The 72,089-nt window shown below is 36.8% G+C and overlaps 1 long non-coding RNA gene across 1 annotated transcript; it reads left to right on the top strand.

The window, feature by feature from the left end:
• Nucleotides 1-30,439: 30,439 nt before the first annotated feature.
• On the top strand, nucleotides 30,440-36,305 carry LOC131898835 (uncharacterized). The gene is made up of 3 exons (XR_009376033.1): nucleotides 30,440-30,543; nucleotides 31,733-31,902; nucleotides 36,135-36,305. It is a non-coding gene; the product is annotated as an uncharacterized LOC131898835 (long non-coding RNA).
• The last annotated feature ends 35,784 nt before the right edge of the window (nucleotides 36,306-72,089 follow it).

Raw genomic sequence — 72,089 nt, 5'->3', positions numbered from 1 at the left:
AAGGGGAAGACTTTCTTTTGTGAAAACACTGTTCTCAGCAGAAATATGTAGTTCTGAAAATCCTACATAACTTAATTGTTATAAAGAATAAATGAGGTGATATCCAAGAAATCATTCAAAAGCACTGTAGGAGCTGGACATGGTGGTACATGCCTTTAATCCCAGCACAAAGGAAGCATAGGCAGGTGGATTTATTTCTCTGAATTTAAGGCCAGCCTGGTCTACATAATGGGTTCCAGGACAGCCAGCCAAATGATACATAAAAAGACTACATATCAAGCAAGCAAACAATCAAAATCCAAAACAAAAGTACTGTATCAATGTTGTTATTTCTGTCAACCCAACAAATTAAATTGAAATGTTTCTTCTTACAACTGGGGTTGAAGAATGGTTAAAAAAAATCATGTAGCTGTTTGATTTGTTCTCTGAATCCTAGGCTTATTTTCCTAATGCTTCTTAATACTGGCTATATTCGAAGATGTCTTTTCTTATTTGTACATATTACACTTTAATAAGTTTGAGGTGAAAAAAAAATAATGCTATAAATTCAGTGTGATTTAGGTTGTGAAAGCTTACCATCTCAAAATATGAAATATACCTCTTAGCCTTTGGGCTTCTCTCAAACTCCAAATGTGATTATTTAACAGGCAAAGTTTATTTTAAAATAAGGCTTAGGTATTCATGTTTGTAGCAAATAAATGGCATGTAAAACTCCTGGCAATCTTACCATTTTGACAACATGAAATTTTCCCATCCAGCTGGTCATTAGGCCTTTCCAACTGTCAATGTCTCTTGCAATCTGCTTTAATAGTAGCATATAATTAGCTTTATACAGATCACAGACATTGGGGGGTAATATTCCAATGCAAATATCAAAATCCCAAGAAAGTTAACTCAAAGAGACATATGTTGCCACCATCCTTCATGACAATCTTTAGCTCTGAAGGCAGTAGCAGTTGATTTGTGTAAGGTACTTTGAATCATAATATGGAAATATTGTAATTAAATACCTACTGGAGTTCTGGAAAATATATTCAGGAGAATGATATAAATAGCAACATGTCATTAAAGTACATTGTTTGTCTTCACATCTAGAGTTTAGTAATTACTATAATAAGAGGTGCCAAATAATTGGAAAAAAATTATTTCTAGTTCTTAGTTGAAGTTTTCAAGATCTGAGTATTAAGGAAGGTTTAAATCAACACAATTTTATTTATAAACTAACACACTGATTAATCTGATTCATCTCAATTTAATGTATCATAATTATATACACATCCTCACACCTATATACATTTGCACAGTCTGATTTTCTAGGACAAAACGATGCCCTTTTTAATGCTAGGTGAATTGTAGTGCTCAATAGATTTGAGGCATATTGTACTGTTGAATTAAGGCACTCCATTTGTGACTGTAAGATTTCAACACCTAGCAGTATTATTCTTCTGTACTAAGAATTCCTTTCTCTGTGATGGTTTTGCATTACCATAGGAAGGTTTCGGTGGGGATGACATATAATATTAGAGGATTTTGGCAGGTAAGATAGGCAGCTGCTCCCCAGACTATGTGAAACTATTTATAACAGTCCTTTATGTAAGTGTGACTTAATGGGAAAGCATTGACTAAGATAAAGCAGTATATATTATGATTTTTGCTAACAGAAAAGTGAAAGAATCCTAATATTGACAAAGGTATAAGAGTCTTTCTTTCATTTTTTGCAACACATTATATGATCACAAATAATCAAATATTCCTAATAAATAAAAACAATGTAATATACTAGGTTTTAGATCTGCCCACAGGAGACTTTCTGTTTGGCAGGACAAGTCCAAGATGCCAACTGTGTATCTCAACATCTAACTTGGCTGGGTTCATGATGCCAGATCACATGAGAGTAGTTAATTTGCCATCTCCTGAAGAGCTTAAGGCTGCCTTTATTACAGCTAATAATGATAAATTGGACAATAATCAAATGCTTTGACTATTAGAAGGAAACTTCAGTTTGGAATTTCACTGTAAATTCCAAACATAGAATATTCATGAGTCAAGTTGGAACTAGATGTCAGATGAAATTTCTTTAATCATTTGGAGTTTTTCACAAACTCATTGTCTATACCCCAGGGACTTGACAAGAACTTCTAGACTTGTGTTTCTCATTGTGCATCTGTTTATGTCTCTTGACAATTATGCCTTTGTTCTAAAACAGTACACAATTTCTTGTTGGAGATCATTATTTGTTTACTAACACATTTCTATCTCTCTATATAGTACACAATTTAATACTGTTACCTCTTGGAGAGGACCAAGTAAAAGCATGAAGGACATTTTCACTCATCTATAATTCCTTAGTAACAGCTTATTAGTTAGTCAAGTTATTGAGCTTTTAAATAAGTGAAGGTAAAGAAAAACAGACCAGGAATATTACATATATAATTATTATAATTATTCCTGTTTTATGTTTTAAAAACTGGAAGCCAGTGCTGGAGAGATGGCTCAGCAGTAAAGAGCATTGACTAATTTTGCAGAGGACCTGAGTTCAATTCCCAGTACCTACATGGCTGCTTAGAACATTCTGTAACTCCAGTTGCAGGAGCTCTGATGATGTCTTCTGGCCTTCATGGACACCAGGCACTCATGTGGTGAACATACATACATGCAGGTAAACACCCATACACATAAAATGAATTTTAAAAATCCTGGAAACCTAGGAAATTTAAGTGATCTTTCAGAGGCCATACAACTGATTATAGCCAGCATACCATAGTAACACAAGTGTGATACTGGCACTAAGAGTTTGAAGTCAGTCTGGACCACTTAGTGATATTTTGTCTCAAATTATGCCCCCACAAATTTGTACCTTAATTTTGTAAACCCTTTAAACAATATAACTATAAATTCTCTAGTATCATGTACACAGCTATTGTTATAACATTTAAATGGGACTTTCAGAAAGAAGCCAGCCACATTCTCTACGACTTGGAGATCCTCCACCAAAGAGAACTACTTCCTGTATACCCACGCCTATATGTTTTAGCTAGAGTTTTCCTGCCTGGCCCACAGTCAGGGCAAATCTCTCTCACCTGCCAGTCCCACAGCCACTCAGACCCGACCAAGTAAACACAGAGACTTATATTGGTTACAAACTGTATGGCCGTGGCAGGCTTCTTGCTAACTGTTCTTACAGCTTAAATTAATCCATTTCCGTTAATCTATACCTTGCCACATGGCTCGTGGCTTACCGGCATCTTCACATGCTGTTTGTCATCGTGGCAGCTGGCAGTGTCTCTCTGACTCAGCCTTCCACTTCCCAGCTTTATTCTCCTCCTTGCCCCGCCTATACTTCCTGCCTAGCCAACGGCCAATCAGTGTTTTATTGATTAATCAGCAACACATTTGTCATACATCCCACAGCACTATGTCTTTCTGTTGTGCATCTCACTTCCTCTCTCCGCTGAGCTACATCACTTCCTGTCTGTCTGTACATACCTCCAGACTTCCATGTTTAACTAGTGTTAGAAATTAAGGCGTGTGCCACCATGTCTGGCTCTGTTCCTAGTGTGTCCTTGAATGCACAGAGAGATGGATCCCTGCCTCCTGAGTGATAGAGTTAAAGGCATGTGCTGCCATTGCTTGACTTCTATGTTTAATATAGTGGCTGCTTTTTTCCTCTGATCTCCAGGCAAGCTTTATTTATTAGAGCACAAATAAAGTATCACCACATTAGCCAGGGAGTGATGACTCATGCTTTTAATCCTCAATCTCAGAAAGTAGAGGCAAACAGATCTCAGAGTTAGAGTTCAGCCTGGTCTATGGAGTGAGGTTCAGGACAGCCAGGACTACAGAGGGAAATCCTGTCTCAAAAAACAAAATAATAATAATAATAATAATAATAATAATAATAATAATATTCCAGTGCAGGTCCTACTTCCTAATATTTTTCCTAATGTTACTGTATTTTTTTCTATCTGATAACAATATAAACATAGTTTATTACTACCCCCAGAGTTATCAGTCATAGTTGTTATGTGGAATATGCATCTTCGTGGCTTTTTTTTCTTTTTGACTTAAAGAAGATGATGACTTCTTCATACAAAGGAAATGTTAACATAAATTCCACAAATGTTAAGCAATCAATGAATGTTTGTGTCCCCTCCACCCTCAGTCCATGTGTTGAAATTCAAATCCCTGAAATAATAGTGTTAGGAAGTCAGGCCTTTCAGAAGTAATTGGATTATGAGAGCAGAGTTCTCATGAAGGGGACAGTGCCCTTATAAAAGAAGCCCTAGAGAAGCCCTTTGTGCATTTCTGCCATTTAAGGTTACAGTGAAATAGATGGATGTCTGGGAAGCAGGCTTTGATTTGATGCCAAACCTGACAGTACTTCGATCTTAGACTTTCCAGCCTCTAGAAATGTAGGACATAAAGTTCTGTTGCTTTTATGTCAATAAATCTATGCTGCTTCTTAATTTTTTAAAAAGAATTTCATACATGAGTACTTTATATCATTCACACTCTTCCCCCTCCTCCAACTTTCCAAGATTACAGGGGATAGCAGGTTACCCTTTTGGAGTTCTTTGTCTCATCAGTAAAAGATTTTAAGAATAGAGTCGGAAACACAAGGACAATTTTACTAAATTTTAAAAGGAAAAAACGTGGGGCAAGAAAACTGTAAAATCTCAATAGCTGCCTTGAAAAGGAGAACAGAGGAAAGAAGGGAAAACCATGTCATTTAAACTGGCACCAAGATCAAACACACTGAGGTAAGTAGGCATGGCAAGGAGGGAAACCTTAGAGCCAGTGAGGAAGCCCAAAATGTTGTGGAAAGCACTAAGTGTTTAGAAAAGAGACAGGAAAAGGTATGCTTTTCTGAAAAGCGGACAGATTTACAACCCTTCTATGTTTGTGGCCCATGAGCTTCTGCAATAGGGGAAGAGATTCTGGGAAGGAAAATAAAATATCCCATTAAAGAACTAATCATTCAGCTTATCCCATTTAATATGGCTTAAGATTAACCCACCTTCCTAGGGATGGTCCCTTAGCCAAAGTGATTGAGTTACCCCAACTGGGGTATTAGGTCTTTACCCAGGAAAGAGAGTCTATTCTCTTGACCAGGAGTTTTTCTCTACTCTACCATTCTGCCTCTATAGAAATCCTACATCATTTAGCAAATGGATACAAGATCCGAGCTCCAAATACTTCTGGCCTACCAAGAGGCCCAATGACATTTTTGGCATTTAGCTAAGAAACTGATTACTTCTGGGGCTCTTTTTTACCTTAAACTACTTATCGAATTTCTACCTTTGATCTCATCATATTCACCCAACCCTACTTCTTCTCAAATTCAAGTATGTTTTCTTTCTTAATTGCTAATATATATATATATATATATATTATATAATATATATATATATATATTATAATTATATATATAATTGCTAATATATATATATATATATATATATATATATATATATATAAGTTCATTTAGTGTTGCTCTATGTACATGTGTTTAGGGCTGACCACTTGGGATTGAATGACGTATTGGGGGACTCAATGCATGAATGGAATAAGAAATATTGCAGCATGGGAAACTATTAATGAATGATTTTAAAAATGTTTTTTGTAAGTATTTCAGTGATTTGGCCATGACATTTACCAAGCAAATGATGATTCGGCTGCTATGGCTAAACTGATTGTTCCTTGTGTCTCTAAGCATTCCTACTAATGCTACAGTGTTCAATGTTATTTATACTGATTCGTTACATATGCTTTGAGAACGTGGCAAATGTATTGATGAGATTAAATATCTTCCAATCATATGACATTTATCTTCTTCTAGAGATCAAAGTAATTTAGCTGGCTTCACTTCTTTAATAAGACATTATCCTTTGGTGGTTAAGTGTATAGCTTCTGGAATTACATGGATAGGGGTTGAAGTCAAAGAGCAGCAACTCTATGAGCTTGAATTAGCTATTTTGTCTCTCTTGATCTTTGGTTTTTGTTTGTTTGCTTTTGTTGGTTTTGCTTTCATCTGTAAAATGGAGAAAATAATGGCACCTATATCAGAGAACTGAGGATTCTGGTGCAAATTCAGTTAATGAGGGGGGGGGGCAAAATGCTAAATGCACATTAGTCACTTTGTCAAAATTAATGGCTATTATTGTTATCACTAGTGCTATTGTTACTGTTTTTGAAGAATGGTTAGAAATCACACTGAAATGAATGAACTGAGAAGCATATAGGGCCAAAAAAGAATAAGAAATAACTGATACATCTTTTTCATGGGTAGTTTAAGAGAATGATGGATTAATTATCAGATACTTCAAGTTTTTCTTGTAATTCTAAAGAAATTAAAGTGTCCTTTCTAACTCATTAGTCAACTCTTTCTTTTGAAATGTAATGGTTATTTAATTAAGGTTATGATTCTATAGCATTTTTTTGGTTTCCTGTAAATCATATGTAACATGCTTCCAGGAAATTTATTCCAAAAGTGATGATTTTCATATTTCTAAACTACCACAAGTGATTTTGTAAATGTTTCAAGCATTCTAAACTTTTTATTCTTATTATAACCAAACATCCTGCCCTATGAAAAGTATTTCATTCAACTTCTTTAATAAATATGTCTAATATCAAAGATTTGCTTTGAAGCTATATTTGTGGAGTTTTAGGGAGAAACAGGAAGAGGAGATGATGCTTTGGACATTATAAAACAAGCATTCCCATCTCTAAGAAACTGTTCCAACAGATGCAGATGTCTGAGAGTGAGGAACTCAGCATATCCAACTGAAAGAGGTTTTAAATAACATATGCCATGGAATGCACAGAAAAACATTTAAGGGACAAAGTAACTGTAAATGGATAAGACTAGTGTAGACATGTAAGATAGCACTACTACTAGGGCTTATGGTAAAAACCATAGAGGAAACATACATTGATGGTTTTGTCATGGACAGTACAAGAGCTTTACAGTAGCCTCTTGACTCAGAAATAATTTTTGTATTGGGTACAGAATTACCCAATTATTATCAGAATGTCAAGCAGTTTGATGACTAAAAAACTATAGCTGTTAAAATACTTGAATTTTGCATTGCAGCATAATTCCTCTTTGTAGACAGCTATATGAAAGCAAACCTAGTCAGAAAATTACTTCGTGAGAATGAAATTAAAACAGTCCTTAGGTAGACTGAATTTTTAATGTTATCAGGTGAATTTAAGTAATCACAATACAATCATTCTTACCAGTAGAGATAAAATTCTGACTGTTGGTAGCAATGCTCTGCCACCATTTCCACATTAGAGATAACTGTACTCATTAAAAGGTTCTATCATTTAAGGCCCTTTATCTCCTAGCTGAATCTTGTAAGTATTTGGCCAAGCTTTGCTGTTTGTTCTGCTTCCTTTCCTCTTTCAAGGACTCACCATTTTTATCAGCTTCTGTTGTTCCTTGGATTTCAGAATAAACTCAAGCAAATGAGAGTCAATCCCCTGGGTTTTGCAGTTGGATGGATCAGGATCTCAGTGGGCAACAATACACTCCAGATGGTTTGATTCAAGAGACACTAATGGATAGGTGTGAGTCACTCAGAAATGAGCAACAGCTAGAAGTCTGTCTCAACACTAGTCCTGAAGGGAAGATAACAGCTGAGTTGAAAGCAGGAACTGAAGCGGAGGCTTTTCGTCAGGAACTGTAACCAATGAAGGGATTCAAGTGTTTCTGGGGACAAAGTATTGAAATTAAGGACATTTGAGGAAGAATGAATGGCTAATAGTGTTCTTTAACCTAAAATTTCTGTCAGGATCTAATGTTTACCTAATGTAATGAAAGGTCATCTGACAAAAGAATATGGACAAGGATTCCACAGAAGCAAGGAAGCACGAAAGAAAAGACAAATGATAGATATGAGCAATAGTGGTGATAGTATGGGGACAAAGGAAGCAGCATGATAGCTACTATGTGTATCTTCCCAAATCCTTACATCTCTATTTAGACTCAATGTGTATTGATCTCATTTATCCTCAAAGGCTAAAATGAATGACATTTTGGATTTTGTTGTTGTGATTGTTGAGGTAAGATCTCACTATGTAGCCTTGCAACATGAAATCCTCCTACCTCAGTTTCCAGGATGCTAAGATTATAAGCATGAACCACCATGTACAACCTGAAATATCTTACTTATTTCTTATTCAGTGTCTTGGTCAACTATTATTTTCTGTAGTCCCTCAAATGTTGAATCATGATCTACAAAGACTGGTTGACACTAAACAATGAATAACACATGTTCTCTTACATGGTAAATAAAAGAAGTTGACATGAATATGGACTACTGTTTAACAACTTTAAAAAGGAATAAATTTAAGAACATCAACTGAAATTGAATTTAATAAATACGTGGTGTGTACAAGTAAGGAAACAGCACTCTGACATTCATTAATATGTACAATTGATAAGTGTTAATCAAAAGTTAAGAAAAGGACACTAACATTAAATATACTAACATAGATGCAGAAAAGCACAAGAGGCCTCAACCTTATACAAAGAATTTCAGGCAATTAAGAATTTTTTAATCTGTATTTTAGAAGGATTATATAGCTGCTCAATGAATAAAAAATTATTTTTCAATGTGCTTAGCACAGACCTGGGTTCCACAGAAGCACAAAAAGTTGTCTTACCTTAGGGAGGTTATAATTTGTCCTGGAAGACAGGATTTACACATATAGTACTAGAGGTGTTGCAAGATAATGTATATCTAAATACCAGAATGTATGGTATAGAGTTTAAGTTCTGAAATATGACTGTGGACTGGGATACATAAGAAAGGTTGCATGGATGAAGAGGAACTTGAATTGTACTCAAATATGAGTAAGGTCTATATTGTTGAAGGGAAGAGGGAGATAATTACAACACAAATCCTCTTTTTGTTTGCTTGAAATGTTGTAAATACATGTCTAACTTGCCTTGTCTTCAAATTTTCTCATAAAGACATTTAAGTGTTTCTTAATTTATAGTATTCAGTTGTAAGTTTTGCATTTTTGTTTTGCTTAGCAAATTCTCTACATATGTTTCCTTCCATACCTAATCAAATGCTAAATTTAATTTTCTGTTGAAATTTTTGTTTATGTTTTAACAATTAACTTTAATTTTTTATTATTATGAGATTTTTATACATGAGTACTATATTTACAATGTTTCCACCCCTCCTCACCCCTTCCCTCTCAAATTCATAACCTCTTCTATAACTACTATTGTTACATATGTATGTGACACAAATATACGTATATATATGTGTGTGTGACAAATATGTATATATATATATATATATATACATACATACATACATACACACCACACAATACACACACACAAACACATAACTATATGCTAAACACTTCCCGTGGGAAGAATTTTTCCCCTGCTCTCAGCATTACTTAGCTGTCTGTAGTTTTTTGTGTAGGCCTGAGGCCACCTGGCATTTGCTGTGAGACAGTGCCTCCTAGGAATATCAGACACTATACCCATAAAATCTTAGCAAATTGTCTACCTAATTATGAGACTTGAACTAGGACAACAATAGATGTGTTATTACTGATTTTTTAAATATCTTGTTGAGTAAAAAAACTTGGCCTTGACATCATTATGTAGGTAAAGCAAGTTTTGAACTTGTGATATATTTACCCTCCTAAGTACTAGGATTCTAGACATTCATACCATAACATGCTAAATCAATGTTTTGACTAATATATAAAGCTTCCACATATTAACAGAGTAATTTGTAATTATTTAATGCATGTTTATATATGTAAAGTTTACATCACAGTGATCACATTTATCTTTTCAAATTTTTATCATTTCTTATCACTGCCGTTAGGACCAGCCTCCATCAGCTCAGGGATTGAGAAGGATCCAGTGAAGTTGTTGGACTAATCACTCCACTTGACTTTTCTATCTGAGGGAGTAAAACTTTATTCTCTAGGGCTGACAAGTGGGACTAAACTTAACTCTCTGAGGCTGGCAAAAAACGGGGAAAAAAACATACAAATTCCTAAGGCCTTTCTCTGTTCTCTCTCTGTTCTTTATTTCTTTTCTTACCTCTATCTAGATCCCTTCTGTCTCTCTTGATGTCTTCCTTCTAACTAACTTTATTTTTTCCCTTACAGCTTATATACCCCAGAAAAATCTCTCAAGCAGTATAAAAATTACAATGTGGTCACACTTTATTTTTCAAAAGAGTGATTACAATGAATACAAGTAAAAAACAGCATGTATTCTGTATCCCTTACATGATTAAACATTTTATGTATTACAGGTGAAAAACAAGTTGTCCTAAGAACCCATATACATTCTTTCATACCAAAGCAACTTGAAATAGATTAACAGAGTGTAAGCAAGCAAATGTATTTTTCTCAGCCAGTTCTTTTGGTGGCAGGGTGTATTTTGTAGTTACAAAGAAAGGACCAATCATTTTATCATTTATCTCCAAAGGTAATCTTATAAGGAATCTTAGAAGAATCACAAATCTAAACTTTTATATATGAAAAACAATCAGTCATCTCTACTTTAAATCCTCAGGGTGCATGCCCACTCATCAATAATTCTTTATATTAGCAAGCTAAGGGCAGAAATGGGAATAAGGAATTCATCATTGCCTTTGGTCACCAACCCATCCTAACAAGAAAGACACATCAGCTAATAATAACTGGGCTGCTTTATTCTTTTTTCTTGACCACAAGTCCCTCACTCAACTATGTGCCTTTCTAAACTTTAGATTGTTTCCCAAGGTTTTTCACCTCAAAGCTATTAACAAAAACATCTTACCTAAACTTAAGTCGTGTGTAAAGCTTTGTCTCAGCTATGTTGCACAGTGAAACCTATGAACACATCTCCCAATGTTAAGATTAAAAGAACTTGAAGCAGCTGGACTTCTGGTACTCAATTGTTTTTCTTAATCATTAAGCCACAGACTATGTGGCTGCTCAAGAGAAACTAGCTGTATGACATTTCCTTGTTCTTATTTTCTATCCTCTGCAACCCCTGCTTTATCAGGAGCAGGGGTAACACCATATCTTGCTTTTACCTATATTAGTTTTCCCAGTAAGCTAACCTCCAATATAATCCCTTACTATATTTATTAAAGACCCTCAATCATCAAAATTCTATTTAAGCTAACACTATTAGTGTACAAAATAATTGCTTCAGTTAAACAGTACAGCTTAGGAGGAAATCATCTTCATAATAATCGACAAGTAAAAATGCACAGTAGAATGGGATATTTGCATAAGATAATCACACTGCATTAAAAGTTATGGGGATCTCTGACACCCATTCACTCTATACCAGATACCACAGAAAATTGCAGTGGCATGTGTTTTTTTTTTTCTTTCACTTTTTTGGGGGCCCTGCCATTCAGCTCCAAAATAAATCATACACGATGGTTTATTCTTACATCTAAATGTCTGTCCTTAGTTTGGCTTGTTTCTAACCAGCTTCCCTTAACTTAAATTATCCTGAGTACTTTTTGCCTCTGTGCTTTTTCCTTTTCTTACTTCTGTAATCTTACTTTCATTCTTACACTCTGGCTGGCTGTGTAGCTGGGTGACTGGACCCTGATGTCCTTCTCCTTCCTCTCATTCCTCCTACTCCTTCTCCTGCTCTTTGTCCTTCCTCTATATATTTTTTGCTTGTCTGACCTGCCTATCCTTTCTCTTGCCTTGCTATTGGCCATTCAGTTCTTTATTAGACCATCAGGTTTTTAGACAGGCAAAGTATCACAGCTTCCCAGAGTTAAATGTAACATAAACAAAAGTAACACACCTTAAAATAATATTCTACCACAGTGGCAAACATGCAAAGACACGGCAGTAGCAAGAAACATTCTGAGGCCAAGGCTCTCAGGGCCTTGCCTATCTGAGATACACCCATCAGTGCCTTGCATGCTGGTGGGCTGATCCCCTGAAGTCAATTGCCACCTGTTGCTCCTCTGACATGGCCACCAACAATTTCTTTATTGCGTAAATTTTCAAAAACACATTCTGGCTTTTTAAAATATATAGGACACTACTGTAATGATAATCATCCTACTTCCTGGTAGTACATCAGGACTTCTACCAAACTGTAGCATAGTGTTCAATGATCAATCTGTCTCCATTTATCCTTTTGTCTTATTCTTGCAGTCCCTGGTAATTACCACTCAATTCTCAATTTCCATGATATTTCTTTACATTACATTCATAAGGGAGGGCATAAAGTACTTGTTTTTCTCTGTTTGGCTTATTTTTAAAAATGATAACCTCCAGTTTTGTTTTATATTGTTGTAAATGATACAATTTTATTCTTTATTTGAATGAATTTTATTCCATTGATTGTATATACCCCATTTTCCCGATTTGTCCATTAGTTGATCAACATTTAGATTGTTTTCAGTTCTGAGTAATTGTTGTAATAAATGTGGGAGGGTTAATGCATTTATTTAATTTCCTTTGAATTTGTAGCCAAATAATGGGATTGGTGGATTTTTTGATGATTATTATTTACCACTGTTTTGTCTTTGGAGTTTCATACCAGTACCCACTTTTAAAATTATTTTACATTTCTAATAAATGTTAGGAGTTTCTTAGGTTTGGTTTCAAACACTTGTATCTGATTTTCCCTAGGAAGCCTTAAAATTGTCATTGGTAAACAATATTCCCTTCTGATCACCCTTTACTTCTTTTCCCATTATTTTTCCTGAGTTTCAAGAGTGTCCACGTACCCTTGATGAACTGGATTTTTGACATGCCCTTGTTTTTCTGCTTTAACATGTATATTCATTCTCTTTCTTTATCTTTATTTACTGAAATTCTACCTATTTTCCAAGCCTAGTTGCAGCATTGCCTCCTGGTGGAGGAGGTTCATAGCCTCATGATGACCAGGAAGCAGATCAGAGAAATAACAAGAAAGTTCCAAAGAAAGATCCAACCCATAAGGATAAACTTCCTAAGACTTGCTTGTTCCAGCCAGGTGACACTTTTGGGGTACATCATCTTTCAATATGCTATTAAAATTGGGTCCATCAATGAAATATCTATTCATCTCTGGAAATGTCAGAAGTATGCATTACTATTCTCAGCAATTCTCAATCCAGTCAATTTGATAATCAAGGTCAACCATAAGACCATTAGCCTACCTTCAACATATCAATCTTTGGAACTCTTTAAATGCCAAAGTGCTGGGCATAGAAATTTTGCTAATACAATTAACAAGTATCAATTATTATTTTATGTGTTAGTAGGAAACATGAAGCCAGATTCTCCTAGGAATAATTATTCAAAACATGAGTAAAAATGGATGCTGTTGATATACCAAAGGATTCCCACAGAATTTCCCTCAGAAGATGATAATAGTTTAACTAGCCTAATGGGTACCTTTTTATTTTTTAATGAATCACCTATTTCATCAATCTTTTTAAAGAGTTCTCTTCAAGATCTATAAAAATGAAAATTAGAGATTCTTTCCTTTTCTAATGTGGTGCTACTCACAAGCATGGCTCCCAGTATGTTACTTATACCCTAGTAGGTAGTCTTTATCACAGGATCTATTTCCAAGTTACAAGAAGTAATGTGCATTTTAATTGGATCCCTGTTATCTATCTAAAAATTGCAAATGAAATAATTACTTAACATTCTGCCTCCAAGATTTTATCCATTTTAATGACTAAATTCTTTTTTCACATTAAAAATTTCAGCACTTATCAGCAATTATGAACATAAAAATAAAGTCTAATGATGTAATAAAATATAGTACATAAAATGGTGCAGAAATATAAGTGGTAGTTAATTAATAGACAATGCCCAAAGTACTGAACTGTAGCACCAAATGATCATCTTTTAGTCCAAATATTAAGATGAAAAAAAGCCATTATTTTCTGAACAGATAAACAACTTGTAAACATTATATTTATTTGTGATGCATTGCGATTTATAAGGATGTTTCAGGTTAACAAAGAAAAAGAGTGCTGTGTAGAAAATAGCACGATGTAGCTAGTTTACTCTCTGCAAAAGATGCCTTTCTGTCTTTAGATAAAACATTCCCCTTTGATATGAGTGCATTCTTATTTGTAATATGGACAAACATCTCTGCTTTAGTTACATCATATGATTCTGATTATTGCAAAAGTCAAAAGCCAAAAAAAGAAGAAAAGAGAAAAAAGATATATTAAACAATGTTATAAGGCTGAAGAGATTGAGATTAGCTCAGTACGAGAACCTAAGTTCTGATCCCAGCACTCTCATAAAAGAGTGGGGGTAGAATATTAACAAATAGATAAGACCTGGGTGTGGCCATGTGCCTGCCTATAACCTCAGATTTGTGGAGGGCAAAGCCAGAAGGATTTCTGGGGCTTGCTGGCCTACTGCCTAGTGGTTGACTCAGTGAACTCAGTGAAAGACTCATTCTCAAAGGAATAAGGTGCAGAGTGACAGAGAAAGATACTTCCCTATGTCTTCCTGTGGCCACTGTGTACATGCACAGGTGCTTGCAAACGTGCACACATGTGCACGTGCACACACACACACAACACAGAGCAGATATTAGCTATACTAGGATTAGTTGTAAGAAGTACTATTTTAGTTAATTAGAAGACCATGTATGTTCCACAACAACATTCTCAGCTATTATTCCAGATATGTTCATAGATACTGTACTGGTTAGATTTTTGTCAACTTAATACAAACACAGGTCACTTGGGAAAAGAAAATCACAATTGGAAAAAAAATGCCTCCATCAGGTTGGCCTGTAGGCAATTTGTGGAATGTTTTCTTGATTAGTGTTCATGTAGGAGTTCTCAGACTACTAGGGCTCTGTGCCAGATCTGGGCAAGCTGTTCTAGGCTGTATAAGAAAGCAAGGTGGACAGAAAAACACATGACTAAGATATAGTGTAAAGCAGAGGCCATGAGCTGAAAAAAAAGTATACTCCTAGTAAAATGTAAGACACATTTCTTAGATCATTTGTAAGATGAATTACCTACACAACTACAGGGGCAGAAGAATTGGCTCAACGATTAAGAGCACTTGCTACTCTTATAGAAGACCTGGATCAGCTTCCTAGCTCCCACATTGGGTGACTAATAGCTACCTGTAATTTCTTTTCCAGGATATTCAATACTCTCTTCTGCCTTCTATTCACATTTGGTACACATATACACACTCAAGTATATAAACAGGCATAAAAATAAAACTTAAATCTTTAATAAAGCAATAATAAAAAGTAAGTAATTTTTAAATTTTTAATTTTTAAAGAATAAGTACAGATAAATCACCTGGAATCTGTAGTATATTATAGGAAATATGTAATTAAGCCTTATTGACCTATTTTTTTAATCCTGATATGGACGTACATCCTTATAATCACTGCTACTCAGGAGAATGAGGCAGAAATTCACAACTTGAGGCCATATTTCCAGCTTATTGAAGCTCTGTATAGATAGATAGATAGATAGATAGATAGTCAGACAGGCAGACAGATAGAAAGACAGAGACAGACAGACAACTGGGGCTATCTAATATTCAAACTACCCTGGTTTCAATTCCTGGTAGTGCAACAAAACATTATTTTAAATACTATTTTAATTTTTTGAGATTATAAAATTAAATATTCTCCTTCCCTTTTCACATGTGCAACCCACCCCCTTGCTCTTTGAAATTCATGGCTTCTTTTTCTTTAACTGTTGCTATGTGTGTGTGTGTGTGTGTGTGTGTGTGTGTGTGTGTGTGTGTGTAGATGTAACCAACCGTCTTATTAAATAAGAAACATAGAACCAATGCAAAAAAGAAAGCCAAGAGATCAGAGCTAAGAGCCTTACCTGTCTGCTGCAGCTAGCCACTTCAGCCAAGAGAGACCTACTTCCTGAGTGTTTGTCTTTGTATAGACTTTCTGTTCTGCCTTCTCATTGGTTGTAAACCCAACCACATGACCACCTCATCACTGCCTGTTTGTACAGACCTCCAGATCTTCTATGGTTGGTATTGAGATTAAAGGCATGTGTCTCCAATGCTGGCTGTATCCTTAACTACACAGAGATCTACCTAGCTCTGCCTACCAAGTGCTGGGATTAAAGGCATGCGCCATGAATGCCCAGCTCTGCTATGGCTTGGTATTAGCTCTGACCCCCAGGCAACTTTATTAATTAACAAACAAATAAAATCACATTTCAGTACAAATAAAATATCATCATATTTCCCCTTTTCTACTTTAATAACAAGAAAAAAGGAAAAAGGTTATAACTAACATAAGAAAAACTATATACAAAAGTACAATAACTATATACAATATATACAAGTAATAAATACCTAAACAATGTCTAGTCCATTTGTATTTGACAAATTCAGAGAAAATAATTCCATTATCTATCTTATTTTGGTAAATCCAAAATGTACCTAATTCACTTTCTATCCTAACTAGTCTTCAACTATAACTAACTAATCTTCAACTATAACTAACTAATCTTCAACTCCCTTAGAGATGCAAGAAGGAAAATAATATTACCTAACAAAAATAAAAGCAGGAAGTGAATGCAAGGAACTTCCAAAAAATTTGTGAGTTGACAGAAACAGCCAGCTGCCTGGACAGTCACCTGAGGTTTCTCCGCAGTGCTGGGGCATCATCTTCAGCCTATAGGCTTAGCGTATCTGACAGACTCATTTGTGAAGTAGGATGTACACAAGGTCAATAGTTTGACCTCACATTGGGTGAGAGCAGTCCATGTACCAGAAACACTTGAATTCCATAGGGTCCTGTCATGCATGATTCAGGATTTTAAATTCTGGAAATTGTTGATGTATTTTGAATTCAGCTGTCCATTCTTCTTGGCTGTGTATATGTGGCTTCATCTCAGCATCCTGTTCTTCTTCAAATCCCTCTATTAAATGCCAGTCTACTATTGAGAGGCGTGAGCTTAGTTACTCCTCAAGAATAACTGTTTCAGCTGCTGTTCCATTGCACATCAGAAGCCATCAGCCCACTGCCTGTTCAGCTGCCTTCAAAGAGAAGGGCACTGTACCTTTTCCGGATTGTGAAGGCCACTTCAGGGATGGTGCCATATTGTCCTGGCCTCAGAAGATGCCTTTTGATAAAGCCATAATCACACTTGTTTTGGCAAGAATTGGTAGTCCTTTGTTTCATGTCCTGTCTGTCCATTTTGTCCTGTTGATTCAAGGATACTTTGTTGTCCAGTGGCTAACTTTTGCCACAATGAAAGTTAATTCCATATGCAGTTTCTTCAATGCCCATATTTTCTCTGAAGTAGATTGGTACTGCCAGGAGCCGACATGTCTCATAGTCATAACAAAAAAGAAAAATTTTCTGAGTTATTAAAACATTTTAAATGACATATTCTGTAGATCTCTAAAGGGTTTGAAGATGACCTGTCTATCTAAAATATATCTGCTCAATCTTGAAAACATACCTAATATGACTACAAGTTCTATTATAATGTCTCACTACTAACTTTCATTTCTTTATATCCTAATAGCTGGTAATAATAACATTCAAGGATTAGAAAATTGTATTACATTGTTAAATGAATGGTATAAATACAGTTAGAAATATACATATAGCATTTTCTAACAATATCAATTTCAATATATATAATTTGTATCCAATATAAAACAATCCAATCCAATGTAAAGTATTTAAAACTAGTAATTATCTTTTTCTTTCTTTTCTTTTTTTCCTTTTTTTTTTAAAAACAAGAACCTTAAATCTAATCTCCTTTGCTTAGCCTTAGGTTAATTGTCAAATTCTAAGAAAGGTAACTATATCCTTCATTATCCAGTCTGTGTATAATGCCAAAGTTCAGGGTTTATCTCAAGTCCTTATTCAAGTAGTCTTTGAGACTGGATCATCTCAGCTAGTCACTTCAGGCAAGAGAGACCTACTTCCTGAGTGTTTGTCTTTATATAGACTTTCTGTTCTGCCTTCTCATTGGTTGTAAACCCAACCACATGACCGCCTCATCACTGCCTGTTTGTGTAGACCTCCAGATCTTCTGTGGTTGGTATTGAGATTAAAGGCATGTGTCTCCAATGCTGGCTGTATCCTTGACCACACAGAGATCTACCTAGCTCTGCCTACCAAGTGCTGGGATTAAAGGCGTGTGCCACAAATGCCCAGCTCTGCTCTGGCTTGCTATTAGCTCTGACCCCCAGGCAACTTTATTTATTAACATACAAATAAAATCACATATCAGTGCAAATAAAATATCACCATATGTGTGTGTGTTTTCCTATGTACAAAATATAACCTGCTCAATCTGTATAATTTTACTTGTGTATATGTTTTCTGATGAGTGAGTAAATGATAGAGATCTCCACCATCACTTTCAACAGTTTTGTTTTTATGTTATATTTAACCATACTTGTAGTTAAATAAATACCTATACTTTCAAAATAAGTAATATCATGGGGTTAAATGGATTTTGTGACTGTTTTTTGAATTTTGGAAAGGTATTAAGGATTATGTACTAATATGGAATAACAGCTCAAAGAGAGGTAAACTTTCTGAATTTTACTTTTATGGGTAATAGTAGATTGTAGCAGTTTCTGGAAGGGCTACTTTGAGGTACAAAGAAACTGTGTGGCTTTACTAGCCTCGTTCTGCTCTGAAAGGTTATATGTTTGTTAACTTCTTTCTGAGTTAATGGAGAACTTACTTGGTTGATGCAATAGCCCTTTAGAATATAGAGGGGAAGTTGGAACTCTACCAATAGAAGGCAGGAAGGCAGGCAGACAAAATTAAATGTTGTTATTCATGAGAACTGGGTGAACATCAGCATGCCTGAAGCAGAACACTGGAGAAAAGAATATTCTCCATCTTTGCTCAGAATGCCCCATAGCTCAACCTGATTCAAGCATCCCAAGACCTGAACACAAGATATTTGTCTCCTAAAATATTTTATAGCTTTATAACACATACAGGGGAGGCATTACCAAAGAAGAAATATCAACCCTGAGTGATGCAAGCAAGGAAAGAATTTGAAATAATTAAGACTTAGATTAATATTTACAAAAGATTTGTCAATAAAATGGGGACACTTGGAGGACTGAAAAGAATCCTCAGATATGACTACGGGAGAGAATGATGTGGCTAAAAGGATGAGCAACCAGCTAATGACTGTAATCTTTTTTTATTATTTTTTTAGGGAAATTACTTTTTTGTAGCTTAGGAGGATTTTCCCATGTAAGATGCAGATTGGTGGATAGCTTGTCACTGGAGATTTACTGGCACCATCTTATTATACCTACTGTGTTCTTCCCTTTGACAACATGGAAATAGGAAGATTTAGGACAAGACATACTCTCTATAAATTATTAACAACATATGAGAGAAACCTAGTGGGTTAAGGGCACAAGAATCTATCGCTTGTTCCCATGAGTATCTTTATTACTATATAATTAGAAAATGTATCTAGATGTTGAAAGAAAGTTTGAGACTGAATCCTCCCCCATCAAACTGTTATAATTAACTTGGCATGGGTTGATATAGAAAGGGTACTCTTATGCTCCATCAATGAGTATCTGAGAGATGATTGGGTCTTTAAAGCTGTCATTTAATTTGTTACTCCACCAATATTAATATTCTAAAATATATTTACCCCACTAGAATCATCATTGACCCTTTTTTTTATGTTATTGTTCCCAATAATTAAATAGTTCGAAGAGTATAGAAAGTTTTCTAAGGAAAAGATCATGGTAATTTCTATTATATCCTAATAATCCCTATGACAGACATTGATTAAAATCTTTTAAAATTAAAAAGTAATTTGGATTTTTAATTTAATGTGTAAAAAGTTATTGAAGCAATATAAAATCACTATTTATGTCCATTCACCCTTAATAGTTAAATGTGAGTTAATAATGTATATTTATCTTGTTCCCTATAAAGAGTTTTTAATTATCAGCAATTATTATCTTAGAAATACTAAATTAAATTAAAGAACCAAATGTGCTATTTTTTTCATTAAGCATGAAAGTAATTTTCAAGGTTTAGGTATATAATAAATGTTTCAATATTGGATTCAACCTGTTTTATATTAAGAGCACAAGTTAAATTCAGCAAGCATACAAAGACAGTTTTATTTTTATTTGAAAAATGTCAATGGAAATAACTTTACAAAGATATATCAATTTGCAGCCACAAAAGCCAATTGTAATGTCAGGAAAATAAATTATCACAATAAGAATTTATCTGGAAAATGGTGCCATCACCTTTAAAAGTTCAATCACATACTCCTTGCATGGAATCATTTGTTAAAACTCCAGTCTATCTTTACTAATTTGTTTTCAATAAGCACCTAATATTGTCCCTATCTTTCCTCTTCAAAACATTGCGTATTTGTTTTTTTTTTCTCTTTGTCCTACAGTATTGCCATTAATAAAGGATTTCAACTATGTAGATGAAAGAATGGCTAAAATTCTGTTGATTCATTGTTAAGCAGGGAGCACCATATAATCATTTGAAAGATGTGCTATATGGTAACAGATTAGAGTTTCAAGAGAAAGAAAGGAAGAAAATAAATGTAAATATTAGTGAATCATTTGTGAATACTATACAAGTATTGATTTCATTCATCTTATGTGATAGACAGGATGGCTAAGCAAAAATTCCAAACTCAAAGAAACCAATTGAATATGAAATGAGTATAGTATAATAGGTGAAATAATGGATATTAGTTGGTTAAAAGAAGAAAAAGATCAAATCTTTTTTCGTGAGGGACTCATCATTTCTCTTCACATTCTTAAGACATCTTAACAAGCAGTTGACAAATGTCCATTTAGCTATAAGAACAGAATTGTATTAAAAATCTTGGTTCAGGGTCATTTTTCAAATATTTCATCTTAATGGGAAAAAAAACCCTTATCACATTCCCCACACAATTGTTTAATGTTTGTCATTTAACTTTCTAATAGTCATCAAAAAACACTAAAAATTTCGTCATGAGCCATAACAAATTTATGAGAAAATGGTATAGCATATATATATTTCCCTAGCAACACTGAGAAGAGTCCATATGAAAATTTCAGTGCAGATATTGGTCTCAGTGAAAGCACATTATTCCAACTGCATCTATGCAGAGTTAAGATGAAGCTCTTCCCAGAGGAGTTCCATGCTATTAAAATGTGGAGGTTTGTGAAAATTGTAAAAACTATAGAGTGGAGGTTGAAAATACAAATATTTATAACTGTTACTGTGCATGCCAGCTGTCATACATATGCATTTGCAAGTCTCAAAAAGACTTTGAAGGCATAAAAGAACAAATGCTGTTTCTCTCATTTTATATAGGAAGCAAGTCCTTTCCATTTATCTCCATTGAGTAGATTGTCTCTTCTAGATAGTTGTGCTATAAGGCATTTGTCTAGAAAATTGTGTTATATTTCAAATGAAAATGAAAGGGAAAACAAAGATTTATTGAAAAGTTTATTGGGTAGGCTGGGAAGATGAAATCTACTTGAAAAATATATGTTAAGACATAATATCTTCAAGGATATTTTAACAATTGTGTGTTAATGAGATTTAGTATCTTAGCAAATGGATAATCATACATGTAGCTTTATTAAGAAAAATAATTAGTATCTGATCTAACTATATCCCTGATGTGGGCAGATGCATAAGAGATAAAAAAGAATAATCTGTTTATAAAAAGTTTATTTTTTAGTGAGTAAACATGAAATTTTGATGTGACTGCATACTTAGTATTAAAAACTACTAAGTTTTTAGTTCATATTCTGTGGCAAGAAGTTTGTTAAAGAAAGCTATATGTATTGGTACATGCTAAAAGCATGTGAAAGGAGACGGTATCCAGAACCACTGAGATAGGTATTGTCTTGCATTGCTTTGTTTTTTGTTTGTCAAGTTGACACAAGCTAGATTCATCTGAGAAGGAGGAATTTCAATTCAGGAATTGCCTCCCTCACATTGGCCTGTCTGTATGTCTGTGGGGCGATTTCTGGATCAGTGATTAATGTGGGAGGGTCCAGCCCCTTAGGTTGGTGCCACTTCTTAGCAGGTGGTCTTAGGTTGTAGGAGAAAACAGGCTGAGCAAGTGATGAGGAACAAGCCAGTAAGCAGCACCCCTCTTCAATCTCTACCTTACCTCTTGCCTCCAAGTTCCTGCTATGTCTTCCCTGCATGGAGGACTATTTGCTGTAAGATGAAATAAACCCTTTCCTCTCCAAGTTGCTTTAGGTTATGGTCATTATCACAGCAATAGAAAGGAAACTAGAATGGGACTAGAGAGCACCACAAAGGGAATAAAGAGATAAGGCTAAGTTCTAAATGAAGCACGAACAAGTGGGGGGTCTGTAATCAAGGAGTAAGGTGGAGTTGAGATCAGTAGATGGAACATTATTTTAGGGAGACCATTTGAGACATCCTGGCTAAACTGAAGATAGCCCAGAGAGATCAGATATTACCTGGAGATGATGGAGGATGTTGAACCCAATCAGCTATCTAGATATCAAGGATGAAGTGTCCGTGTATTATTCGTAGAGTTCTGGACTAAATTTTTATTTCATAAAGAAGTACTAAGATGGGCCTGGAAGTCGTGCAAAAGTCTGGCTAAAATTTGACCAGGCAAAGAGCCTTTGTCATGGGTTATCACAATATGCCATAGAACTAAGTCTTATCATTGTTATTTTTGCTAATTCGTTTCCTTTTGAGACTCAGAGAACAGGGTATCCACAAGTGATTTCCTCAGAAGCAGCCTGAGAAACATAATTTCTCTGTTTTTCTCCTGCCCTATTGTCTCATTTTCTACTCCCAAGGCAGGCCTTTGAAATTAGAACCTGTTCTTATTGAAATGAAGTCAGAAAGCACAAAAGTTGCTCTAATCTTGGCTGGCCTATCTTAAAGCAGGTCATAGCCTCTCTGACCCTCCTTGTAGAGTAGTAAAGCATAAGCCTCTTGTTTGAAATACAGAGTTGGCCCTTATGTGGAAGGAAAGAAAGCTATACCTAGGTGCCAAGAAGACAACAAGCAGGCAGGTTTTGCTAGGTTTCCCCTGAATATTTTCATTAGATCACACCATTTGTTTCCAATTTTATCTCTGTACTACTGGCCTTGCTTTTGCATCTTAAATCTGAAAACGACTTTGCCATGTAATGTTGCAGAATATTTGTTTAGGTATCCAAAGATGTGTTGCATTTGTTTAATTATGTAAAGATGTGGTGCTGTTTTACCTTGCCTGCCTAAGGCACCTGATTTGTCTAATAAAAAGCTGAATGGCCAATAGCAAGGGAGTCAGGACTTCTTGCCAGGGAAAGTAAGTAGGAGGAGGCTCAGGAAAGAAGAAGAAAGAAAAGGAGACAACAGGGAGATGCCAGGGGCCAGACAGACAGACACGGAAGAAAAAGGAAAGTAGGACACACAGAATGAAAGAAAGGTAAAAAGCCCTGAGGCAAAACATAGATGAATATAAACAGGTTAAATTAAGTTAAAAGAGTTAGTGAGACAGAGGAAGAAAACAAAACTGATAGTGTTTTTCTTGAGACATGTTTAGCAGAAATGAAGCTAGTGTAGTGGGTAGCCATTCCAGCTTTGGTCTGGAAGTTCCAAGCCCCATTGAGGCTTTGGTAACTGTCACGCCTACAAGGTGGGGACAAGAGAGGGCCCTGAAGACCTGGGATCCGGATGGGCCGTGCTCTCTCTTGTTTCCTCGACCCTGGACACTGGAGGTAGACCAAGCAGAGTTCTCCAGAGAACATCGCCGGATTGCGCTGTGCACACCTTTCCCAGACTCTGTAAACTATCCATTCACTTGTAATTTACCCCACAAAATAAACCTTCCTTTTAACTACATGGAGCTGCCTTAATATTTTCACCAATAAGCTAGAAAAAGTTTTTAAGTGAAATTGGGAGCCTGTGGCTTTCTTGTTATTAGCACATTATAGCTGAATTATAAATATCCATAATTTTTAGTTCTCACTCAAGTAAGTCCATGGAACATAATTAAACATAATTAATGGGGATGATTTAGAGTTACTCATGTACTAATGTCTAAATATGTTTGTAAAATTTGTGAGATTGTTCACCATAATTAGAAAGAACATTTAAGGTGATTCAATTGAATAGGGGGGGGAGGTATGAGGTCGGAAAAGTGATTTCTGAATGAAAAAGAGAAATAAAATGGAAAGGGCATGGCTATCCCCAGGTTTGGCACCAGATTAATGAAAAAGAAAAAAGAAAGAGAGAGAGAGAGAGAGAGAGAGAGAGAGAGAGAGAGAGAGAGAGAGAGAGAGAAAGAAAGAACGAACGAACATGGCTGGTCTTAGGTATGGTGGAGGAGAAAATTTATTATAGATATGTGAGAAAGAAGAGCCAGAAGCAGGGACATTTGATAGAGTCCAGAGTGGACATGACCCTGAGCCATGTGAGGAGAGGCAGGGAGGGGAAGGAAGAGGAAAGAGAGGGGGACAAATTACAGCAGCCAGGAGGCCCAAGAGAGAGAGAATAGAACAAAAGGCCAGGTATCCAAAATGGTTGGATTATATAGGGAAGAACAACCCAGCCCCTGGAATGGAGAAGTTTAGGGTCAGGGTCTGCTAGCCAGGAGGGCCCTGTAACAGGTAAGGACTGAGGGATATAGGGAAAAATAGGTGGTCAGTGTCTGATTTGATATGTTAAACAGGCACTTCAGCCATTTGCTGAAGGGGTTTGAAACATAACATCTTCACTATGAGGAAAGCTAGTTTGGTCTAAATTCTTTCCTGATCTACAGAGTCCTCTACTAGCCTGAATTCCTTTATCAGCAGACAGAGGAAGTACTTAGATTACTCTTTTCTTTTTACACTTACATTTAATAAATACACTAAGCATGTCCTGAAAAATGTGGTTTACAAGAGAACTTACTCACTGGCATGCTGAGGGAAAATGTGTAATTCATATTACATATCATTCTTATTACAGGCATTTTTGCGCATATTCTCTGGTCCAGGGGACACCCTTTACTTAGTTCAGTTTCATTAATTCGGCTTAAATTGAGGTGCTCAATCCAAAGCTTAGAAATAATAGTTGAAAGAATTATGTTTGTTATTTTTTGTTTGCTTTTAACTCTGTGGAACTGTTGGGGTCCACAGAGGTTTCCTAGTGAGATCTGAGCTTGCTTTATACAGCAGGCCTGCATCAGGGGATGACCTGACCATGTGCATGATCACCAGGTATCTGGAATGGTCTGCGCTTGGCTGTGCTCAGGGGGAGGTCTTTTGCTCCACCCCTTGGCATTCCTTTAAAAGCCCTTTGGCAGAGACAGGGCCTGATAGATTACGATCCAGGCCCTCTCGAGGCTATTCTGTGTTTCTGTCTGTCTGTCTCTCTCTCTAGCTATCTTTCTATCTATTATTTCATGCTGTTCCCACTCAAGAGTACCCTGGGGAAATGTGGGGGTGGGATGGCTCCCCACAGATGGCACCAGTGAACAGGGACAAAGACAAAGACAAAAAAGACAAAAAATTCCAGAGTACTTGGTGAAAGTGAGTGTTAGGTCCTGCCAGAAAGCAGTTGGAACGGTCTGGTTTTGTAATGACCAAAAAATGGGGCAGGGCTTTTATCCTAGGGAGAAAAAAGAAAAAGAAAAAGAACTGAAAGGATGTCCAAAGGATGCAGCATAGATTCTTCTCCATCAAAGTTTCTCTCTTTCTGTCTCTTTCTTAATTTCTATCTATGAAAAATAAGGAAGGTAGACTGTATTAATATAGTGTAGAAAAAACTTAGAAAAGTAAGATGTAGGAATATAGCATAAAGAAAAAGTAGGATAAGATAAGCAACTAGACAGAGAAACTATATCCTTAATTTTCTGTGGTGGTATTGTGTTCCCCCAAAATATTGTGCACCCTAATAAACTTATCTGGGGTCAGAGACAGAACAGCCACTAGATACAAAGGCTAGAAAATGGTGACACTCACACCTTTAATCCTAGCATTCCAGAGGGAGAAATCCCTCTGGATCTCTGAGTTTAAAGCCACACTGGAAACAGCCAGGCATTGTGACACATGCCTTTAATCCCAGAAAGTGAGCCTTTAATCCCAGGGAGTGAGGCAGAAAGCAGAAAGGTATACAGACATGAAGATCAGGAATTAGAAGCATTTGGCTAGTTAAGCTTTTAGGTTTTGAGCAGCACAGTTCAGCTGAGAGCCATTCGGACATGAGGACACAGAGGCTTCCAGTCTGAGGAAACAGGATCAGCTGAGGAACTGGTGAGGTGAGGTGGCTGTGGCCTGTTCTGTCTCTCTGATCTTCCAGCGTTCACCCCAATACCTGGCTCAGGTTTGATTTTATTAATAAGAACTTTTAAGGTTAAAGCTACAATTTTCTAACTCTGGGACTATGAAGGTAAACTGGGAGAAATCCAAGGAAGAAATTGGGAGAAGAAGATTCCTGTGGGAAGCTTTAGGTCCCAAGCAGCAGGAAAAGAATTTTTCCTGAGGCAAAATGTGAGTGAAATAAGCTGAAGTGTAGAAGTTTTGGGAAAATTTAGCAATCTCTGTCTCTAAAAAACTAAAAAGCTTTTCAGGTCTTTGCTTCTCAGAGATTTCTCTTTCTGTAAGGGCATAATTAAATTCACCTGGAGATATTAGTGTTGGAAATCAACTGTGATTAGCTTTAAGGAAAAACAACAACAACAACAACAGACCTCTTGGAACAGGGCAAAACCTCTATAAGTTCTGTCTTTCTTTCAAGCCAGGATAGTCTAACAGGGAAACTGCTGAATGAAACAGCAGTCAGAATCCCCTGAGGTTAGACAGGATTTAGCCATAAATGCTTGGGAGAGTGCAGATGGAGAGCCACAGAGAGCCAAGCAGGCCAGGAAACAGCTGGCTTGGAAGAAAGTAGTAAAGCTGAGCTTTTTGGTATCAGGGACTTTGTTTCTGTGTGGGTGTCTATCAAAATGGAAAGGTCATTCATAATCGCCCTAGCACAAAGATCCCCTGAAGCAGTGCAAACCCTCTGTTAGCATTATATCTTTGCTTCTAACCAGCAACAAAGAAGCAATTAGCAGGGATCTGGGGAACCAGCACCTCTGAATTTGAGTGTGTTTTGGGGATACTAAGATTCCTGCAGTGGTAAGACAGCTTTGAGGAAGGCAGTGCCAAACTGGGGGAAAACAGGCATAATCAGGACAAAAACCTCTACCTTCAGAAGCAGTTAGCTGAGAAAGCCACCACTGTGGCATCAGGGACTGTTTCTGAGGGGGCTGAAGATGAGCTGAGACCAAACTGGGAGCTGTCAGAGAGGGAGTCTCTCTGAAAGGGCTGTGAAAAAGCTATGTTTCAAGTTTCACTTTCCCTCACTGAGCCAGTAACAGGAAAGAGCAACAACACCCCCCCTCACCTCCCCCCCCCCCCCCCCCCCGCCCGGGAATTTTGCTTTGCGCACAGAGGGACCTGCCTGAGTATGCCTGAGTGGGTAAGTGTATTCAGCTCTGAGAACAGTGTTAGGAAAGAACACCTAGCAATGCCAGCTCAGGGAGAACAGAAATATCTCAATCTCCCATGGTGAAAAAGCAAAAATCTTGACTCAAACCTCCCATGCTAATATCAGAAACTTGACTTTTAGCTGTGAAAAGGAAACCTGAAATTTTCTGGGACCCAAGAGGCATTATGGGAAAGGTAGTTTGTAGTAGCATGCCAATATAGAGAAAGGCAGCTTGGGAAATGAAGTCTGAAACATAGTGATGCTATAGAGAAAAGCACCATGGGAAATGTAGTTTTTCAGCTCAAAATAGCAATACTGTCTAAAAACTTTTTTTTTCAGCTCAGAATGAAGTTTCTTTTCAAAGCAATGTTAGAAAGTTTAGGATTACCTCTTGAGAACTAAGATCAGAAAAACAGCGTGCTTCTCAAGAGATGATTAAAACACTAATACCATTTGTCTACCAGCCACTTTAAAATCCTTAAGAAAGCAAGGAAAGCAGTCCATACACTGAACATTGCTTTAGATATAAAAAAAAACTTATGGGCAAATAAAAAAGTTCTTTGCCTCTTGAACAAACAGCCAGCAATGAATGATTCTTTTGCAAATCTAATAGGGAGACAAGGAAACAGGCATTCAAAAAGAAATGACTACTTTATAGATGAGGATCAAACTTCGGAAAATCTAGCCATATTACAAAATGGGCACTTCACTTGAAAGTTCTTTATAAGAAAACAATGCTAAATCAGAATGCTTGCTTAGTGAATGCATTGATGTGTGTGAGAAGCTAGTGAATGAAATAAAAACACTACATCGTGAAAAGGTTCTATCTCAGAGTAAGCTAATGAAAAATGTGTTTCATAAAACAACATCTATTTTTCTTGATTCCATGAATAGTAGCAGTTTTGGTGAACAAATAACCTTGCCAGAAATACTGGGCTAATAAAAATCTATCAGTAACATCAGCATTGTTAAAAGAACTCATACTAGAGAGAAACCCTATGTAATCAGTGTGGCAAAGCCTTTGTCTGTCAAAATAGTATCCAAGTACATAAAAGAAGCCATTAAAAATGGTTATGGTAAACTTAAAACAGTTTAAAAAAATTAAGAATGGGGAAAATTGAGTTTGTTGAATGTCAGATCCAATGAAAAACAGAAAGGAAAGCAGCACAGAGCTATACCACTTTTGACCAGTGGCAGATAGATAACAGGCTTTGAGAAAGTGTCTTATATTGCCTAATAGCTGCACAGAGTGTTTTTTTAAAGCAAGGGTTTTTTTTATGGTAGCTGGGTGGGGTTAGCAATGGCTGTCTGAATTGTGATGATCAGGAGAGCTGCAATAAGCTTGGGGAAAATGACAGTCCCTAGCTAGGAAGCAATCTACTACAGGGTACTTCTCTGCCAGTTCCAAAATGGGTGAGAGAACCTGGTGATAAAGATGACTTGGGAAAAATAACTTTACCCCAAGGATTACAGCCTTAACAATGACACAATATTGTACAAAAAGTTATCTATAAGGGCAGTGAAGTCACTTAGAAATACATTAAGCTTTCAAGGCAAATAGTCAAGCAGGGGAACCTGCTGAAAGATGCAGATTTGGAACCCTACTCCAACTTAGACAATCATGGGAAATTGACTGTTGCAGAATTGCTAACTGAGCAATTCAGAAACAAAATGTTTCCTAGGAGGTTTTTCTCCTCACTTCTTTTCTTCCTTTTTGAGTTTGCTGTAAATTGAGATAGCTCTTAATAGAGTTTTATAAAAGATCTTGAATGCATAAAGTACTGTTTAGCAACAGAACTCACTAAATCCCAGGGTTGAGAGAGCCATTAAACAATTAAACTCTTCTTTTAAACTCTCAAGAACTTTCAGAATGATATCAAAGATGACTATAAGCTCTGAACTTTACTATAAACTCTGAACTTTAGAAATGATTTGCATACTTCCTGTCTTGTTAAGAGAGTCTTTCTAATAGTTCTATAATTTTCTCTTAAATATAAATTTGGTAAATAGTGCTTCTAAGATGTTAGGGTTTATTAGGTTGTCCTATTTGCTAAGGTAGTCCTATAGAGTTTCCTTAAGTATGTAAGCTTGTAAGAAATATAAATAAGTATATGCTGTGGGATGTTCTGTATGTTAAATGTGTTGCTCTGATTGGTTAATAAATAAAACGCTGATTGGCCAGTAGCCAGGCAGGAAGTGTAGGCGGGACAAGGAGAGAAGAGAATTCTGGGAAGTGGAATGCTGAGGCAGAGAGACACTGCCAGCCACTGCCATGACAAGGGAGATGTAAGGTACTGGTAAGCCATGAGCCACGTGACAAAGTACAGATTGATAGAAATGGGTTAATTTAAGATATAAGAAGTTGATAACAAGAAGCCTGCCACGGCCATACAGTTTGTAAGCAATATAAATCTCTGTGTGTTTACTTGGTTGGGTCTGAGCAGCTGTGGGACTGGCAGGTGAGAGAGATTTGTCCTGACTGTGAGCCAGGCAGGACCAGAAAAACTCCAGCTACAAGTATATGTTGAATATGAGTTTGTGAAAAGTGTAAATGTTGAATGTAAGTCTAAGTATTTAATGTAAGCTTGCAAAAAGTGTGAATACATGTATTAAATGACCATACTAGTTGTAAAAGTAAAGAAATGTAAATATGTATAGTTATAATAGTTCAATTAAGAGAGTTGTAAATATGTATGATGATGTTTATACCTGAATCATGTTGTCAATGAACCAGAGTTTGCTAAAAAAAAAAAAAAAAAAAAAAAAAAAAAAAAAAAAAAAAAAAAAAAAAAAAAAAGCTAAGGGAATCTTTAAGTTGGATGTAGTTGATTGGATGCAGTTTTCATCAAGAATTTAAGTTGAAAAAGTGCTTAGCACAGCTAAAATTGTTATGGACATTTTAAGACCCATTCAAAAAAGATATGCCATCTCTATCATCCTCTACTCCTGTACTGGGGGGTGTGGTAGCTATGGAGATCATTGTGATGGTTGTAAGCTCAATAGGAACCTGGGTCAGAGCTAAGTTAAACTCAGTACTCCCTCCTACCAGAGGCTGATAGTCAATGACGGGCAATTTTCTCTTGATAGCTTCCAGCCTATGGGTAATGGAAGAAATAGTTGTGGAGAATGACCTAAGATAGACCTCAGCCTATCTGATGGGGCCTGAGACGCTCTTTAAAAAATTAAGAAGAGGGAATTGTTGGGGTCCACAGAGGTTTCCTAGTGAGATCTGAGCTTGCTTTACACAGCAGGCCTGCATTAGGAGATGGCTTGACCATGTGCATAGTTACCAGGTGTCTGGAATGGTCTGCACTTGGCTATGTTAGGGGGAAGTCTTTTCCTCCACCCCTTGGCATTCCTTTAAAAGCCCTTTGGCAGAAACAATCAGGGCCCGATGGATGGATTAGGATCCAGGCCCTCCTGAGGCTATTCTGTGTTTCTCTCTCTCTCCCTCTCCCTCCCCAGCTATCTTTCTATCTAATATTTCATGCTGCTCCTGCTCAAGAGTACCCTTGGAAAATGTGGGGATAGGATGGCTCCCCACATGGAACAAAGAAAATAAACATCAGCAAAAGCCTAAGTTATAGGGCACAATGTGCCTGTTTGGAAGTGATTAAGAACTATCAAAAAAGGAGACAAAGCCTTTTGATTTTGAAGAGTACCATTAATAATGCTTGTTTTCTTTAAACTAGTGTATCATTTTGTGATGATAGTATTTATAGTGTCATAATGATTCAGAATGTCATTCCCATATGCATATTTCTTAAACTAATAACAAAATAGTTTTATGAATATGGATGATTGAAATAGAAAATGGGCAGCTTCGAAATTGACTTTGGGCATTCTAGAACACTGTAAACATTAAAGACTTGTCTCTTTTTAAAAGCTGTCTTGCTTAAACCTATCCTTGAAATACATTTTTATCTTCTCTTTCTTCCATTTCATTTTACTCTCTAGTCATCTGTATATGTCAGAGTTTACACATTTCCCTGAGTCAATCCTGTTTCACTCCCTTTACTTCCTTGCTTTGACGTTTCCTTATTGAAGATACTGGATTCTATTGTGATTAAGGGTTCTGAAGTCATAGGATGGCTAAGATAGATAGGCTTATCAGAGATTACCACTGAAGGCAGCTACACATTCATAGTGGCTCTGAAGTAGAAATAGTCTCATAGTTTGGTAATTCATACTTCTTTTGAAGCAGGAGCAGGTGCCCTTAATTTTTTCTTCAACTAAATGCAGCATGATTTATTGATATGACTTAAAATTTTTAATTCATGCTTCTGACAGGGAAACCCCAGGTATCTGGATTTAAAGGAGAGAATGGGAATTGACTGATAGAAATGATTGAGATGCTTAAGGAAAAACTTGACAGAGACACAGAAGAGAACCTCCTATCAATAACAGTGGATCCCTGAACCAATTGGTAGACAAGAAAATAGAAGTTAGAGAAGATTCAGGTAAGATATCTATCTTTGATTTGTCTAAAGACAAAGAATCTTAATGTCATTGTCAAATAACTTCAGATATATTGGGCTTGTGTATAAAGTCACTCAAATTAAAGATTGATTGACACAATCACTAAGAATAGAAATAGAGGGCTGGGGAGATGGCTCAGAAGGATAGAATACTTGCTGGGAAAACATAAGAACCTGAGATCAGGTCCTTAGCACTCATATAAAAGGAAAAAAGCATAGCATTGTGACATGTAACAGTAACACCAATTCTGACAGTCAGGAAGACAGATAGGAGAATCCTTGAAACTCTGGTGGATGAGTGAGAGACACTGTCTCAAAAATATGGTTAAGAGAAATTGAAGAAGAAACCTGAACTTGACCTCTGACCTCCCTTTGCATACACACACACACACACACACACACACACACACACACACACACACATACACACACACACTCACAGGCAAGTACACAATACAGAGAGAAAAGGGTGGGGGCAGAGGGTGGAGAAGAGGCTATAGGCTTAAATAATTCTTCAGTAGATATTTCATCGGAATCCTCAGTCTCCAGAAAAGATTATGGCAGTTTTTCAACTCACTGATGGAAATAAACAGATAATGGATCTTCTATCTTAAAGAAAAGTTGTATTGCATTAGTTAGATGTCTCAGCTGGTGAGAGAACTTGTGACCAAACCTGACAACCTGATTTTGATCCCTAGGACCCACATGGTAAAGGAGAAAACCAACTCTGGTGAGTTGTCTTCTTACCCACACACACACCTACACATACACACTAAATAACTAAACATAATAAGTTGAAACAAAGGAAGACAGACTTGATTTATCATACCATGAGTCTCAACCATCAACATACAGAGGACACAGAAGCTAAGATGCTCTTGTTCCTTTATGTATAAATGAATTGATTTGCTGTTCATAGACCATGCTTTGTGTATCATTTGCTAAGTAGTTATATTCCTAATCATAGTGTGTTCTTGCTGTGGGATGTTCTGTATGGCAAATGTGTTGCTCTGATTGTTTGGTAAATAAAACACTGATTGGCCAGTAGTCAGGCAGGAGGAAGTATAGGCGGGACAAGGAGGAGAATAAAGCTGGGAAGTGGAAGGCTGAGTCAGAGACACTGCCAGCCGCCACCAGGACAAGCAGCATGTGAAGATGCCAGTAAGCCACGAGCCGTGTGGCAAGGTATAGATTTATGGAAATGGATTAATTTAAGCTATAAGAACAGTTAGCAAGAAGCCTGCCACGGCCATACAGTTTGTAAGCAATATAAGTCTCTGTGTTTACTTGGTTGAGTCTGAGCGGCTGTGGGACTGGCAGGTGAGCAAGATTTGTCCTGACTGTGGGCCAGGCAGGAAAACTCTAGCAACATGTTCTATATAGAACTGACCTATAATAAACACATTTTTAGGAAAATAAAAACTTCCATGATCTATACAAACTTAATTGAAGCTATTTAGACCTCATTTTTTTTTTCAAATTGCCACAAACTGTATACATCAGCTAAGTGCATTGTTACTGAATGAAAATGTAACTCAGAAATGGCATTCACACCCTAAAATTGTCATAATCAATTCTACTCTTTAACTGCTCATGATAGTTTGTAATTTATCTTGCATTTATTACAAAAATGAAACTAAACAAAAAACAAACTTTAGTAAACAAATTACGTGAATGAAATATATCCTTTTAATAAACAACAGATTCCTAGAATGGCTTGTTCCTTCAAACTTCAAAAATGTTTTGTTTATGATAACTTTTTTGTGTCTTCTCTCCTTGACAAAGACATTAAATTCATCATACAGCATTATAAATTTTTGCATGTTTGCCTTTCTAAATGCATTGTGACACCTAGTTTGTTATTATATTCTGTTCCAGTTAGTGATTTGTCCTTAAGAAATAGTCCAGACTGGAATGTAGTACAATGGTTTTAAATTTTGGTAACATAGTCATTACTATTAGCACTAGTGAAGTTCATATTTTATGAATTTGTGGGTAAGAAACTTGGCCAAGAACTTGACTGATGATCCAGTGTAGAACTAGAATGTCTCTCAAAGGGCCCATTTGATAAATGCCTACTCTTTAGGTTCCACTATTGGAGGTATTTGAAAGAGCTTGGGCCTACTGGGTGATAGTAAACTACTGAGGGCTTTCCTACCCTCATGTTAAGGCTTTGGTCTACCGTATGCTGCTCACTGTGATATTCTGTTTAGATACAGGGAACCAAACTGTGAACCCAAATAACTTACAAATTTATTTATCTCAGGTTTTCATTGCAATGATGGAAAACAAAACAGCTCAGCTGGGTAGTTCAGTTCTGGCATTCCTGGCATAAGTATTAGAGGGTCCACCAAGAGTGCAGCTTTTTCATGCAAATGAGTTGAGTCCTGAAACACTTTGCTTCTTTCTCTTCATTTTCCTTTTCTAGATTTTGTTGTTTGTTTGTCTGTTAATGAGGTAAGGTTTCACTATATTGCCCTGATTTGCCTGAAACTTACTTTGTAGATCAGGCTAGACTTGAACTCATAGAGATCTGCCTGCCTCCAAGTGCTGGAATTCAAGGTGTGCCAAAAACATACCTGGTTCCTCTTTTTTTTTTTAAAAGCAGTGTTTTTATTTTCCAGGAATTTTTCCCATGTGTCTTGAGCTTCTTATAGCATGAAAGTAATAAGACTTCTTACGTAACAACTGGAATTCAGGGTAAAGGTAGTCACAGGCCCACATAGGTGAGATTGTAAGACGTGTTTGTTAACAAGCCTTAGAACTCCTAAGCATTCCTTCTCCAAATTGACAGAGCAAGGCATTAGGCTAGCTTTCATTCATCAAAAGGAATGAACAGATTCTATTTTTTAATGAAGGCGTGTGTGTGTGTGTGTGTGTGTGTGTGTGTGTGTGTGTGTGTGTGTGTGTATACAGAGGAGGAGGGAATTCATGATGACCATATTACAGGTAATATTTCTAAGTTTCTAAGGGCAATGATTTGCACAGGGTTTGGCATGTAAATAGATGCAGATATTAAATATGTAACCATAGTTCTCACTTTTAAACAGAGGACACATTAGTTACTGCACTTACCACTGCCTGGTAAGCACCTCTACTGGCATATTTTGCTAGTAATATAAATTCTTCATGTCTCAGGTAAAGCTCATAAAAAGTGATACTCATTTAGATTTCCTTAATCTCACCTTTTTATCCAGGCTTGAAGGACCAACCACAATAAATCTTTGGTTTCATCATCTGTATGACTTTCTGTTTTCATCAGTCTCTGCTGATTTTTACTCTTCATTCACTGGTATCTTACTTTGTGTTTCTCTAGCTGTCTTCCTGTTTCTCTTCTCTATGGTTACCACAACCTACTAACTTTCTATTTGCAGCCCCTGACTTATCTAATTCAATAATCATTAAATTTAGTTCTAATTTACTAGTGTGATCATCTCACTCATTGATTTCTTACTATTATAGGTAAAATGATATTTTGAGGTGGTCACTAGGCTCTACTTATGGTGAAAAATAGTCTTCATTTTTACAATAAGTGATTCTTTTGTATCCCCTTCCCATATAACAAACATGCTCACCATGACAGTTAATGCCAATTAACATACTTCTGTACTCTGTCAACTTCTATTCTATTCTACTCTAGTCTATTCTTTCTTTCCTGTATATTCATCTATCTATCTATCTATCTATCTATCTATCTATCTATCTATCTATCTATCTACTCATGATCTACCTATTCATCATTTATCTGCTTGGTTTATAATTTTCTCACTGTACCTTAAAGGAGAAAGTGTATAGTGTATTTTTATATCCACAGAGCCCTCAAACAATATCTCACACCTAATAGGTGTTTAAAATATATACTAGATTGATGAGTGCATAGGTGACCTCTCACTACTTCTACCCAGATAAATCATTTATAAAGAATAGATATTATAGAAACTGAACTGTGAGGTAAGCTTTTGTGAACTACCATTCTCATCTTTCAGTGTCAGACCTTTATGAATCATCAGCCTCATCTTCTCCAGTTCATTAGTATGTAACAGCCATAAGCTACTTTAAAATATTCTTTTAAATAGTCATAAGCTACTCTTAAATATTCTTTTAAGCAGTGTGTGTTTGTATGTGTGTGTGTGCATGCATGTATGCATGTGTGTATGTGTGTACATGCGTGTGTAAGGATTCTGTCCTTACACCCCTTCATTGGTGCCATTCAGACTCGGGGAGATCACTGAGGACCTGCCTAACTGCCACTGCCACTGCCTCCGCTGTCACCTCCTCCCCCCTCCAGCAAGACCAGGAGATCGAGAGCATGCTCATGTCCCTTGCCTCTGCTGGACCTCCACACTGCTACCGCTGCCGACATGTTTGCCGCCATGTTTCTTCACTACACAGTGAGTGCTCTGCTGTTCTCATGGCTATAGTCTGACCTCTGTTCTTTGAGACGGACACTCCAGGGGTTGTCCTCGGGCTGTGCTGACTAGGGCACATTTTCACTCCTGACAAGGGAGTCAATGCTGCCTTGGTCTACCAGGTGGACCACCTGCAGTGCACGCCTCAGCCCTTAGCCTCCCTTGGTGAAGCGGAAGGCTAACCTGAGCTGATTCATAGATCTTTCTTTTCTCCTTGGGGACACCTGAGATTGGAGTCTGATCCCTGTGGGGGTTTTTTGTTTGTTTGTTTGTTTGTTTGTTTGTTTTTTAATTTTTCTGCTGGCTACAGCCATAGGCCAAAGGGGCGGATACATTTACCACTTACATTGGCGGACACCAGTAAATCTGGCTGCATAACAGCTTTGCGGGAACTTCTGCCAGTGAACAGGCAAATAAGAGTTACTTTATCCCCAAGCTTTCTGCTAAAGCTCTGAACCCTTCTCCCTCCCCATTCTGATCTTTTCTTTTCCTCTGCCATGTGCAACCTTTTCTGTCTGACTTCCACTGGCAGTGGGCAGGCTCAAATGGGCAGGCTTGGGTGGCTTCTACTGACTCTCACCCTAACTCACTTTAACTCAACCCACTCATTCTCAAACTGCCTTGAGAGGCACAGATGGGTCTAGAAGCAGCTAAGATCCATACAAATAAGTTTATAGTAGTCAGGATGGCTCTTAAGCCAAAAATCAGCTTATAGCCTCAGGCAAGTCTTCCAAAAGGATCAGTTTATAGTCTGCCTCCTGGCAGATCTTCCAAAAGCTGTCCTTAAGCCAGCAACCATCAGGAAAAAAATTCAGGACATGGAGTAAAATCCATCTCTTGTTCCCCAGACCTCCCAGACTAAAACTTAAACATCTAGAGAGCAAGGCTTCTGACCCCACAGGCAAAAGAGTCATCTGTGGCATTTAAGGTGTGCCAGGGAAGAGATAAAAGCCCGAAAACAAAATTGCCAAGTGCAGGTGCTCGATGACTCCCAAAAGCTGTTGGGTCCCTGTTTTAAGTGAGAAAAAAGGCCATGGGCTAGCGAGTGCCCTGCCAGGCTATCAACAGCCTTGTTGAAAGTGCCACCTAGAAAGACAACCAGTCAGCTGACTGCCCCCAGGCACCAAGACACATGGGTACATCAAGCTAAGACCTCCAGCAAACCTAGGCTTGGCTACAGACATGGCAGGAAACCCAGAACGCAGCAGGAAAGTGATCATTTCTTTCCTTCTGGACACCAAAACCACTGACTCAGTCCTGGAAGTTTTGGGATGTCACCTCTCTTCATTTCCCTATTGTCAGGGTACAAAAGACAGCCTTACCCACCACACCAGATTTAATTGCCCTTTCAGAGTTACTTAATGGAAAGATTTCCAGCTAAGATAGGAGCTTTCATTTCATTGCCTCACTCCAGATCTACTCACCTATGTTTCTCACGTGCACACAGACAGGGCCCTGATCTTTGCCTTGTCACTAATTCCAAAAAATAAAAAAAAAAAAAAGTTCTCATGTACCACAAGCCTTTATCTTCCCAGTTCCCTGTTCTAACTCACTGTTCAGCTAATGACACAGGACCACCACAGAACCAGAGTCCAGAGATCATCAAGTAAGAAACTATAACAGCTAAAGGGTATGTACACCCCCAGACCCAAAAGCATCTTTGCATTACTTTAATGTAAACATCTACTACTGTAAAAAGCTTTTAACAATTGATCACCTGTCTCCTGGATGCCAAATTAGTAAAGGAAACAGGTGCCTTAAAATAGTCTGTCTCTGATAAAGCTTAACATGTTCCAATTTCTCTGTCTCTCCCATTAACACTAACCAATATAAGCAGAGTACGAAATACCACATATAGTCACTAATCTTCTCATGGCTGCTTCTTAACATGTTTCAAAACTTTTCCCAATCTCCAGAAACAGCCTTAAAAACATCTGGACAGGCCGGATCTACCTCAGATAAGTGCCAACTGCCCTGGTCTAGGAACACTCCAAAAAATAATAATAATGATAATGATACTTTTCTCTTTAAGCTTTTTTCTGTGTCACCAGCATCTTGTCAGACAAAATGTTCCCAGCCACAGCCAAAAGGGATGCATGTCTCCAGAGCAACGGATGACAGTATCCCACAATGCCTGTCTACCTCGAAAGACTCCCCCTTCCCCATTCCCCCAAGAGCCAACCAATGTCCAACAGTCTGCTGGAAGAAGCTTTTGAGAGAAATGATGCCCCTATTTCCATCTACCTGCTTTTTTAATAATAAGCAAAAGCCTGGGATGTAAGGATTCTGTCCTTATTATGTCATCAGCCTGCAACTGTGTCCCAGCCTGAAAAGAGGACGTGCGCTCCTACAGGCTCTCTCCCACATACTCTCTCTGTACTTTTCCTCTGCATGGTCTCTCTGTCTCTCTGTTTCTCTGCCTCTCTGTCTCCCTGTCTCTGTCTCTCTGTCTCTCTCTGTCTCTGTCTGTCTCTGTCTGTCACTGTCTGTCTCTGTCTCTGTCTCTGTCTCTGTCTCTCTTCTCCTAATAAAGCTCTAAAAAGGTAACCATGGCTCATGATTCTTCCACCACCACGGGCCGCCGCCAATGCTGCTGTATACCTGCAGTATTCAGCACCGACCAAACCTTGGTTGCTGCCATAGCTGCAGCCAGCCACAAGTGCTGCTGCTCCACCCCTTCAATGTGTGTATGTGTGTTTGTGTGAAATCATAGCCAAAATATGTGAAACACTCTGCTCTGAATTGTTTCCTCTTTTAATAGATTATCCTTAGCTGTGTGTTGTTGTGTGCTTGATTCGTGAGGTCACTAGTTTGCTTATCTTTGACAACTAATGTATATCATTGCATTAGTTTATCACTCATGCTATATTGAAGGACAATGTAAAATGTACATATTTGTATAGGTGATCATTTTTATTGGCTAGCATCATGTAGTATATAAGAAAATTGGATTTTATATCTAGTTATCACTTTTAATCCCTGAATATTGATTACCTCAACTTAAAAATGGAGACAACTACACAGAGAAACCCTGTCTCGAAAAACAAAAACAAACAAACAAAAAAAAACAAAAAAAAATGGAGACAATAATGCAGATCTTAATTTTTTTTAAGCAGGGATAAATAAGATAATGCAGCTAAACTGCTTACTTGAACTACCAAATAAGCACATAACTATTAAATATTAGTTCTCAGAATGCTTGGATTGATACCTGGGGCCTGCTCCTCCAGTTACTTGCTGTGCCCTTAGGAGAGTTACATGATTGATCTGTGCCTCCATTCTTCATATGTAAAACATGAAGAAAATAAGGAACTAGATGTAATGAACATAGAACAGAGCCTTACATCTAGTAAACAAATAGTACTTATTGATATCAATGTTATATAAATTTGATCTTTGCTTGCTTGCTTTGCTTGTATTCTATATTACATATGAATTCTTTGTAATTCATGGCACATAATTATATCAGTGCTTTACAAAGATTTCATTACAGTGACAAATGACTCTGATTATGAAAACTGATAAGTCTTTAAGCATATATTTTATCTTTTGTCATAAACAACAAATATAGTGTTTCCTTTGTCTTTTTCTTAATACTTAAATCTGAAATTTTTAAACTCTTGTTTAATGTAGATTTCTATTGACTCTTGTCTTTGGGGGAACAGACAGCAAAGAAAGAATGGTAGAAATTAATAGAAGAGGAAAGGCGGGGAAGATTCAGAATTTTCCTGCCTTGCCATATTTCTAGGAGTGTTCTTTGAAATTATAAGTTCCTTAGTGTTTCTACTAAAATTGGCTGCTTTTCTTTGCTAAGTGCTTTGCTGGATCCTAGCCAGGTGTTTACATTCATCTGTTTTGTTTGGAGGTTTCCATGATGGTAGGAATGTTTCCATTGTGGTAGCTGTGGCTGTCTTTATTATCTATTTCCACTCCTCTGAATGATTCACTGAACAATGCGAACTGGGGCAAACAAATATATACCTCCCATTGACATGGCATAAGGAGCTCTATTTCCATGGCAATGACACTCAAATCCTCTCTCTTATTTCTTTTGAAATGATAAAATGAGTTGTATTTGAATTACTCATGAAAATATCAAAGTAGCATTTCCTTTTTCAAAAGTAATCCCAACTCCCTATTTCTTTATGAGTCATCCTCTTTCCTGACAAAGTCCTGTATGCCTGGCCTATGATACACTCTTCACACATCCCTATTGCTTTTGGAACCTCTCTGAGTGACATTGGATTTATAAACATTGACACACTTTGTTTCTATTCAGCTCAATCCCTGTTCTCTACTAATATTTAAGTTGTCAGTCCATTAATTAAATGCACAGCAACAGGAAATAAGAGGGCATTTGATACTAAAAAACAAACAAAAGACTACAAAAGACACACATGTTCTTTCAGCTTGACTATGAAGCACTTGGCTACCTATGGAAATTCCCTTCTAGTCTAAGTTAGTAGGCAGAAAGCAACAAACTAGTGGGGCTGGAAAGATACCTGAGCAGTTAAGAACACCTGATTTTTAAGCTTCAGAATATGATTTTAAATTGCTAGAATTTATTTAAAAGGCTTAGCATGGTTGTTTACATCTGGAACCCACTTCTGCAGTGTGGTGTTGGTGGTGGGGATGGGATGATTGTTAGTGCTTGTTAGTAATCAGCCTACCTTTAGGTTCAATGAGAGACTCTGCCTCAAGGGTAGAAGATAAAAGAATGTTCTCCCTCAGGCACAAGCATGTATATACACATATGCCCATATACCACACATGTACAAACATACTATTACACAAACACACATGAAAAAACTTTACAAAGTGATAGTTGGGTATATGAAATAGAAATACAGATTTTGGAGACATCTCAGTTTAGCTATAGATCCTGTACTTGCTGTGTGACTTGATATCCCTAAACCTTAGTTTCCCACTCTGTTTTTCTTTATTACATGGGTGTGTTAATACTAACCTTGCCTAGTCTTTGTGAAAAGTATGAGATTATATGAAAAACTGAAGAGCGTGGTACTTTATATAATAGTTTGTAGTTCTTATTACAAATGAGGAAACTGAAAGGAAAGGGGACAAAAAAGGTCAGTTCTTAAACAAAAGTAAAAGACCACAGAAAAAAGTGCATTTTGTTAGGAGCAGTGGTGGTTTGAGGAGATGATTAAACACTTATTGAAGTGGGGAAATGATTAAGCCCTAACAGTACCCTATGATTTAGTAGGCTTGTAAAAACTGGTGTCACAGGATGACTTGTTTGCCCTCCTAGGTTTGTATGTTGAAGCCTTAAGGGACTTCAGAATATGTCTGAGTAGGACTGTACTTAGAAATAGAGTATTAAAAAAGGTAATTGTGTTAAAATGAGGTCGTGGAGGTAAACCAGAATCCAATCTTGAGTGGTGTCATAATACAAAAAGCCAAATGGGAAACAAGAACTTTAGAGAGGAGACCCTCTGATGACACAGTGGAAATGTGGTTATTTGCAGGCCTCAGAATGAAACCAATCCCTGATTTTTGAACTTCTGGTTTTGAGATTTGCAAGAAAATCTATTTCTCTTTAAGCCACCTTGAGTGCAGTATTTATTGTGATATTCCCTGAAAACAAATCCAACCAAAAGATTTTTGAAATGAATCCCTGAGAGATGATGTAATAGAACTTAGTTCATAAGACATGCTCCCAACATACAGATTGAAAGTGTTGACAAACAGTTCTAAGTAAAAGCTTGCTAGTTTGGTCACCAGGAGAGGTACTTTATTTCCTGTTTGTGGTGCTAATTAGCTTTCAGATTTTCATTTCTCTTGGCCACATAACTTGTACCTGTAAAAAGGAATTTTAAATAAATGAATTTTACTTTTCTGAAGACTTGAGGGATCTTTCTTGTTGGAAAAATCCAGTGGCCTGCAGATAATAGCAACAGAGATGGAAGTTGGTTTCTGGTCTTCAGATTTCCAGAGCACTGTGCTACTTTTTTACATTAGCTTTTGTGTATCAGGAAAAGTGTTTTGAAAAGAGTCAGCGCTGGGCTTGTGTTTTAATTTTGTTTTGTATTAAATATGTCCAATAACAGAAATTTGCCACTGTTCTTGCCATAGAATGCCTTTGATTTCATTAAAAGTAGTGTTTAAGTATTTGTTGGCTGTGCTGCATTAAAAACTGCCTTAAAGAGTGCTAATTTGAATGAAATCAACATGCAGAAGAACAAGCCACATGCAAGCTTGCGTTCTGATTAAGAAATTTATCTTCTGTAATTGCATAGTAGAAAAGAAAGAAATCAAAGGAAGAGCCACTGCTCTGGCTTATTTCTGGTTTGGTAAGAGGCAGAATTTATATTTTGAATTGGTGTTTTCTTAGACCTCAAGGTTCAACCAATGTGCTGCTGTAAGGTAAATTGGTGATCATGTGCATTTGTCCAAGGTAAGGTAATATTTAGTTCAATTCTTCAATTTCATCATGTGAAATAGTTTAGGGCTATATAGTAATGGCAAATATTTTACTAAATACAACTTAGACTGGAATATTTTTAACCTGCTTTTAAAGAAAAAGGTAAACGCTACCCATATAACACTGCAATTTACTGACCTGTTTCTCATCTGGAAATAGGTGATAATCTTATGTGTTTTTCACTTTTACTCTGCTTTATATGGGCTCCATTCAGTCTGAACTGCAATTGTCCAGTGGCACACATCACTGGACATCTTTTTCTCTTTGAGGACCTCAGAATTACAGTAATTGATGGCATTAAAAAAAAGTCATTGAAACTCAGTCTAAATACTTTACCTGAGTAAGTCATTAACTCGTCACAACTCATTTGATTCTCAATAGAACTTTATGACAGGAAAGCCATCATCATTCCTATCTTGCTGATGAGAATACTGAAGCACATACAGGTATGTGCCTTGCTTCAAGGCAAAAAGATTACTAGTGTCAGAGTTGAGATTAAAAGGGTCTGTGTATCAAATTCCTTAGTGAATTGACTCTTCCAAAGGCAAGACTCCTAAATTTCTAACATCCTGCATTCAGCACCTATGACTTTGATTTAATTTTGTTCAGAACTATTAATTTTTAGACAAGAAATACACTCAAATTTATCTTTAGAAAGTAAGGTAGGATACAAGAAAGAAAGCTTGTTACTAATAACATGAGAATATTCCTTCAAAGCTGATATGTGGACAGGCAAACATGAATTGCCAGGACTTCCCATCAACCTGCAGTAATGTGCAAATTAGGATCTGTGCCCAGATTCATGTGAGAGAAAGCAGGAGATTTTAGATGATGCCAATTTCATCTGCCATACGGGATGTATCTGATGAACAGAGTACAGTTATCTTACTACTGCCGCTTTCCCCATTAGAAATAAACTTAACACATAACTTTGAAAAATTGAAGGTAAGAAAATCACATGGAAAGATGTGTAGATTATTCATTTCATTAGAAAAAAAGTCCTTTTCTGTATCATTTCCAAGTTTATTGTTTCAATTTCTCATTCTCAAAAAGACGCCTGTCAGCAGAATATTATGAGAACTAGCTTTAAATATTTTATGAAGCATATGCTTGTTTTTATTAATTTTATTATGTACTTGTCATTATTTTCTTGCTTCAAAACATGTTCCAAAATGGAAAAGCACAATGAATCTTTGAAGTATCAGCATATTTCATAAAAGCTTAATTTAAAACTCTTAATCCTAGCACACAAGAAATTGAGCTAAGTAGATTCCCTTGAGTTTGAGGCCAGTCTGGTTTACCTAGCAATTTCCAGGCCAATTTGAAGTATACCAGCTTCTAATATGTTCAGAGTTCAAGCATGTTATAGCTACTATCCTAATTTCATTACTCTCTCCCACTTTTTTTTAGGATTGTTTTCTGTTTTGAGACACAGAATCTACCTGTGTACAGTACAGGCTGGCCTAGAACTTGTCATGTAGAGAAGTCTGGTCTCAAACTCACAATAATCCACACACATCAGCCCCTTTAGTGCTGGGTTTACATGCATAGGCCAACACATCTGGTTTCATTTCTTATAAGACAGAACAATATTTCCTTATATGCTTAAGAATAATATTCCAGCCAAGTGTGATGGCTCACCTCTATAATCCTAGTTCTTAGGGTACAGAAATAGGAAGATCACAACAAGTTTGAGGATAGCTTGATATACATGGAGAGTTCCTTGTCGTCTGGGTTTATAGAGAGAGACTGAGAAATGCCAAAGCTAAACTAAAAATAAACAAATAAATAAATAAAATTCCATTAAATGATTATGTCACATTCTGTTTTTCCAATTTTTGACAAGGGACATTTGGGTTATTTTCACCTTTTAAATATTGTGAACCAAAGTGTACAAATATCTTTCAGTAATGATGTGGTGATACATTGTGTCCCTCAATATAATGTGCATTCTAATAAACTTATCTGGGCTCAGAGGACAGAACAGCCACTAGACATAGAGGCCAGAAATTGGTGGCACACACACCTTTAACCCTAGAATTCTGGAGGCAGAGATCCATCTGGATCTCTGTGATTTCAAAGCCGCACTGGAAACAGCCAGGCATTGGGACACATGCCTTTAATCCCAGGAAGTGATGCCAGGAAGCAGAAAGGTATATAAGGTATAAAGACCAGGAACTAGAGCCTGTTTAAGCTTTTAGGCTTTCAGCAGCAGTTCAGATGAGATCCATTTGGACGAGGACTCAGAGGGTTTCAGTCTGAGGAAACAAGACCAGCTGAGGAATTGGCAAGGTGAGGTTGGCTATGGCTGGTTCTGTTGCTCTGACCTTTCAGCATTCACCCCAATACCTGGCTCCGGGTTTGTTTTTATTAATAAGACCTTTTAAGATTCATGTTACATAATGATATGAAATAACAAGCAAAGCATGAGTTGATTAAAACAAATTCAACCCATACCTTGTTTATACCTGTCTTGCCCTGTGGCCTTTACTGTGAGATGATACAGCAAGGATTTTAGACTTTCTAGCCTTTAGAACTTTGACCCGAATAATTCCTACTTGTTGTGTGTGTACATTATTCCTAATATTCTGTTATAGGAGAACAAAGTGGACTAAAATATTGCAGCTTACATTTATAAGAAAAAGAGACCAGACCGAATGTGGAGAAGGGCTTGAGGCTATTGACAATGCCATATTTCTTGACTAATTTGTGAAAAGAGTTCAATGTGTACAGATTTTTTTTCACATTTCTGTAGGTATATTTTATTTTTGTAAATGAACAATTTAAGTCAAATTAAAATGACCTAGTAAGTTTGACCTCAAGCTCTTGCTACCTCTATTACTATGCAAATTTCTTAGCTCCTTTTAAAACCACAGTATCCTTGCATTTAGACTGACATGGGGATGGTAAAGACAATGCTAATATGATTTAAAAAAAAGAAAAGATACTTTACATGATACTTATTTTGTACAATATTTCCACTAAGACTTTATTAAATAGATAATAGGCAATATAATTATTTTCAGGTAGCAGATGAAAAAAGCTAGGCACAGAAATATGGAATGGTCATTCAGATAAAAAATTTGCACCTAGGTACTGTTTTTCTTAAGCTAATTGTCTTACCAACTTTGTCCCTTTGTAAATATTATATGAAAAGAATTCAGAAACCTATAAACCAGTAGGCATGTATTTTAGATGTTCAGTAAATGATTAAAGAAATCAAATGAGGAATTTTTTTAATCCTGAATAATTATAGTTCTTGTAAATTCACTTCTTTGTCTAAATACCTTTTGTAATACTATTTTGTAATACTACTAAAGCCTTCCTCCCCTGTTGTCATCTTTAGAAGACAATGAAACAAATTCTTTGGAATGGGGAGTGGTTTTTTTTTTGTTGTTGTTTTGTTTTGTTTTGTTTAAGCTCTGCCACTCAGTTTTGGTTTCTCTTCAGATCATACATATCTTTCTCCTCTTAGCAAATTATACTGCTCTAATACCAGCTTACTTGACCTTTAAACATTGTACCAGCTTAGATAGTCACCAAAACTTTTCAGTTCAGTTTATTAGACTATCTCTTTCTGGGGACTCATCTCAAATTTTATTATGGAAACATACAGAAAATTAAGATTTGTTTTACATAAATTAGTTTTACAGTCACATTTTTGAAACACATCTGTTCTGTATAGAAGAAAAAGTATTGCTTATGATGATAGCTTGCTCTGTGCAATGTGAATGACATTGCTTCTCCTATACTTAATGGACTTTCTTCTTATCTGCTTGCCAATTGGAAGTAGACATCAGCGATTTAGAATCATGGCAACAAATCTAGTCTCATTCCTACACTGTGATATCCTTGGCTGCATCATACCACAGTGCAATCCATTCCACTCCTTGCCAGCTAGTATAACCACCGAACCATTCCAATCTTTGCTATTGCTAAATTTTCTTTGTGCAAGTTTAGGAAAGCTGGCTGAGAGCCACCTGTGGTGTATGTTTCTGGCTAACATGAAGTTTTCCATCAGCCAGCATTTTAACACTACTCATCTATGAAATCATAACCTAAATAGCTAGTACCAAGTCCATGACTATTTATTGGGCAAAAATGATTAGAGTGTCCATATTTTAATTAAATCAAAAAATAAAATAAATGGAAGAAATAAAAGAATCATACAATATGCAAGTGAGTAAAATTGAGGTTTAAAAGAAATGTTTGCCTGCCTCACCTGAGATGTAACATTACTTCAGCAGAAACTTGAAATGTGAAAGAACGTACATTTTTTTTTCCTGGCCTTGGAATGCAGCCACTTGACAAATTAGATTGATGGCATGGTAAATGCATCCTAACTACCCACCACAAATTAACACATGGATGCTCAATGTTTGTGCACAAGCACACATGATATTTTTGTCTTTTTCTATAGCACTGTAGTCCTTTTTGAAAAAAATAAAAGAAATCATGGAAGTTATTACTTGGTAGAAGTGACAGCTATTGTTTTTAGAAACAATAGTCATTATGATCTAGGGTAGTTCTTTTCTCTGTCTCTGTCTCTGTCTCTGTGTCTCTGTCTCTGTCTCTCTCTCTCTCTCTGTGTCTCTCTCTTTCTCTCTCTCTCTCTCTCTTCATTTCTTCCTTAGTGTTATTGTTTTTTTTTTTTTTTTTTTCAGGACAGGGTCTCACTATGTAGTTCTGACTCTCCTGGAACTCATTATGTAGAAAAGGCTGGTCTTGAACTCACAGAGAGCCACCTGTTTCAGCTTCCCAAGGGCTGTGATTAAAGGTATGCACCACTTTGCCTGACTAGAGAGCAGTCCTTTAAACCTATGAGTTGACAGCTACTAGTGGACTCTAAAGTCAGTTTAGTAGATCATGGGTAACAAATATAAAAAGTAGCTAATTTTTACAGTTTAAAAATTATAGTAGAGATGGGTGGTAGTGGTGCACACTTTAATCCCACACTTGGGAGGCAGATGCAGTCAGATCTTTTAGTTCTGAGTTTGAGGCCAGCCTGGTCTGCAGAGCGAGCTCCAGGACAGCCAGGGCTACACAGAGAAACCCTGTCTTGAAAAAATAGAAAAGTTTAGCATATGTCACATGTGTCAATTTGTAAAACATGGTTTCATGTTTATGTATGTATGATTTCTAGGTCAAAATGCAAAAACATTTTTTTTTTTGTTTAGAGATAGATTAAAAGACATCATCCATCTTTTAGGACCTTATCAGAACAAATATGCCACTTCTCTTGATTTCAGAAAGCTTCACACTCCAGTGTTAAAATGCTAAGCTGAGCTTTCCATTTTCTTTTGGGGACCCTGAAGGTTGCTTTCAATCCATTACTTCTATGTGAATTAATACATTAGAGTTATTTGTCTACATAAATAAGTAGACAAATTCAAACCTTCTTTCTAGGAAAACTCTTCTTTTGGAAACAAATAATAATGAGGATATAGAAGAATTTGGTTCTGGTAGTACTTTAGAAAACATGAAGTTTTCCAAGTGTATAAACCTACCTAAAGGAGAAATAGAGTCTTTTCCCTCTTCACACACACACACACACACATACACACACACACACACACACACACACACACACACACACACACACACACACACACACACCTTCACTCCTTGAATGGTCATAGTAAACTTGATGGTCCCATTCCAAATTCCCAGTTCTATCAGGTTTTAAAGCTGTCTTTAGCATCCTACATTATTCCTTTGTGGCCTCTTTAACATGATGCTGGGGCTGTTACTCATAGCATACTTCAATCTATTTTTGGTCATCATTTTTTTTTTCATTTCAATGAGAAAATTGAGTAGTCTATTTGATGATTCATTTGCAACACCCATGGTCTGAAACCAATCAGGTTTGCTTCATCTACAGACCCTACGCTCATGTCCATCTATCTATGAGCTGTCTTTTCTCACTCCCATTTGAGTATATATACATATTCCCTGGCTTCCAGAGACAGAGAACTTTTAAAATAACTACTGATTTTTACTGAATTTTAAAATGCTTTGATTTGGTCTGGATGATGTCAAAATAAAACGTGAGTAAAATTTTCTTTTCTTTTCAGCTAGATATGCTATTTGATAGTAGGTGTTTGAGGTATTTGATTATGGTTATACTTATATGGCAGCCAGTCTGTCTTTGACAAAATAAAGTGGCAATTTGAATGGCAAAGCCATTTGTTTCCTAGCCTTGCTTATCCAGAGGATCAGCAGGAGTATTGTTCTGTCAATACGCACAAAATAAATGGTCTATGGAAATAATTCATTTTCTATGGCTTTAGTGATCAATGATGATCACCACTTGAAGATCAAGCTGGGGTGATCAGAATTAATCAGAAAACTGTCTGAAATTAATGCCCTGATGATGCCATGATTTGAGTTTATCACTACCTGAAGCTTGTTATAACCATTTAAATATTTTTTCCATTTATTGTTGTTTTACTTTATTGTGGTATTGGAGCAATTTTGTTGTTAAAATGGGCACATATGTGATAAACAACAATAAGCCTATTACTGTGGAAAATGTAATGATACAAACATCTCTGATTGCATTTGTAACAACAATCAATATTCTCCTCTAATTACATTAATTATAGCATCACATACCTTTCCAATTTGCACAGGATTGTACTCAATTAGATTCATGTTGTATTTAAATAAAGCACTTTTGCCACTGTCATAAATCTTTGAAACACTAAGCCGTGGAGATAATGGCAACTGAAGATTGATCTGTACTGTTAGAATTCAGTGGGAAATCATGTCTAGTTATTGATTACTAAAAGAGTCATTAATTTATGGAAGCTGGTAGGAGATTTTGGCAAGTTTAGAACTTATTTCCACATCACTCTCAATCCCGGCCACATCTTTTCTCAGAGAGAAAGGCAGAGGAGAGTGTGCAGGCAGAGGGAGAGAGAGAGATGGAGAGAGAGGGGAGTGTATGAATTAGAATTTTAAAATTGCAAAATGATTCTATATCCTAGTCTGTGAAACAGACTACCTAGTATATATGTAGTGATACCAAGGTCAGTAGCAACCTATGACAAGGCCACAGTGTGTTTGCATAATTGGCTCCTATCCATTTTCTTTGTTGTCTTGGAAACTTAACTGAGAGAAAACACCTCAGTATTCAGTGTCACAGCAGATGGCTTGCTGTAAGCACTCAAGTAGCAGGTGAATATAGTACAGAATAAGCTCTTTCCTTGCTTTCAAAAGGAAAAAAAAATCTAAAAGTATAGTCTGTTTTTCAGACACTAGTTAAAATGATGTAAGTACTGGACTAGCCTGTAAAAGGAAGCAAAGCTTCATCCTTAAGACTCCCATAATTTGTTGTGTGGTTTATGATGTGGTCTTTTATTTTGGCCATAAGTGCCATAAAACGGGGGTTTTATTTATCTCTAAGTTTCAAGTATGTGCTTTGTTTATTCAGTTTATATTTAAGGTTTTGAAGGATTTGTGAGTAATTATATAAGTTGATAGATTGGATATAAATAAATCATCTTTTTTCCCTTTCTCCATTTTAAATTCTGTAAATGTAAGGAATAATATAGGTTATATAATGACAAGGAGCTTCTGAGCCTTTATCCATGGGTGGAAGATTTGAACATTAGCATTATAACACATCTGATAGAAAGAAACCTAGTATTATTGTTGCTATTTCTATGGTAACCATGATGTCACTGCTGCCTGCATTGCTTAAATCTCCCATAACTAATAACTTGAGCTGATCTAGTAGGACAGAAATGTAAAATGAAAAATTCTAATTAATAGAATATAATCTCCAGATGCAATTATATAGATAATGTTTGGGGATGCAAAAGACTCAATCTTGCTTAGAACTAAAAGAAAAATATATCACTGTTTGTTTTATTAAAAGGAGAACATGGATTTTTTTTCTATAATGACTATGACATGAGTATAAAGAGGATTTAAAAATGTAGTCAAGAAGGAGCTATTCATATGCTTTAGCCTTTGTGATTTGCAGCAAGAGAAGACTGGGTGGCAGAGGTGGGGATGGGGATAAAGCTTTGGGCATTAACAGATAATTCCTGTTAAGAAATCCAGAGAACAAATGAAGTATATAATCTACCAATAAGATGGCTAAAAAGCATATAAATAATTTGTTTGTATTTTAAGTTTTTCACTGTTTTCACTCCTTTTCCTAACCTAAAGTATCCCCATCCCTTCTACAATGTGGCAAGAAGTTTTCTAATTACTGTGATTATTATCATCTTTGGCAAAGATCAGACAGCCATTGCTTGCTGAGCTCTAATCTGTCCTCTCACAGAGCACTGAACTTCTTACTGCACAGGCAGGCATAAAGCAGAGCTGTGTCTCACCCAAATATTCAATGGGAATGGAAAACTATTAGAGACAACAAGAACAGCCAGACAACTTCCAGGACACTGATCTAGGAATTAGGCTTTTACAAGTTCTCTTCAGAGTGACTTGTGCTACTTATTCCTTAACAACAGTACTAACATGATTCATTCAAGGCAAGAGGCTGGAGACAAAAATCAGAGGTCTGTTATGATTGTCCTGCTTTGCCCCTGTGGCCCAAAAGCCTGTTCTCAAGTCCAAAGGACAAAGATAGCACAGACTGCCTTCATCTGTTCATGTTAACTGTGATGGAGTGGAACCAAGCAGGGATGGCAGTATATAAGGAGCTAGTCTTGCCTCCTGCCTACCATCTTAGGTGGCTATAACTAGCAGAGGGGCAGAAGATAGGACCTCACTTTGAGAAGCTTTGAGAATCTTGTTTCCGAGGCTTTTTTGTGAAACAAATGTACTGTGATGCTAGCTGGCTGATTCATAAGTTTCCTAACTAATGAAAGTCATTGTTTCAGTTCTAATGTTTTAAATACTTCACAAGGACAATTCTTCCCAGTTAGATATAACTTACCTAGCTTGGTCATATGTCTGCCAGCACTATTACTTTTCTATTGTTATCTGACTACAGCTATCAACTACATAGACATTAGAGTAATAAAAATGAATCTGGGTGACATAGAAGCTAAAATCCAGCTGACTATGAGCTCTGTAAATCTCTGCCTTATAAACACTTCCATCCAAGATAACATATGGAGAGAAAAGACAAAATGAGAATAACTCTTTGTACTATGCTGACAGCACAAAAGTCATTGAGCTTTCAATGGGCAAATGCAACATTTCCCTAAAGAAAATATGGTCTTATATTTCCAGGATTGATGTACTATAACTTAACCTTTCTCACTTATCATCCACACATTTATGTATCATGACAATAGAAATATAAACTATTTATGCACAAAGAAATTGATTATTGTACAAAGAAAAATGATCAAATTAGTGTGAACCGAATGAATATGGTTAACATCTGTATATCATTATAATATTGTACTTTCAAACACCAGGTACCTGTCACAACATGTTCAGCAAAGTACAGAGAAAATGACATGGACATATTCTGTACTTATACAGAAAAAAAAATGTTTAAAGAATCTCTACCAGTATTTGAAATAATTGACATCAAGTTAGGAAAATTGAGGAATCAATTTCATATGGTCCTCAACTGGCATTAACACATGGCTAACCACTGCACATGATACAGTAGAAGATAGAGGTTGTAGGAATTCTTTCCTTACAACTCTTTCCTTACAACTGCTTAGGTTCTAATAACACCCTTGCCAAGAACCAAAAACAGTTTGACCATGGCACCACAGTCTCAGCCCTGTTTTGCCCTATATCTCTAAAATGAAGATGGTAGCAATAAACACCTCAGAGCAGTTACTGGAATTAAAGTAAGCTTATGGAAAGTTCTTTAGGGGAATGCTTAATCAATAATTAATACCAAATACATTTTGGATAATTTTAACTCTTGATGTTTTTTGGACCTTTCCAATGGTCCAAAACCTGATAGGAGGGAGAGCTGATAAAGAAGACAAGCAATTGCTGTGGGATATTGTTCTGTCTGCTGTGAATATGTGTTACTCTGATTGATTGATAAATAAAATGCTTATTGGCCAGTAGCCAGGCAGGAAGTATAGGTAGGTCAAGCACACAAGGAGAATTCTGGGAAGAGGAAGAAGGGCTGAGTCAGGAGTCATCAACCAGACAGAGAGGAAGCAAGATGTCAAAGCAGAACTGAGAAAAGGTAACAAGCCATGTGGCTAAACATAAATAAGAATTATGGATTAATTTAAGTGTAAGAGCTAGTCAGTAATAAGCCTGAGCTAATGGCTATACAGTTCATAATTAGTGGAAGCCTCTGTGTGTTTATTTGGGTCTAAGTGGCTGTGGGACTGGACAGGATACAGAAAAACTTCCAACTACAAGCAATAATCCATATTTCAAAATATTATATTGTCACATGTATATAGAGTAGAGTGAGAGGACTTTAAAACATCATCTGGTGTTTTTCACACTGTCCAAATTATTATTTTATTTAACATCTCCCATGTTAAAATTCAGTTTTTCCCATTGTGTCATTCAGAACAGATAACACTGCACTGCTTCTTATTGCCCAGGAATAGAAACAATGAAAGGCCTTTCTATCATTTCATCTTTTGACCTATATTATGCTTCAAGCAATTCTGCCCATGCCTGACAGATATCTCAACTATGTAAGTGTGCTGTTATTGCTAGCTTTTTGAGTGATTCTTCAAGGGAAACATTTGCTGTTGATGTCTGTGCTGTCATGACCATTTTTTTCCTATGTGGCTTTTATATACTACCACATATTTCCAAGTAACTCTGTTCTTATTTATTAACTACTTGATTGAAAAGTACTTTTTATGTATCTCAAGTTCTCTGAAGTGTCAATAATTGTTTTAGGAGTAAAATTAAGAGAGTCATGTGGGAGCTGACAGAAGTTTCCTTGTGAGATCTAAGTTTGCCTGACACAACAGAGCTACGTGAGGGGATGATTTGACAACAGGCAAGGTTGCCAGGTGGTTGGAAGGGTCTGTACTTGGTTGTGCCTGGTTGGAGGTTTTTCGCTCCTCCCCTTGGCATTCCGTTAAAGCCCTTTGGCAGATACAGTCAGGGCCTGATGGATAAGGATCCAGGCCCTCCTAAGGCTATTCTGTGTTTCTGTCTGTCTCTCTTTCCAGCTATATTTCTATCTAATATTTCTTGCTGCTCCTGCTCAAGAGTACCCTGGGGAAAATTGGGATTTGGATGGCCCCCCACAGATGGTGCCAGTGAACAGGGACAAAGACAAAGACAAAAAGACAAAAAATCCAGGGACTTTGTGAAAGCGGGAGGGAGTTAGGCCCTGCAGGAAAGGAGTTGGATTGCTCCAGTTTTGTAGTGAAAAAAGGAAAATGAAGTAGGAGGTTTTATCCTCAGGAGAAAAAGAAAAAAAAAATGATTGAAAGAATGTCTGAAGAAGGCTTCAATGTAGAATCCTCTCTGTCAAGGTCTCTCTCTCTCTCTCTCTCTCTCTCTCTCTCTCTCTCTCTTAAAATTCTATCTATAAATAAATGGTTTTGGAAAAACTTAGAAAAGTAGAATATAGGAATATAGCATAAAGAGAAAACTTAAAGTAGGATAAGATAAGCAACTAGACAAAGAAACTATGTCCTTGATTTTCCTAACTATGGGGCCATGAACACAAACTGTGAAAAAGCAGAGGAAGAAACAGAGAGAAAAAGATTCCTATGGGAAGCTTTTGGTACCAAGTGGTAAGAAAAGCATTTTCCCTGAGGCAAATGCAGATGAAATACAACTTTCACTTTGCTGACACTGCCCCTGTATGAAAACACTGTACCATCAGAATTAGTTTCCTCTTGGCCATGAAGCATGAAGCCAAAGTTTAGAGAACAGAAATTTTGGGAAGACTTGGAAATCTTTCTTTCTCAAAAATTGAAAGCTTTCTTGGAAAAAAATTAATCTCTCGCTCTAAAAAACTAAAAAGCTTTTCAGAACTTAGCTTCTCAGATTCTCTTTCTGTAAGAGCAAAATTAATTTCACCTAGATGGGGAAAATCCCCTGAGGCAAAGGCCCGGTGAAAGAGTGCAGGCAGAAAACAGAGCAAGGACAGCTCCCTTCTTAAATGCTGGAACTGCCACAGAACAAGTCTAGCCCTAGAAAGTAGAAACAATAAACCTCTTGGGACAGGGGAAAAAAATCTCTCTGCTAAGTTCCGTCTTTCTTTCAAGCCAGGAAAAACAGTAGTAAGAATCCCCTGAGGCTAGATAGAACTTAGCCATAGATACTAGGGAGAATGCAAGTGGAGAGCCACAAAGAGCCAAGTGGGGCAGGAAACTGCTAGCTTAGAGGATGCAGTGAAGCCAATCCTCTCAGCTGAGGTTATAGCTGCAGCATCAGGGACTTTGTTTTTGAATGGGCATCTATCAGAATGGAAAAGTCACTCATAATCACCCTAGCACAAAGATCCCCTGAAGCAATGCAAACCCTCTCTGTTAGCATTGTATCTCTGCTTCTAACCAGCAACCTAGAAGTGATTAGCAAGGGCCCAGGGAGCCAGTACCTCCAACTTTCAGTGTGTTCCAAGGATACTAAGATTCCTGCAGTGGTCAGGCAGCTGCAAGAGAGGCAGTGCGAAGAGGGAAAAGCTGAGGCAGAATCAGCAGAATTGGGACAGAAGCAGTTAGCAGAGGAACAAAGCCACCACTGTGGTACCATGGACTGTTTGTGGGAAAGGGGATGAGCTGTGACCAAACAGGGAGATGTCTGGGAGGGAGTCTCTGTGAAGGGGTTGTGGGAAACCTTTGTTTTGAGTGCTTTTGTTTCTTTTCACTCACTGGCTGAGGCAGATGAGCAAGCCCTGAGGGAATTTGTGTATCAGGGGTGCCTGCCCCAATGCACACTAATGGGAGGGTGCCACTCTGATCTGAGATGGGTATGAATGGAAGAAAAATACCTATTAATGACAGCTCAGGGAAAACAGAAATCTTCTGACTCAAGAAACCTCCCCTAATGAAGAAAAAAAAATCTCCTTTGCTCTTGATTTCAATAGGAAAACAAGACCAGTAAAAGGAACTGGAAGTTGGCTACCTGAATCCAAAAGGAATTGTGGTAAGGGTAGTCCAAAAGGTAGTTCATAACAATGAGCCAATATAGAGAAGGGCATTATGGGAAATGTAGTTTTTCCACTAAAAATGGCAGTACCGCCAGAAACTCTTTCTTCAGCTCGAAATGAAGTTTCTTTCCTAAGCACTCACTAGAAAGCTTAGATTTACTTCCCCCCCCCCAAAAAAAAAAAAACAAAACAAACAGCTTGCCTCACAGGAGATAATTAAAATGCTAAGACTGTTTATCAACAAGTCATTTAAAAGCCCTTTAAAAAACAACAAGGGAAAACAGTCCTTACACTGGGAGATTATTTCAGGTGTGAAAAAAGCTTATGATATTGAGTTGTGCTTAAGAATCAAGAGAGAAACATTGACATCATTAAAAAAGCACTCATGATAAACTTAAAACAGCTTTAAAAAATTAAGAAGGGGGAAAACTGTCTGAGTTTAATAAGGAGCATGGAAAAGAGGATGGTTAGCTCCAATGATGTTCCTTCCTATAGAGGAACTGGAATGAAAGCAGCTGAATTAGTGTTTCTGACACTAAGGTTCCATCCCTCAGTTCTGGGGAAAACAGGAGACTGACAGGGCCCTCAGACTGATGAAGAGTTTGGGGCAAAGGTTTCATCACTGGTTAATACAAACTGAGAGGAAAACAGAGCTAGAAGTTTCATGGCTTTTGACCAGCAGCAGATCAATACAGACTCCTTTGAGAAAGTGCCTTATATTGCCTAATAGCTGCACAGAGTGTTTTTATACAGTAGGCTTACCCTTGCCCTAAAGCAGGGTTTTTTATGGTAGCTGAGTGAAGTTAACAATGGCAGTTTGAATTGTGGGAATTGGGAGAGTTGTGATAAGCCTGGGAAAAATGACAGTCCTTAGCTAAGAGGCCATCTACCACAGGGTACTTCTCTGCCAGTTCCGGAACAGCTGAGCTAGGGGAAAAGGTGACTGGGGAAAAGTAGCTTTATCCCAAGGATTACCGCCTTAACAATGACACTATATTGTATACAAAGAGCTACCCATAAGGACAGTGAAGTCACTTAGAAATGCATTAAGCTTTCAAGGCAAACAGTCTACAAGGCGAACCTGCTGAATGATGCAGGTTTGGAACCCCACTCCAACTTAGACAATCATGGGAAATTGACTGTTGCAGAATTGCTAACTGAGAAATTCAGAAATAGAATGTCCCTTAGGAGATTTTTCTTCTAATTCTCTTTTCTCCTTTTTGGGTTTGATAACTAACAGTTTACTCTTATTTCTATTTCCTAAATAAAGTCCAAAGAAAATCACTCTCTGTCTTGTTGGAAGATAATATAAATAGTTCAGTTAATAAATCCCTTTTAGGGATTGGTTGGAAAAAGTTCTGCTAAGAGGTTCTTTCTAGTGTAAGTAAATTCTCTTAAGAAATTGTTTCTACTACTTCTATAGAGTTTCCTTCTTAAATAAAGTTCTTCTAAGAGATCTCTTCTAGATAAGTCCTGATATTGAATGTGAGTTTGTAAAAAGTGCACGTGTTGAATGTAAGTCTAAATGCTTAATGTAAGCTAGCAAAAATGTAAATATGTATAGTGATAATAGTTCCATTAAGAGAATTGTAAATATGTATGATGATGTTTATACCAAAATTATGTTGAGGTTAATGAACCAAAGTTTGGTAAAAAGCTAAGGGAATCTTTTAAGTTGGATGTAGTTTATTAGATGCAGTTTGCATCAAGAGTTTAAGTTGAAAAGGGGCTTGACACAGCTAAAATTGTTATAGACATTTTAAGACCCATTCCAGAAAAGATATACCATCTTTATCATCCTTTACTCCTTTATTGGAGGTGTGCCAGTTATGGAGATCACTGAGGATGTTTATAAGCTCAATGGAAATGTGGGCAGATATTGACATAAGCTCAGTATCCCCTCCTGCCAGAGGCTGAGTATTCAGGAAGACAGATCTCAGTCTATCTTAGAGGCCTGAGGGGCCTGAGTGGCTCTTTAAAAAATTAAGAGGGGAGACCTGTGGGAGCCCACAGAAGTTTCCTTGTGAGATCTGAGTTTGCCTATCAGAGCAGAGCTGCATAAAGGGAAGATTTGACCATAGGCAAGGTTGCCAGGTGGTTGGAAGGGTCTGCACTTGGCTGTGCTAGGGGGAGGTCTTTTGCTCCTCCCCTTGGCATTCCTTTAACAGCCCTTTGGCAGAGACAGTCAGGGCCTGATGGATAAGGATCCAGGTCCTCTCAAGGTTCTCTCTCTCTCTCTCTCTCTCTCTCTCTCTCTCTCTCTCTCTCTCTCTCTCTCTCTCTCCATCTATATTTCTATCTAATATTTTCTTCTGCTCCTGCTCAAGAGTACCCTGTGGAAAAGTGGGGGTGGGATGGTGCCCCACAGAGTCATACAGAAATTACCACCAAAATGATAACAGTTAGCCTTGGGAAAGAAATAAAGTCTCCAGGAACATGATACACAAGTAATAAAGATTACTACTTAGAGCACAAATATGGCTCCAACAGTTACTAGTTGAGTTATTTTGGTATAAATAAGCTAACCAATGAGCATTTTGATATTATAAAATGGGTTAGTGAACATATCTACTTTTAGAGGTGTTATAGCTATCAAATGAGTGCATGGTTGACCAACTAATTTGTAGTTTTTTGTAAGCTGTGGTGATGATGACATATATCTTAGCTTGCAGCAAAAGTGGTATTTCACTAGAATTTTGTTACTTGCCCCCATATTTTTTGATGATATTCTGCTGTATATTAAAATCACTGAAACTTAATGGTTTGAAACTGCAGTAGTATCCTTTATTTTGCCCATGGACCTGTAATTTAGATGGGGCTTGGGAAGAACAGCTTTGCTTTGCTCAGCTAAGTGTCAGCCTCAAATGGTTTGAAGGATAGACTCATCTGAAATCTCATTCACATCTCTGGCAGTTGTGGAGAGAAGAAGACAAGAAAAAGAGACAGTGACATCAGAGAATCAGGCCGTATCTGCATTTGCTTTTTATAGCTTCAGAAGTCACAGAGCATTATTGCCACTGTATTCTATTCAAAAAAAGCAAATAGTTAAGTCTTACCCATCTGAAAAAAGATGATTGATTTCCACATTTTATTGAAAGCAGTTGTCTGTGAGACAACTCAGTTACTACTAGCACATTCCTGTAACCATAACTAACCAGCATGTTTTAAATGCTTAGTACAAGTCAGATAAGATACTATATTGTTTTATTTAATTCCCACCAACTATCTAGGAGGTGAATACTCTCATACCTATTTTAAAGATGTGGAAAGTTATGATTAGAGATTTTAAAAGGCTTACCCAAAGTTACTAACGGGAAGATGTGGGATTCAGTTCAAAATGATTTTAACCACCACAATAAACTTTCTTTCTGTGTGCCATTATATTTCTGTGATGACAGAAATGTACTTTTGTATGTCTGTGGAACTGAGTGATTGCTAAATGAAGAGACAGTGAGTATGCTTCATTTGGTTTTGTGGTTCTGAAAAAAAAAGGAATAAATTTGACATTTTTATATGGGTATTACTCTACAATTGTAAGAACCTACTAGTACTTTTCTTTGAAGCAAGTTATCTAATTCTGATCAATGAATCACAGTTTCATACTCTTAATATTAGCATTCTTTCACTAATCAGTTCTAAAAACACATAAAACAGTGTCAGAGAAGTAGTAGGATTAAGTGCCTAAGTTGGTTGCCAGTCTGGAAGCATTGCAGTATGTAATTCAAAGAAATAGGCAGAATTGAAGTCAGCAGCTTTGCTTGTAGGTCACCCATCTGATGGATTCTGTGCTTCAGCAACTATAGCAAGTAGAGCCCTTTATCAGCTGATAGTTAGAAATATTGGATTCAGGAACTGTCATGGTTTATTTCTATGACCAGCGCCCTGTGATTACAGTAACTATTGCCAATGTTATTCAACTTTTGAACTCTGTCTGGTCTTGTTCATAGAGCAAATATGCTATACACTTACTTGTTGGTTTTATAAAACTCAATACTTTGCCCTTGCCTGATCTGCTTTGATTGACAGTGTGATGTCATTAATTTAACTAAATAAGTACATAGCCCCCTGTTTTCTTAGCCCTGTAAGCATAGCGTCATGAAGGGTAGTAATTATATGTGGGAGGAAAACAGCTGTATATCATGTCCTTGAATGTGCAATGAATTTGGAAACAGAAGAAGACCCACAAAGGAGAGAAATTGTCAAATGAAATGGATTAAATGAGATCGATAGCCATGACTTTTGGGACAACTAAATTTTAAAATATGAAAAAATACAAAAAATGATGGTTGTACATATAGGCCATGAAATCACCTTCACATATTGCCTTATAAATTGTATCCAACCATGTTGTTATTGTAATGAACCTTACCCTTTTATAATTAATGTGATAAAATTAGTGAAATTTTAAAACGTAGTAGAGATTTCAAACTTATTTTTGTTTAATCTTTTTTTTGATCCTCCAATAAAGCAGAGTAAAACTTTCATTTTGTACACTAAATAGTTTTACTTGATATGTTCCATTTAGTAAAGACACTTGTCTTAAGAGTACAGCCTGACACAATGGGATGCTTATTCCTGCTGAGACCAAAAAAATGCAAGTTAAAATTACTGAGAAGAAAGTACATGCATGAAAAAGAACTTAAGTTCTGTGGTAGCTATCTGGCCATTATACTTTTGTGTTACTGGAAACTTTGTTTCTTGGATAAGAAAAATTAAAAAATATTTATATTGAAAGATTATGACCCACTGTATGATACTCCTATGTAAGGTTCCTGCCCTAATTTCCCTGCTAAATTCATTTCTATTGTCTGTCAAGTGAAGGCTACTAACATGATTAGTTATCCAGGAGAATGACACATGCTTTTGCTCCACTGAGACAGCTATTTGACAAGCACATGGGCATTGTACAAACACCTAATTACCTTATAAATATTTAATTTGTGATTTTTTAAACAAAAATAATTCTATTAAAGGGAGGAAGAGAAGTGTATTTTGTAGTTCATCACTTTGAGTGTAAGATTTCACGCCAAGATTTAAGAGACAAAAGTTGATGTTGGACCTCTCTGCTGAGCTATAGCTATTTATTTCAAGATGACTTCTGTTCTGATAGATTTTTAAGAAACTGCTTTCAGTTTTTCACTATATCAACATAACTACAGATATCTACAAGCTTAAGTTTCAGAAGTCAGGGTCAGAGAATCTAGATTAAAAGTTTAATATCATGGAAGATTTTAGATGTTATTAGATAGCAAGAAGATCTTAAATTTTCTCAAGGTTTATGAGTACACTAAATGAAAAATGGGACACCCATGAGATGTTTACTAGCGTATATTCTACAGAGCATCAGTTATATGATCATTAAATGCTTCATCCCCTTCCCACAAAAAGACGGCACTCAAAAACTTTATTATTTTGATTAATTCAGCACTGTCTGAAGAATTCATGACATTAAGGCTATATAGATACAGCTTTTACATATTTTATTAATCCCTATATTATATGTATTGTAAGAAAAAGAATATCTACTATTGTATCTCTGGTCATTGAATTTCAATGAAGGGATGAAGAACAGGATAGATATATAAGATATCCCAAATTATATATTTACAACCCAAGTGTAAGTCTTCCACTTGCCTCTAAGAGTTTAAAAATAATGAATCTACAAAATTCAACTTGAAATATCCACTTGGTAGTTTTTTTTGGAAACCACAAAACAGTCAAATTTAAACTCATTGTTTGACTGAAAGTTTTTTTCCCCAGTTTTTTTGAAAATGGAAGAATCATGAAGTCATCCCACAAATTTTAAGTGTCTAACATATGCCACTTCTATACAGGTAACTACATTGTAGTTATCGTTTACCATTAGTGTTTCCTGAATAGACAACACTCTCCAGAGGAAAAAAAAAGGAGATTGTACCCTAATCTACTGAGCCCTTCACCTTTGTCATCTTCTGTCTTAAAAGAAATTATAAAAGAAAACAACTGAAAAAAATGAATAGAACTGTCAATTAGAACTGGGTAGAATTTTTTAAACTTTTAAATCATGGCAGAATGAATTATGTAAAATATTGCAAATATTTGACCACCCAAATCCCACAGGAATCAATTCAAAAGGCAAATGACAGGTTAGGAACAAAATATGAAGCAAATTAGCATAGATAAATTTCATATACTTTAAGGGGAAAACCAGGAATAATTAGGTGGAAGGATAAACACATACTAAAAGAGATAAGTAAGATAGTAACTAGTGAAGCTATAAAGTATCCATTATTAGACCTATCCACTTGTTAGTTTTTGATGTGTTTTGTTTGTTTTTGTTTTTTCTTTAATTAGTGTTAAGTAGTGATGATGAAAATAGTAGGCAGTAGTTGATATAGTTTGTAAAAAAAAAAACAATTGAGAAGAGATATTTTCTGAAAGGATTTATAGAACCTAAGCAGCATTCTACTTTCAAGAATTTATTCTGAGGGACAGTGATTTATATAAAGATTGTTCCTAACAATATTATTGAAATTGTAAACACATTTAAAATTATGTCAATGTTCAACAATATGGATTTGGTTTAATTAATTATAGTAGACTCATGTGTAGTCAAATTTTTCTTTGAGACATTAACTCACAAATAATGACATGGAAACTTATTACTAATTACAAAAGATCAGTTGTAGTGGGTAGCTGTTCCAGCTTTGACCTTGAAGCACTGCCCCTAGTAATGTAGCTGGTAACTGCCACATCTACCTATGACCTGCCCCTGGGGCATGGCTGAGACAGGAGCCTTTAAGACCTAAGATCCATATGTGCTGGCCCTCTTGCCTCCTAGTGATCCTGGATGCTAGATCACAGACCAAGTCAGAGTTCTCCAGAGAACCACACTGGACTGCACCTCACCTCTCCTGGATCCTGTAACTGACCCCTTTACTGGCTGTAAGCTATCCTGAAATAAACCTACTTTTAACTACCAGATAAACTACATGGAATTACCTTGTTAAATTTGTGTTTTAATCAGTCTTAGATCAGGCTCTTACAACTTAAATTAACCCATATTTTTAATCAATGTTTTTCCCCAAGGCTCATTACCTCATCTCTGTTCTGCCCATCCTGCCTTCTCCATGTCTGGGTGGCAATTCTACCCTTCTTCTTCCCAGAGTACGTTCTCTACCCAGAAGTCCCACCTATACCTCCTGCCTAGCTATTGGTAATTCAGCTTTTTATTACACCAATCACAATGATACATCTTCACACAGTGTACAAAAATCCCAAAACATTTCCTCCTTATAGATGAATTTCTAAGTGGTCTTACTAAATAAAAAACATGGAGCCAAATATAGGGGTGAAAGCCTTAGAGATCAGGGAAACAGGAATATCCACCAGCTAACCTTGCCTCACCATGCTGCATCTTCCAAAGTGACATGACTTCCTATCTACCCAGGCTTTTATTGCCTTACTGTTCTGCCCTCCCACTGGCTTTTAGCCCAGCTACCTCACTTCCTTGTCATTTCCTGTCTGTACAGACCTCCAGGTCTCTATGGTTGGTACTGGGATTAAAGGCATATGTCACCACGCTTGGCTCTGTTCCCTACTATGGCCTTGAACACAGAGATCCTGCCTGCCAAGTGATCAGAATAAGGATATGTGCTACCACTATCTGACTTTTGTGTTTACTTAAAATGGCTTGCTATTTCCTCAGATCTCCAGGGAAACTTTATTTATTAACATATAAATATTACAACATTTCAGCACAAATAAATTATCACTACATTTCCCCTTTTTTGTCTAATAAAAAATAAAAAAGTTATAATTAATATAAGAAAACTGTATACAATAAGTACAATAACTATATACAATATATACAAGCAATAAATACATCAACAATGCCTAGTCCATTTGCATTTGACAAATTCATAGAAAATATTCCAGTATCTATTTTATTTTGGTGAGTCCAAAATATACCTAATTCACTTTCTAGCCTAACTTGTATTACCAGGGGAAAACTATCTTATAATGTCTTTGAAATCTATACACTTTACACTCCTTTAGGGAGTTTCTTTTCTGAAATATCTTAACAAGGAATACTATAACTACAACTATCTAATCTTCAACACCCTCAGAGACCCAAGAAGGAAATAATATTACCTAGTAAAACAGGAAGTGCAAACAAGTGACTTCCAAAAAAAATGTGAGTTGACAGAAACAGCCAGCTGCCTGGACAGTCACCTGAGGTTTCTCTGCACATTGGGCCATCATCTTTGGCCTATAGGCTTAGCATATCTGACAGACTCATTTGTGAAGTAGGATGTATACAAGGCCTACAGCTTGACCTCACATTCGAAGTGAGTATTTCATGTACCAGATAAACTTGAATTCCACCAGTGTCCTATCATGATTCAGGATTTTAAACTCTGGAAATTGCTGGAGCTTTTAGAATTTGGCTGCTTATTCTTCTTGGCTTGTGGATGGCTTCATCTCTTTTATTAAATGCCAGTCTACCATTGAGAGATTAGTCTCTGTCATCCTAGTTACTCTTTCAAGAATAACAGTTTCAGGTATTGTTCCACTGCATACCAGAAGCCATTGGTCTACTGCTTGTTCATCTGCCTTTGAAGAAAGGGGAATTGTAACTTTTCTGGATTGCAAAGCCACTTCAGTGATGGTGCCATATTGTTCTGGCCTCAAGGAACCAGTTTCCAAAGCTGCAACCATACTTGCCTTGGCAAAGATCAGCAGTTCTTTGTTTTGTGTCCTGTTTGTCCATTTTGGATAGCATACTGTCTGCAGTTGATGCGAGGGCACTTTGTTTCTCAGTGGCTAATGTTTGCCATAATGAAAGTTAACTCCATATGAAGTTTCTTCAGTGCCCATATCTTCTCTGATATTTCAATTAGGTAGGTGATCTTCAAACACTTCAAAGACCTACAGAATATGGCATTTAAAATGTTTTAAAAACTTAGACTTTCTGGACAGTGAGACACATCTGCTCCTAGCAGCAGTGATTTACTTCAAAGAGGAAGATGTGTATCGAAGACACTCCATATGGAGTTTATCTTCTTCTTGGCAAAAATTGCCATTTGGGCAAGAAACTGTTCTTGTCTGGACTGCTTGACAAAGTGTTGTGTCAACTAGACATGCAGAACCCATAGGAAGGTGACCACTGAACTTCGCAAGGTGAGATGGTCCTTCAGATTCCTGTTTTGAAGAAGAAACTGCCAGACATTCTACAGGACACAGAGAGAAGCCACTGAGAGACTTTAGGCCTGTAGGCTCAAGAATGGATGCCCTAATGTTACAGAACAACTTTGGATGACTGTCCAGGCAGGCAGCTGTCTCTGTCATTCTAGATTCTTGGAAGTTGCTTACTTACAATGCTCTTCCTGTTTACTTAGGTAATACTGTATCCTTCTGAAGTCTTTGATGTAGTTGAAGACTAGATAGTTATAATTTTCCTTGGTTATGATAAAAGATAAATTAGATATAAAACTTTAGACTCTCAAATATAGGATAGATAGAATGTTTTAATTTTGCCAAATACAAATAGACTAGATATCATAACTATAATTCTTGCTTGATAACTGTTTGTTACTATGTTAAAGTTAAAACCTTCCTTTTTAATTAAACAGAAAAGGGGAAATACTGTGAGACAATGCTTTTGTACACTGGTTTAATAAAACACTGATTGGCCAGTAGCCAGGAGGAAGCATAGGCAGGATAAGCAGACAAGTAAAATTCTGGGAAAAGAAAGGCTGAGTCAGGAGACACCAGCCCACCATCCAGGGAGCAGCATGTAATGGAACACAGGTAAAGCCACAGAACACATGGCGACATATAGATTAACAGAAATGGGCTGGGTGTAAGTGCAACAGCTAGTCAGTAGTAAGCCTGAGTTAATGGCCAAGAAGTTTTAATTAATATAAGCCTTTGTGTGTTTATTTGGGTCTGAGCTGCTGCAGACTGGGTGGGACACAGGAAAACTTCAGCTATACTTCCTTTTTGTATAAATAAAAAGGAAAGGTTTTAGGTCTAATACACTTTAACTATTTACAATAAGAGCAATTATTATGTAAGAATTACATTCACGATATTTAGTCCATGTATTTTTTGGCAAATTTGGAGAAAGTACTATATTATCTATTCTTTCTTTGTGAGTCCAAAGTTTTATGCATAAACCATTTTCTATCATAACTTATATTCCCATCCTAAGACTATCATTTTAGACCTAAAACAACCTTCTTAGATAAACAACTTTTATGTTTCTCAACCTTATAAACTTTACAACTTTTATGTATGTTTTTTTCCTGTATTTGATAACAAAGAAATTGTACACTATTTTGTCTTCAATTCCCATCAGCAATGCTAGAAGGAGAAAATATTACTTGAGTAGACAGGAAGTGCAGAGAAAGCACTTTTCAAAACTATAGAAATGACAGAGACCTTTGGCTACCTGAACAGTTAGTTACCCAAAGGTTCCTCTACAGCACTCGGGCATCCATCTTCATCCTACAGGCCCAGAATGTCTGACAGAATTTTTTGTGGAGGACTGTCTCACCTTGTCTTGGCAAAGTTTGGCAGTCATCTTCTTTTGTGTCCTGTTTGTCCAATTTTGATAGCATACTGTCAGCAGTTGAGACAAGGGCAATTTCTTGTCCAGTGGCTAACCTTGCCATATACAAATCAAACTCCATATGGAGGTTCTTTAGTGCTCATCATTCTTTTTTTGAAGTAAATTGGTGTTCCCAAGAGCAGACATGTCTCAGTGTCATGAGAAGTCTTATGTTATTAGAACATTTTAAATGCCATATTCTGTAGGTATCTGAAGTATTTGAAGAACATCTATCTATTTAAATTATATCTGTTTGATCTTGAAAACATACCTAATATGACTATAAATTTGATTGTTATAGATGACTATTAACCTGTCTTTCTTTATTACACTAAATAGTTTTCAAGAACTAAAACTTTACAATACATTTTTAAATATGCTGCATAGATACAATACCTTAAACACGAATAGAAACATATATACAGTATAATAAAAATAACCTTGAATTTGTGTCAATATACAAAAATACATATAACCAATATAAAATAGTTGAGATTAATAGTTGGTTTTCAGTTTAAAGATAGATTTAATAAGCTACATTTTTATACTATTATATAATATGCACCTTTTTCTTTTCAGAAAGAGATTCTTGAATCCAAGCACCTTTGTTTACTTTTTGGTTTGTTTGTTTCTTTTGAGACCATTACCAGTAGCAACTTGTAACTAAGCCCCTAAACAATGACAAATATCAACTGAACAACTAGAAACTACCCACCCCACCTCTGTAGGTGTATTCTCTAGACTGCTTCCTGTTGTCTGGAGGTGATGGTATCTTTAGAGGATCCTGAGAAAAGTGGGGTAATGATCAAGACCTGGGAGAGTTAGCTGTATTATTATTATTATTATTATTATTATTATTATTATTATTATTTAGTCTCTGTGTGATGGGAAAGTGCGGAGCTTATCTGAAGTCCTGGGCTGGAGTAATCTGTGAGGCTGGACATCTCAGCAGCTTAAAAGTTATTTTAGATGCAGAGCTTTGAGGAAACTGTCACATAGGCATTGTGAGATGCTGGATCATCTGGACTACTTGTCTTCATTTGCTTCTGGTCCTTTTTTATGAAAACATATAAACTTTTAAAGGTAACATATAATCTGTATTAACACAAGTATGGACTGTGCAGTGTTCACAATTCAGCTAAAGATAATTTTTTGTTTTGTATTTGAGTAGGTAAAAGGCATCTGCCAACTGTAGAAGTCGATTTGGACCATATATCCAAACTGTAATATAATAAGTCATGAGAACTCTATAACTGACAAGATTTACCATGTCTCATCCTATTATCTGGCCTTAGCTTGGCATGTTTCTTGCCAACTTTTCTTAACTTTAAATTAAATTAGTACCCTGGGGAAAAAAAAAAAAAAAACAGTCGCTGGTCTCCTTCAAATGGTGCCAGAAACAAGGACCAGGGACTTGGTGAAAGGGGGGTAGAGGTCCATTCAGGAAGTTAGGACATGTCCAGTTATGGAAATTAAGGTGAGGGTAATCTATTTTTGAGAATGAAAGGGGCTGAAAGATGCTCTAAGTGAGGCTGCAGTGCATATTTCTCTCTATCTAGGTTTCTTTCTTTTTCTCTCTCTCTTAAAATTCTATCTAAGATAGTGCAGTAATACAATGTAGAAAAAATTTAAAGTAAGATAGAGTAGAAATACTGGGAAGAAAATTTAGGATAAAGATAAGCAACAAGACAGAGGAACTATGTCCTTAATTTTCCAACTATAGGGCTAGGAATGCAAGCGAGGAATAATCAGAGGAAAAGAAAAAACAGGCAGAAAAAATATTCTTATGGCAGCTTTTGGCCTGGGGACAGGGTAAAATCCTAATTCCAAGCTGCAGAGGAAATAAATTTTCCCTGAGGCAGATGCAGGAGAGACAAAACCCTCTGCTCTGCCCACAGTGCCTAAGGAAACTTGGCCCTCAAGTTAAAAGTTTAGAGAAAAGAAGTTTTAGGAAAACTTGGTGGTCTTTCTCTCTCAAAAACTGAAAGCTTTCTTGGGAAAAACTTAATCTCTCTCTAAAAAACTAAAAAGTCTTTTAGGTTTTTGCTTCTCAGAAATTTCTTTCTGTAAGAGCAAAATTAGATTCACTTGGAAAAGTGTGGGAAACCACCTGTGGTTTGCTTTAAGAAAAAAACAAAAAGACCTCTTGGAACTAGAAAAATGCTCTCCCCTAAGCCCTCTCTCTCTAAGCTAGAGAAAAACAGCAGCCAGAGTTCCCTGAGGCAAGGGCCTGTTGAGAGAGTGAAGGCAGAAAATGGAGCAGGGACAGATTCTTCCCTGAAAGGTACAGGACCTAGGGAAAGCTGGTAATGTTAAAAAAAAAAAAAAAAAAAAAGGCAGAGTTTAAGTTCCAAGCAGTAGCTGCAATGGCAGCACGGGAAAAGCTGAAGCAGAATCAGGGAGAGGAGCCTCTACCTCCAGAAGCAGTTAGCAGAGGAACAGAGCCAGGCCTGAGACATCTGAAGCTCTGCATCTGGGGGGATGGAGAAAGCAGAGATGAGACAAAGATCTATCAGGGAAAATGTCTCTCTGAAAGGGCTATGAAAAAGCTTTATCTCAAGTACATTCATTTTCCCTCACTCACCGGGTAAGGTGGAGGAGTGAGTAAGCCCTGAGGAGTTTTCGCTTCTGGTATTAAAACGCCAGTCTGAGTTCACACAGGCAGGTTTGACCCACTCAGGAACAGTGTCAGGAGAGAAAAACACGTATCATTACCAGCTTAGTAAGAACAGAAATCTCATGATCTACCATGATAGAAAAGCAAAAATCTTGACTCCAAGATAACCCAATGAAAAAACCAAAAGCAGGAAAATAAACTGTGTAAAGGGAAATGGAAGTGGTGTACCTGAAAGGAAACCTGGGAAATGTAGTTTGAAAGGCAGTCTGGGAAAAGTAAAACCTAATGGAACAGCATAGCAATATAGAGAAAGGCACTATGGGAAATATAGTTTTATCTGATTGGAATGGTTATACTGCCCAGAATGCAGTTTCTTTTCAAAACAATGCTAGAAAGCTTAATCTTACCTCCTGAGAACTAAGAACAGGCAAAACAACTTGCCACTAAGGAGATAATTAAAGTGTTAGTACCATTTGTCAACAAGCCATTTTGAAATCCTTAAGAAAGCAAAGGAAAATTATTCCTACCCTGGAAAATTACTTTAGGCATGGGAAAAATTTATAGGCAAGTAAAAATAAAAACTTGGGTTGTGTTATGAGATACTAGAGAGGACAAATGAGAATAATCAGTTCTGCAGTGAATGATTCTGTTACAAATCTAATTGAACAAGGAGGTGTGTGTTCAGAAATGAGTGAGTGAGTTGTAGATGAGGATGAAACTCCAGAAAATCTAGCTGTCTTACTAAAGGTTGAAAAGCTACAACTACAGTCTGAATTAAATAACTCATGGTCAGAGTATATCAGAGAAGCTAGTAAAAATAACATCAGGGGTTGAGAAGCTAATAAATGAAGTGAAAATACTAGATCATGAAAATGTTCTTCCTCAGAGTAAGCCAATGAAGGATGTATTTCATGATACAATATCTATGTTCTAGACTCCTTTGAACAGTAGTGATTTTGGTAAACAAATAACCTTGCCAGAAATATTGAGTTAATCAGAAACACAGCATTGTTAAAAGACCTCATGGCAAATACAGCTTTAAAAAATTAGGAAGGGGGAAAATTGTCTGAGAGTTTCATGATGAGTGTGGAAGAGAGGAATATCAGATCCAGTGAAAAGCTGAAAAGAAAAGGAGCTTGGAGCCAGAGCACTTTCTTCTGACTAGCAACAAATCAATGCAGGGTTGAGACAATGCCTAATAGTTGTGCAAGGAGTTTTTTGCTAAGAGCTTTATGGGAGCTCAATATGGTAATTTCACCCTCATCCTGAGGTGAAGCTTTTTGGTAGAGCAAACTGAAAGTTCTGTAACAGAAATGTTTGTTTGCATTGTAGCACTCAGGGGAGCTTCAATGAGTTGGTGAAGTGAGATCTATGCTTGCTTTACACAGCAGGGCTGCATTAGGGGATGACTTGACCATGTGCATGGTCACCAGGTGTTTGGGATGGTCTGCACTTGGCTGTGTTGGGGGGAGGACTTTTGCACCATCCCTTGGCATTCCTTTAAATGCCCTTTAGTAGAGACAGAAGGGGCTGGTGGGTTTTGGCCCAGGCCTTCCCAAGCTATCCTGTGTTTCTAACTATCTCTCTCCTCCCCATTTCTATCTACATATTTCTCACTTTTCCCTCCTCAAGAGTACCCTGAGGGAAAAGCACAGATGCTGTGGGATGTTCTGAATATTAAATGTGTTGCTCTGATTGGTTAATAAATAAAATACTGATTGGCCAGTAGCCAGGCAGGAAGTATAGGAGGGACAGGGAGAGAAGAGAAGTCTGGGAACAGGAAGGCTGAGTCAGGAGTGGCAAGCCAGACACAGAGGAAGTGAGGTGTAACATTACTGGTAAGCCACAAGCCACGTGGCAACTTATAGATTAATAGAAATGGGTTAATTTAAGATATAAGAATTAGATAACAAGAAGCCTGCCATGGCCATACAGTTTGTAAGCAATATAAGTCTCTGTGTGTTTACTTGGTTGGGGCTGAGCGACTGAGGGACTGGCAGGTGAGAGAGATTTGTCGTGACCATGGGCCAGGCAGAACCAGGAAAACTCTAGCTACACACAGAGACCAACAACTGTTCAAGATGTAGAGAATGCAAGACCATGGCATGCTCAGCCATAAATAGAGCATCAATATCACACCCATCCTCTAAGGCTCAGGGATCATTGCAAAATGAAAATGAAAAAAATTTTCAGAAGGGTGGTTAGTAGATGAATGTGGAGAAAGCGTTTTCTGGAAACAGCAAGGAAGTTTCACATGCAAACTCATAACATTGGTTATAGCATGAATAAGAATGACATGCAGCAGGGAAGTGGTCACAAAGTCTACCCCTACCTGAGGAGCCATTGGCAATTGAATGTGGCTGAGAGAGGGTGAGTCATTTTTTCTTTAAGTGTATAGCTTCACTGGAAGGCCATGTATCCAAGATTATATGGGCAGCACAAATTGTACTTGATAGTTTCAAAAAAGAAAAAGGACACAAATTTGGGTGGGTAGGGAAAGGGTAATGGATCTGGGAGGAGTTAGGATTAATACAAATAAAAGCTATTATACATAATTCTCAAAGAACTAAAAAATTATAAAAAATTAATCTCTCCTCAGTTTATAAGTGAGAGGATCTTTTATTAATTGTATAGTACCTAGTATGTATTAAGCACTTACTATATATTAGTTGAGAAAATAACTTCTTTTTAAGGTTTCCTGACTCTTAGTTAAAAGTATTTCTACAAACAAATCAATTCTGGGGACCTTTTACTGTAGCTCAGATATCTAAAGCAACTCATTTTGGTTTGGATCTTCAACAGTTGGCCACTTTTGGCTGCTCTTTATGAGATATTGCAGTGCTTTACATGAATTCACAGGGCAGTTAACAAGAGCCAGAAGTACGGAGTGCAATTATGTTTCATCAATTTGATTTGGTATTATAACAATAATATTTTAATGATTTTGAAAGTAATTACCACCAGATCAGAAGCTGTGCCCTTTCTATGTCCAGGTCTCTGCAAAGTGACTCAATTGGCCATGGCATGGTCAATTTAGTAGTTTAGACTATTTTAATGATTACTTGCATGACAATCCA

This window comes from Peromyscus eremicus, chromosome X (genome assembly GCF_949786415.1).
Source record: "Peromyscus eremicus chromosome X, PerEre_H2_v1, whole genome shotgun sequence".
NCBI classification, from domain to species: domain Eukaryota; kingdom Metazoa; phylum Chordata; class Mammalia; order Rodentia; family Cricetidae; genus Peromyscus; species Peromyscus eremicus.
The sequence above is the reverse complement of the archived record's forward strand: the minus strand, read 5'-3'. Positions and strand labels throughout refer to the sequence as shown.